Source organism: Pinus tabuliformis, chromosome 8 (genome assembly GCF_031772625.1).
Source record: "Pinus tabuliformis cultivar Carrire ecotype Pingquan chromosome 8, CPIR1, whole genome shotgun sequence".
In the NCBI taxonomy this organism is placed as follows: Eukaryota; Viridiplantae; Streptophyta; class Pinopsida; order Pinales; family Pinaceae; genus Pinus; species Pinus tabuliformis.
Window position 1 is genome coordinate 1,824,856,779 of NC_142294.1, and position 72,089 is coordinate 1,824,928,867.

At 39.1% G+C, this 72,089-nt stretch overlaps 1 protein-coding gene across 1 annotated transcript; it reads left to right on the forward strand.

Annotated features, from left to right (window-relative positions):
* Positions 1-10,205: 10,205 nt before the first annotated feature.
* Positions 10,206-53,736, forward strand: LOC149243564 (uncharacterized). The gene is made up of 3 exons (XM_089374567.1): positions 10,206-10,576; positions 52,402-52,517; positions 52,836-53,736. The coding sequence occupies exons 1-3, from the start codon at positions 10,412-10,414 to the stop codon at positions 53,308-53,310; spliced, it is 756 nt and encodes a 251-aa protein (XP_089230693.1). The 5' UTR covers positions 10,206-10,411; the 3' UTR covers positions 53,311-53,736.
* Positions 53,737-72,089: the final 18,353 nt, after the last annotated feature.

Consider the following 72,089-nt stretch of genomic DNA (forward strand, 5'->3'; position numbering starts at 1 on the left):
TGGATACAAGAATGCTGAATGCATGTGGAGAATGCAATTTTCAGTTTTTATTAATTGAAAGTTACGTTTTTTTTCTTTAGAATTTTTTGTATGCTATTTTGTTTTTTTATTGTAAGACAAAGTCTTTTAGCTCTCTTCAAGACTTGTATATCTCTTCTTATTATTGCTACTAGATTTCATTGCTTGTTATGAAATTGCATTAAACTCTTTCCTTATGAATGTTCAACCTAGAAATGATTCTCCATATTATTATCATGGTTATTTAATTATATTGCAAACATATTCTTTAAGTTGTGTTCAATATTTTAGTATCTCTTGTCGTTTTCTTTACTAGAATTCATTACTTGCTTTGAAACATGTCAAATTTGTTATTAGGTTGATTTCTTGTTTGAAAGACACACTTTATTTCTTGATGACGGGGTATGTGTCCTTTTGTTATGTTTTATTTTTTTTCTTTCTTAAAAATGATGCTTTAAATGTCACAACCAAGTCTCATGTCTTGATGCCTTGCATTTATCTGGGAAACATTACATAATAGGGAAGCAAATACATGTAACTTACATGGGGATGAGAAAAATACTATTATTAAGTTAGGTGGTAATAGATTGTTTAAAAATAAAATGCTCATAAACAAATTTGAACTTCGAAGTAAGTGTGACACTTAAGAAACCATACAAACTTTAAACCTCCTCTCTATATAATCTTAAATACATTTATTAATTAATACATAATCCCAATTTAAAAAAATAAATAAAAATTAATCATTATTAATACCATAAAATTATGTTCCATGCAATAAACCTCACTTTAATTAAAAAACAAAACAAAACAATCGATTTAATGTGTTCTCTATGCTCCATAAAAAATATCTCACAATAGCCAAAAGCCCTATGACAAATAATCCTATTTGTAACAACCAAGAACTTCCAATTGAGGACACGTGAATATTAAAAAAAAGGTTAATCCCTTACATAGTGAAATAGATTTTCATGTCTTTTTACCATTTGTCTAATATGAAATAGAAAATAGAAATTGTTTTATGTAAATCAATAAAAAATTGTAATATTTTTTCACAAAGGAATTTAGTTCACAAGATTATCCACGTTTTTGGGTTATGGCATCATAGAATTCATCCTTTAGACATGCCCATGGATGATTTCTATAGCGTATTTGTATATGTTATTTGAGCATATACACGTGTATATGCGTATGGATGATTTCTATAGCGTATTTGTATATGTTATTTGAGCATACACATGTGTATATGTTATTTGAGTATATTCATGGTTGGTTAGTTTAATGAGGAAATTTGGTGGGGATTTTATTACTTGGGTGGACTTTTAAGGGACGGGTATATGGTTGTGTCTGACATATATAATTGTATCTCTTGTCAACTTGTTTTTAGACTTGGGCGATGTTGGTTTAACATATTTTGGCATCGAGGCTTTCTTCTCAAGATCACCACTTTTGGTTGGTTTGTCTGACACAATCACATTTCAACGTGGGACAACCTTAATAAGTGTAGGTTTATTTGACGAGACTAGTGCTCGTTCTGTAAAGGTAGTTTCGAAAGTGTTTTTCATCTATTCCTTCTTTGTCCTTTTCCTCTGGCAATTTGGGATTTTGTCTTGACTCATTTTCGACTTTCCTTTCTTCAATGTTTCTCCACTCTCATTTCTTGTTTTTCTTGGTGGGTTGGCAGAAAGGTAAATATAAAGCTTTCCCCTTCTTCATATTCTGTGAACTCTGGAGGTCCAAGAACAAATTGGTTTTCGAGAATGTTACCCCATATTTGCATAGAGTATGCTCTCGTATTATAGTTTGGATGGATTCTTTTTGTAGGGTAGCTCCATCCCATGCCTTGCCCAGGTTCAACACTCATTCCCTCTAATTATAGTTTTCTGCAGACTTATTCGATCGGCTAGCACAATATGGTACTTGCGGATGTGGGGCCGAGGTTAGGATCTGTTATCACTTAAGAATTCTGATTTCAAAATCGCTCACATCAGTTTGATGGTTGCAAGTTTCAAGAAGAGCCAGGTATTCACAGTCATAATGATGATTGTATTCATTGCATGAGAAACAAATCTGCAAGCTTCCAATTTGAATTCATTAAACACCAAGCGAGGCAGCTATCAAGTGAGGCAGAGATCAAAGCTTGAAACAGTTACCACTCAAGAAGGAAATCAAAGATCTGAAGATACAGCTAAATCAGCCTGAAGGCCATCCTCAACCAAGAAAAACTACATAGCAACCTCATATCATATGGAAGAGTCATTTCAAGGAAAAGAAAGCTCAAGAAAGCTAAATTTTGGCATTAAACTGTGTTTTTGGAATTACACAGCAGTTTCGTAGCGCGCTACGAAACTGCTGTAGGTGATGCCTAATACACAGCAGTTTCGTAGCGCGCTACGAAACTGCTGTAGGTGCAGTTTTATGACTTGATGAACCAATTTTGAGAGACAAAAAGCAAATATTTGTGAAGAAGGATTTCTGAAAGGGAGTATTTACAAGGTTTAAACATCCAGCAAGGGCAAAACAAGTAGCAGAAAGTCGAAGACAAGAATAAAAAAGAAACTCTAGAAAAGAGGAACTTTGTCTCCTAGTTTCTACCAGTCAACTTCTAGAAGAGTTTCTGAGCAGTGGAAAACTACTCTCTGAAAAGTGAAAGAGGTTTTCATTCCTAAGATACTAAAGTGAAAAAACCTCTTCCACTTTCTTCAAATTGATTATGAGCTGGGAGAAAAGGGTGACCAAAGTTGCGCTACGAAACTGCTGTAGGTGCAGTTTTTCATCTCTTGTTTGACAACTGTTTTTCAAAGACTTATTTTGGGCGGTAGGAACGATGTTTCAAAAAACCAAGAGAGGTTTTTTTTCAGCATGGATTGTTTCACAAAAACCTCCTTCATTTTTTCCAAATACATTTTGTACGAGAAGTTATGACCTCTGTCCCAAGACCTATTTTTCAGCCAGAACAAAGCAAGGGACAGTTTCCTGTTTGACACGTGTTTTTCAAAGACAGATTCTGAACAGCTGGAGGAATGTTTTAAAAACCAGGAGAGGTTTTTGTTCTAGACAACATGGGCTACAAAAACCTCCTTCAGTTTCGTAAAATGTGTCATGGATGAAGAGATAAAGGCTCTGTCCCACGTGCCATTTTCAGGGATCCTAAACCTAAAAACAGGGAAACATGTTCCCTAATTTCTAGGGTTTGTCTTCAGCAGTCAGATGACCACGTGGGAGGCTTCATCAAATTCGACTTCATGGAGTGTTAGGTGTCAAAGAATGCTTTAAATGTTTAGATAAGGATGTTGTAATCATAATAAGGAGTTACACTCCTAGTTGTATTAGGTCACTAGCACTCCTAGTTAACAGCTAGTTCTAATTAATGGTTGGTTTTATGGTTAGAATAGGTGTCACTGATGGAAAATTCGAATTCTCTTGATGAGGGATGATGGAATCCTAATTGTAAATGCTTTATATAGAGCAAGAGGTCGAATTAGCAAAGGGTTGGAGACTTTTTGGCTCAGCTGCTGCTCTATGTGCAGACTGTGTATATTTTTAACCTAATGCAGATTTCTACTTAGACAACTCAAGATTCATGAAGAGTTCTTGTATGTTCTTGTTATGATGGCATCTTCCAATACTTACATTGCAGTGGTGTTTACTTATGATACTCAGAATTCATCACTGATGCTCTGACTTCTTTCATAGATAAACTTACTATGTTTCACTGTTTTGTATTGTCATTTCTACACTTGAACTCTATAATGCCTTGACTTCCATGCTAGGTAGAATGCTTTGGCTTCACTACTCAGGATTCATGAAGGATTTCTTATATTCAGAATGTCTGTTGTCCTTTCCTTAGTTTTGTTTACAGTTGCATAGGTGTACACTCACTCAGAATTCACTGATTGTGCTCTGACTTCCTGTGTGCACTTATGAGTTGTGGTTCCATATGTGTGTTGTGTTCTGAATATTCAAATGCTGAATGCCCTGACTTCATGTTAAGCTGATCTTGTTGTGGTACTGAAACATACTTTGACTCCATAGCCCAATGGTAGCCAGCCTTCATCTTTCAACCTATAAACATATACAATTACAAACCATAGAGTTAGCCATCTATTCATATCTTTAATCTAAATCATTAACCCTTTGAGAGAGCCCTCTCAGGCTGAGGAGGCTAAGCCTTAGCTAAAAGATTGGTTTGAAATAGTTACACTGAGATAGTCTGATCAGCAGCCTATCAGGGTCCTATTTTGGTGATAACATTTTGGTGCGTCTGCCGGGAGCCTGAAGTCTATTCATTCCCGAAATTAAGAGGCTGAACTTCTGAAGGTAGCAGGAGCTCAGACATCTTTTTGAGGCTGCAAAACTACCTTGGCGACTCCACACATCAAATAACAAATTGGAAGGTGACTCCACTGCTAGAAGATCAGTAGCTTGATGAAGTTTCAAGATGAGTTCCACTGCAAGAATGAATGCCAGGTATGCTCCTATGAATCGGTCTCATATCCCTGGTTTTCCAAATCCTATGCCAAAGGTTGATTGGTTAGAGGATCTTCCGATATTCAAAGATGAAAAGAAAGACAATGCTGCTCTTCATTTGGTTAGGTTTCATATGCATGTACGCAGTCTTAAGGTTCACTTTCCTGAGGATTGTCTCATGAAGATGTTTATGACCACTTTAGAAGGAAAAGCATGGTCTTGGTATAAAAGTTTGGAAAATGGTTCATTATATTCTCTTGCTGATTTCCATGATGTGTTCTATGACATGTATAAAGAATGTCATCCTTCCTTATTGTTGCTCAAAGATTGTTGTAGACATTCTTTAAGTCTTATTCAGTACTTGGAGGATTGTTATGATGATGATGAATTTATGGATGAAGAAATTTTAGAGGCTCTTCATAACAATGCATTTCAGCACCAAGAAGAAAGTATAACATCTCATGAAATGCAGCATGAAGATCAGCAAGGGTTTACTTATGAAAATCATATTACATCCTCTGAGATTGATGTAGAGATGCAGCAGACTTCTCAGTCTTCGAATCATAATGAAGATGAAAATGATTACACACAGCAAAAAGAAATACTGGAGGAAATTTTCTATGACCCTCAGGCGGAGGAAAAGGTTGTTCATTTTTGTGATTCCTTGCAACAGCTTGCATCAAAGAATGATCTTTATAATGAAGAAAATTACATTGTTTGTGGGCATCATTTAGAAAGGCAGTTGGATAGCATATCAAATAGATTTGGTGTGGCTGAGGATCAGTTGTTTGAAGATATAGAATGTTATGAGAATCATCAAACTAACCATTTGTTTTTTGACCCTATAGCTGAATACGTGGCAAAGTTTTGTACATCAGCATTTCAATTTCATTTGCATAATGAAGATCATATACATTATAAGTTGATTTGGTCATCTCACTACCATGGTTATTTTGAGGTTGAATGCAGTCAAGAACATCCCATATCAGAGAGGACAATTGATTGGCTTTATTGGAAATATCATGTTGCTTGAGCTACAAGTGGAGCTTGCAGCTGATAGGGTAGGTAGGTAGGAAAATGCAAATAAGCTCAAGGTTGACTGAGCATTTTTTCAGTAGTGGTAGATTTCTTTTTCCCACAATGGTCATCAAGTTTAAGCACGAGGTGAAGGCCCAAGAAGCTTAAAGGGGATGCTTGTCAAACAAATTTCCGTTTATCATAAAAGGATAAGGCACTGGACCTGCGAGTTCTTAGTGTACTACAGGAGCACACTATCCCAAGTGGAGCCACTGTTATCACTTAAGAATTCTGATTTCAAAATCGCTCACATCAGTTTGATGGTTGCAAGTTTCAAGAAGAGCCAGGTATTCACAGTCATAATGATGATTGTATTCATTGCATGAGAAACAAATCTGCAAGCTTCCAATTTGAATTCATTAAACACCAAGCGAGGCAGCTATCAAGTGAGGCAGCTATCAAGCGAGGCAGCTATCAAGTGAGGCAGAGATCAAAGCTTGAAATAGTTACCACTCAAGAAGGAAATCAAAGATCTGAAGATACAGCTAAATCAGCCTGAAGGCCATCCTCAACCAAGAAAAACTACATAGCAACCTCATATCATATGGAAGAGTCATTTCAAGGAAAAGAAAGCTCAAGAAAGCTAAATTTTGGCATTAAACTGTGTTTTTGGAATTACACAGCAGTTTCGTAGCGCGCTACGAAACTGCTGTAGGTGCAGTTTTATGACTTGATGGACCAATTTTGAGAGACAAAAAGCAAATATTTGTGAAGAAGGATTTCTGAAAGGGAGTATTTACAAGGTTTAAACATCCAGCAAGGGCAAAACAGGTAGCAGAAAGTCGAAGACAAGAATAAAAAAGAAACTCTAGAAAAGAGGAACTTTGTCTCCTAGTTTCTACCAGTCAACTTCTAGAAGAGTTTCTGAGCAGTGGAAAACTACTCTCTGAAAAGTGAAAGAGGTTTTCATTCCTAAGATACTAAAGTGAAAAAACCTCTTCCACTTTCTTCAAATTGATTATGAGCTGGGAGAAAAGGGTGACCAAAGTTGCGCTACGAAACTGCTGTAGGTGCAGTTTTTCATCTCTTGTTTGACAACTGTTTTTCAAAGACTTATTTTGGGCGGTAGGAACGATGTTTCAAAAAACCAAGAGAGGTTTTTGTTCAGCATGGACTGTTTCACAAAAACCTCCTTCATTTTTTCCAAATACATTTTGTACGAGAAGTTATGACCTCTGTCCCAAGACCTATTTTTCAGCCAGAACAAAGCAAGGGACAGTTTCCTGTTTGACACGTGTTTTTCAAAGACAGATTCTGAACAGCTGGAGGAATGTTTTAAAAAACCAGGAGAGGTTTTTGTTCTAGACAACATGGGCTACAAAAACCTCCTTCAGTTTCGTAAAATGTGTCATGGATGAAGAGATAAAGGCTCTGTCCCACGTGCCATTTTCAGGGATCCTAAACCTAAAAACAGGGAAACATGTTCCCTATTTTCTAGGGTTTGTCTTCAGCAGTCAGATGACCACGTGGGAGGCTTCATCAAATTCGACTTCATGGAGTGTTAGGTGTCAAAGAATGCTTTAAATGTTTAGATAAGGATGTTGTAATCATAATAAGGAGTTACACTCCTAGTTGTATTAGGTCACTAGCACTCCTAGTTAACAGCTAGTTCTAATTAATGGTTGGTTTTATGGTTAGAATAGGTGTCACTGATGGCAAATTCGAATTCTCTTGATGAGGGATGATGGAATCCTAATTGTAAATGCTTTATATAGAGCAAGAGGTCGAATTAGCAAAGGGTTGGAGACTTTTTGGCTCAGCTGCTGCTCTATGTGCAGACTGTGTATATTTTTAACCTAATGCAGATTTCTACTTAGACAACTCAAGATTCATGAAGAGTTCTTGTATGTTCTTGTTATGATGGCATCTTCCAATACTTACATTGCAGTGGTGTTTACTTATGATACTCAGAATTCATCACTGATGCTCTGACTTCTTTCATAGATAAACTTACTATGTTTCACTGTTTTGTATTGTCATTTCTACACTTGAACTCTATAATGCCTTGACTTCCATGCTAGGTAGAATGCTTTGGCTTCACTACTCAGGATTCATGAAGGATTTCTTATATTCAGAATGTCTGTTGTCCTTTCCTTAGTTTTGTTTACAGTTGCATAGGTGTACAATCACTCAGAATTCACTGATTGTGCTCTGACTTCCTGTGTGCACTTATGAGCTGTGGTTCCATATGTGTGTTGTGTTCTGAATATTCAAATGCTGAATGCCCTGACTTCATGTTAAGCTGATCTTGTTGTGGTACTGAAACATACTTTGACTCCATAGCCCAATGGTAGCCAGCCTTCATCTTTCAACCTATAAACATATACAATTACAAACCATAGAGTTAGCCATCTATTTATATCTTTAATCTAAATCATTAACCCTTTGAGAAAGCCCTCTCAGGCTGAGGAGGCTAAGCCTTAGCTAAAAGATTGGTTTGAAATAGTTACATTGAGATAGTCTGATCAGCAGCCTATCAGGGTCCTATTTTGGTGATAACAGGATCAACCCAGAGTCCAATTATCTACTCTATTGAAATGGTGGAGTTGACACTAACACCAGCGCTAAGCTCTTGGCTCTTTAGGGTTTACCACTATTTGCAAATAGGATCCACATACATCATATTTCCATTTATGGTGATTCAAAGACCATTATGCAAGTTGTTAATGGTAGAGCTACTCTCTCTATCCCCTCTCTTACCAATTGGCTGGATCAGATTTCAAATATGAAAGAAACATTTTTGGACATTTTCATTCTATCATGTCTACAGACAATGGAATGATGTCGCTGACTCCTTATCGAAGAAAGGCTTGTGCGTTGCCCTTGGCACCATGTATTATAAGTGGAGAGAGGGGGCGAGATCATTGATGAAGGGGAGTTCGCCGTCGATTGACTCCATATGTTGCACTGATTAACTTTTCTTTGGAATTCTAATACACTTCTATGTCATTATTTCACTTGTATTTTTGAAACATGGAGGATGGTTGTTCTTTTTGCATATGAACTTTAAAGGCTAAAAGTCTGAAGCATAAATATCTGGTCATATTAGACAATATTGATCTATTTTGTGGACACATGTACTGGTTTTCATTACTTATTAGAATCCCAACATTTTTTCTTCTGGAAAAAAATGTCATTTGAGCATATGAGTATGAATCAAATATTCTCACAATTAAATGTTTTAAATGAATATTTATAAAGAATTTCAGACAGATAGAAAATTTATTATGATGGGCTTGAAATATATTTTAAAATTGTTTTTGCTTGCTAAGAGCTCGTTATTTTCGAATGTAAGGAAATAGGTTAATGACCCATGACCCAACGACATTGCTTACCCCCTTATAGGCCACCAATGAGTAATTCTAGGTGACATGGTTTTCCTTGAATAACGATGATGAGTTAGCCTGAGTTCACAAATAGTAGCGAGTAATAACTATCCCCACTACTAATTTAATAACTAAATTATAATAAATTTTCCTATTATTTGAAATAAAATAAAATAAATAAATATCATATCAAAACAAAACAAAACAAAACAAATATAAAGTGAAAAAACAAAACTAACCTATCATGTGAAAATAACAATACAACGCATTAAAATGCCAAATGAAGCGATTTCTCACTCATTTGTTCTTTTTGCTTTGCTTTCGTGCCAAGGAAATAAGTATGGGGACTCGAGGGATAGATATTTATTCTTTAGCCCTTTTGGTTCTTTTTGTTATGGAAAAGTTCCACAAGCGTACTTGGGATAAGGAGCTAGGAATAAAGAAAAAGTACCATATTGAAGTGTTCAATCCCACTCATAGTCATAAACCAAAAGCATACATAGAGGCCAATATCTCTTGGAGAGCCAAAATTCTTATTGCTCAGTTAAGGACTAATTCTCATCAACTCCGTTGTGAAATAGGGTGCTGGAAAAGGCCAAAAGAAGTGTGGGAGGAAAGAGTATGCATTTTTTGTTCTTCCGGAAAAGGGGAAACAAAAAACATTTCATTTTAGAATGTGAGGCCTTCAAAGACAACAGGGAAAGTTATGCAGATATGCTGGCAGCTAGCTCTTGGGATAATCTATTTAGCGAGGGGTTTGTTGAAAAACTGGGAGCATTTATTGTGAAGCTTTACAGAAAATGGGCCGAATACATCAAGCAAATGACGAAGCAATCTGTCCCATAGGCTATCTTTAGCTTCGTGGACATTAAAATAATTTATTTCTTCTTACTTTCTTTCTAAACTAAGTATACGTTTTGCATACTTGGTAAAATTTGACATTATAACATTCGTTAATTTTTTAAGGGCGTTTCACTGGATTCCGATAAAACAATTTCAAGAAAAAATATAAATTTTTGTTATTTAAAATAATTTTTGAATGTATAAATAAATTCCACATCTTGATAAACACTAAAAGCACTTAAACTCTACCAATTAAATGATTTAAATTAAATTTTTAAAAATCTCTACTAAATTTTAATTAAAAATAAGAAAGAAAAAAATTATGAAAAAAAACATTTCATATAAAAATTAGGCTATGCCTTTTCCTTTCTTAAGTGATGCCTATGCAAATATGCAAATGAAAACAAAAAAACATTTCATATAAAAATTAGACTATGCCTTTTCCTCTCGCGAGTGATGCCTGTGCAAATATACAAATGAAAACGTCATTACGGAATAATGGGCATTAGTGTCATGCGCAAATTTCAAGTATGGACACAATTTATAACGTCAAATTTATAAAATGATTTATTGTAGTTTTCTTATTGATAGCAGATCGCATATTGTCGATCTATGGATTAAATTTTCAACAGAATTGATCAGTCTTAGAAGTGCCCTGTCTGAAACATTATTTGCGAATGAAAGTTTCGTCATTCCTGAAAAAAAGAGGTCGGAAGTCAGAAACCAAGAACGTGATCGAGATGGGGTCTCCGGTTACACCACAGGATGTGCTTTCATCTCTGATGAACGATGGCACCTTCGATGCTCTCAGATCCAAAATCATCAACCAATTGAAGACCAATGTATGTCTCTAATTCTTCTTCCGATGTACTTTCAGCTTTCGATCACAGCCTGTTATTGTTCTGGGAATCCACAGTGTGTGCGCTTCGTGGATTCCGAAGTCTTAATATAGCCATCAAGCATTACAGCAAACCCTCTTCATTTACGCTGTAATCCAATACTCACACTAAGCATTAGGTCATGCCGCGTTATACAGATTTGTGAGGGACCATATAATTAATGACTCTCATGGACTTGCTTAACCTCTTCTAGGGCAGATATATTATTTTTTTGCCCGTGAGCTGTTTAGGTCATAGTGTTGACATGCTATGAGTAAGAGACATTTGCACTTTTTCTTATTATTCTGCTCCACATTTACAAATTGAGGAAGTGGGAATAACAGATACAGTAACAACATGTTATTAATTTTTTTTTTTTAAAGTCGGTGAAGTTCACGGCTCAGATGTAACTTCATGCTTATTAGAGATCCCCATTCCTAGAGTGAGGTTTGCACTGTCTTCCTAAATATCGTTGGCCATCACATTCTATGGGTTTACACTTTTGCGCTTTACGGTCCTGGTGACCTGGGGAAAAAATTATCCCGGGAAAAAATTCCAACAAATTTGCTCAAATCACTGTTTATGAATGATAAAAGTATTTTTCTTGCACAGTTTATCTGAACACCTGTTGTGAGATTTCTGGGCACGACATACATTTTGAACTACAGATATGAGTCCATCGTGAGGAGAACTTAAGAGGAACAAGGACGAAACGAAAACCTATAAATATGGAATCAATTTAGTTAATCCAGGTACAAGGCCACTCAATCCTAATGACCTTTCAGAATCTTAATTAATACTATAAATTGTATTATTATGTGTCTCCCTACTCTCAAGGATGTGAATAGCTAGTGCCCAAAAATTATGAATATTTTTTTTCCTTAAACTCGATGGTTTCCCCATTACAGACTTTTTCGAGTCCAAATTGACTCAACAGTCTGGCTCTGCCTTTGAGAAAATTGAGTGAAGCAACACCTCCGAGTCTGATTAGACTCCGAATCGTCCTCGCCATTTGTTCTGCAAGTATGACTCAGACTCTCAGATCATTTGTTTATAGTAGACAAAAAGAAAACCTCATTTTGCCTTGTTTTTTAAAGTTTAAACCCATATACACAACGGAGAAGCAGCAAACCTGTCAACTACCAGATATGTTGCTTTAATTGAATTATATTAAAATTTTCCATTAAATGTACATTGTAAATTGTTTTTTTTCTAACTTACACGTTTGGGTTGTTTAGTGTTATTTTCTCATTTACTTTTGTAAGTTTTGGGTTAATTGTTTGGTTCCACTTTATCTAATATTTGTTTTTGTGTGTGATTTTAGTATTTATAATAACATAAAAAGTTCCAATTTACCATGATTAGTGTTTTTTTGTGTGTCTAGGCCGAGCCTAGGTTGGGCCAGTCCTTATATTAGATGGAAGAAGTATCGATCATTCACAATGAGGTGCTTATCATTGGGATTGTGTGAGGCTCAGTCAAGCTTGGACGCCCCTTGGGAAGTTTAATTCCCTCAAAGTGGCTTCCATCCTTGACCCTTCCCATGAGGTTCAAACTTCTAACCTGACGGGAATTAAACCCCATGCAAACCAACTAATCTACAACTCATGGGTTCCCTCAAAGTGGCTTCCATCCTCAACCCCTCCCCATGAGGTTTGAACTTGTAACCTGGGAGAGATTAAACCCCACACAAACCAATTGGTCTACACCTCATGGGTTAAAAAGGACATCCACAAACATAGTAGGCATGACGCAGTTGAATAGTTACAATAATGATATGCTTACTTTCTCTGTTTGTGTAGTCAATTTGTACAAATAAGAGACATTTATTTTCTTCTCTTCACATTCAACATTAATTATGAAGTTTTGTTTATGACAAAATTAATGTTCCTCCATGAAGACGAGTCCTTATCCTACAAGGAGAGACTTTCATATACCAATTTGGTGTTTGTCTTGGCCATAACTTTAAAAATAGATTATTTTTATTATATAAAGATTCTTTGGTAGAGTACGTACACCTCAGTATGTTGGATTAAGTTGTCATTGATGTCAAACCATTGTTGAAGATGAAGGAAACCTTGTGTGTGATGAAGCCCTAAACCCTAGTTGATGCATGTCATAGATAAAACTCTAAATACAAACCCTAGTTGATGCCTTAACCCTAGCACAAAACCCTAGCATGGGTGAAGAAGCCCTAAAATTGCAATATGATAACCCTAGGTGCATTGTTGAAGCAAACTTAGGTGAAAACCCTAAGTGTGAAATCGTAGCCCTAAGTGCAAACCCTAGATACCTAATGTACATTATGAAACCATAACTCTATATGATGTCCTAGCCTTGTTGAAAATGCCATAACCCTAACAGATGAAGAACTCACATGAAAGAGCCCTTATCTTGAAAACCTAGCAAACCCTAGCATGAAACCCTAAGTGCATAATGCCCTAACCCTAGCATTAATTGAATGGAAAACATGTATGCTTATTGAAACCCTATGAATGGAAAACCCTAGAATGGTTGGTTGGCAAGCCTAAACCCTAATTGAACATAATGAAACCCTAGCTCTATATATATATACCTCATATACATGACACCCTTAAGATATCCTAGGAAACCCTAAATGTTGTCCTTGCTCTTGATGAAGAAGCCCTGACCTTAATGCCTAGATTCATGATGATGATACTTGGACCCTAATTCTAATACTCTAATTCCATTGCCTAAATGCATAAGGAAACCTTGATCTAGAAAATCATAACAAAAAACCTAAGGTTTAGTCATATAATTCGAGGACTGTCATAAAGAAAAAATATTTTTCTTGACATTTGAGACATCATCTTGAAGTGAGCCTTATACCAGCTCATAAAAGACTTTCACCTCTTTCCAATGAGTATTCATTCACCTCTTATCTCCTTGTCATTATGGATATATTAATTTTTGAAAACAATGTATGTCAGTATTGATCAAATCTGCTAGTCGGCTTATGTAGGCTCACTAGGACATGTCGGATCCCTTGTAAAGACGTGTCTCTTCAAACATCCGCGAACAACTATAAATACAAGACAAAGCTTGTCATCTAAGGCAAGAAATTCAGTCAAGAAAAAAATACAAAATTCAGATTTGAGATTGAATAGAGGATGAAATTTGAAGGTACAATTGAGAATATTTATTGATTATTTGTTGACAAGGGCTATTCGTTTTAATACTTCAGATCTTGACCACTGCCAAGGCTAGAACAATCTGCAACTCGACTCTGTGGAGGACCTCAGACTTTGGCTTGTAATTAGGTCTGCAACTCGGCCTTATTCTCAGACTTCAGACCTGTTGGAAAAGGCCTTCCTCAGATCAGTGATCGTTTGTTGCAGGCCTACAGGTGGTTCTTTATTGCGGATTTGTGAAGACTACTAGCCATACCTGTTGCAGATCTATTGTTGCTCATTCTTGCAAACCTGTGAAGATTACATATCAGAATTGTGTAGTTGCAGACCTACATTGATTGCAAACCTTGAATTTGGACCAACCCACCTTGAGTAGCAAATCTCTGAATAGAGAAGGAGTAGACATTTTTGGCTTATTTTGTGGGCGTTTTGAAGAGAACTTGGCGATATTTTTGAAGCAACCTTATGCCATTTTTAGGCAACTTTGAAACAAACTTGCAACAATCGGAACAACCTTGTTAGAGAATTTTTGAAGGTGGTTTTTGGACAGAATTTGGAATCTTGTAATTAGCATCCTTGGAGTATTTTTGAAGGCATCATTATTGAAGAAATCTAGGGAAAGATCAGCCCTCTTAGAGCAGACCTAGCATTGTTTTGAAGACATCATGTTGAGAGCATTATTGAAGATTTGTTGGAGTGTTTTTGAAAGGACACTTGAATATTTGGAGCATACTATGAGGATTATTGTTTGGACCCTCTTGGAGCAACTTATTGAAGACATTTGGAAGACCTATTGAAGACTCTTGTAGAAGTGGATCTTGGAGGCATCCTTGGAGACCTTAATGCATGGTTAAAGCCTTCATGGAGTAAACCTTGGAAGAAATTGTTTGGGTATTGTTGTCACCTAAAGTGTACACCTAAAGTGCAATGCTCAGAGTAGCGGCTGTCACTCTGATCCTTACTCACTTTGTTTAAACTCTCTCTTAGACAAGCTAGGGGGGTAGTCCCTAAGGGTGATTATGAGGGGAAAACTTGTTGGAACAACAAGTCCTAGGAGATTAAGGGCAATATACCAGTGTTGCGAACATCGCGATGTTTTAAAAAAATCGCAATTTTTTGAATTAGCCGATGTAATCGCCCAATTTTTATAAAGGTTTTTTGTTTTGTTTTGTTTTTGTTTTTTGTTTCATTTTATTATTATTATATTAAATAGCTGAAAAAATCCCGAATTTTTGAAAAAATTGCTGAAAAAATCATGATTCGAGTGGAAGAAATCGCAGGGCACTGGGACAATGCGTTTTATAAGCAGCGATTTGAGGAGTTTTATTTCTCATTTTTAGCAGACAATGAACTTGTTTGAGAGTTGAGGAGGAGAGGAAGGCGTCTACTAGGGCAGAGGAGGAGAAAATGAGATATTTTAGCATCCCAAGCAAGAGAATTTCGTGTTTGGACTAGATTTCTTCGGCAAACCATGGTTTCCAGGTATGGGCATCAAATTTGGCCATTTTGTTTTTTTTTTTTCTTGTTTTTGCTTGGGTTTCTATAACCCATTGATTATCAATGATTTTTGAGTGGATTTGATGGTGTTTTTTCTTTTATTTTTGTTGCGTAAAGTGGAAAGGGTTCATTTTGGTAAAAAATGCAAAAACTTGATTGTTAGATTTATTAGCTTAATTTTTTCTTGTGCTCTATTTTTTTGCATCATTTTTGATTGGATTTGAATGTGCATTTTTTCTATTATTGTTGGATTGAGTTGAGGTTTTTTTTTTTTGGCAAAAAATTCAATGTGTTGTGTGACGTGTCATGTATGTAATTTTTTTAACTTGCAATACTTATTGTGCCATAGGTTCAACTACAAACTTCATCTTATATTAAAACTCAAGAGTTCAATCAAGTTACAAACATGCCAAGGAAATTGGACCCTCTATGGTAATTTGTGAACCTGACGGAGGGTTTGATAGATCAAACTTGTCTTGCAAGTTATGTGGGCATCATATGACAGGGGGGTTTATAGATTGAAGTATCACTTTGCAAAAATCCTTGGACATGAGGTAGGGCTTTGCAAAAATGCAAATCCGGAAATCATCCGAAGAGCCCTTAGATCATTGGACGAATTAGAGAAAATCAAAGTGTCCAAAGCAGATCTGAGGAGTCAACTAGCAGGGAGAGTGTTAGGAGGTGAATATGAAAGTGGCACTAGTTCTACTTCAGCATCAATGTCTATAACCAACCCTGTTGCTGCTTCATCATTTTTTGTTCCTAGAACCACGGTTGATTCACAACAATCTATCACTTCAATGCTTAAAAAAATGTAGAAATTTCTGTTTTCCCACCCCGGTTTTCAGTTTCTCCTTATTTCTCCCATGTAGTTAAATGCCCATTCCCATAACCATACATTTAACAGACTGAAAAAAATAAATATTGCTGAAAACACAAATTCTGGAAATTTTTCAGAATGCTGGAAATTGCAGAATTAAAAATCAGCAATCAAAAACAGCCATTAAAACACATTAAAACACTGATATTTTTGGTCAACTTGACCCTGGAAAAACCCCCTACAACTCTTGGGGAAAACCAGTTTGAGAGCTCTTTTTTATTTCTGAAAATTGCCTTTTTACAGTGAGAATTATTCAGCAAAAATCAGCAAGCAAATTTACAACTTATCTCCTTTCCCGTGCCTCACAGCAATCTGGAAATTACAGCAAACATGACAGCAATAAATGCTGTACGGCCTCCGTTTTGTGTGCAGAAAAATCAACAAACTGCTCCTCGATTTTTGTGCAAAAATCTGCCTTTCACTATGTGCTGAATCAGCTGTACAAATCTGTTCAACTGCTGCCTTGGAATGTGTGCCAAGCTGCTGTCTCCTTCTCCTCCCTGCTCAGAAATCTCTCTTGCTCTCTTGCTCTCCTTCTCCCAATCTGCTCATGAAAGAATGAATGACCTTTTCCTCCTTTAATATAACTCCAAGTGACTTTTGGGTGATCCAAGTGACTTTTGGGTGATCTCTAAATCCAATGGCTGAAATAGATTTAGATCAATGGCTGAGATTAAATGCTCATTTAAATCTCACTTTCTATTTTTTAATTCACCCCACTTTAATAAAGACCCACTTAGTCATTTATTTCCAAAGTCACTTTTCCTTTCTAATTTTTCATTGACTTTATAAAAGTTACTTTAAAATTAGACTTAGTAACTTTATCACATAAAGTCACTTTTAAATTAGATTTAACTTTATAAAATTATAAAGTCACTTTAGGAGAAAAATTAAATTCTTTTGGACACTTTTCCCTAGGCCAAAGATCAAAGCCTAAGGGAACCACCTGCCCTCCGGTACCAAATTTCAACACTCCCTCTTACCGAGGAAGGTGTTCCTCACCACACCCATCTTGTCTCTGAAGTAGACATGCTTGCCCTGTGGTAAGGCTTTGGTAAGAATATCTGCAACCTGCTCATCAGTGGAAATATACTCAAGCTTCACAACTCCCTTCTGAACATAGTCTCTGATGAAATGATATCTGATCCCGATATGCTTTGACCTGTCATGAAATACTGGATTCTCCGTGAGTTTAATGCAACTCTGATTATCACAGTAAGTCATTGAAGGTCTCAACGGCTGACCAAATAAGCCAAACAACATCTTGCGAAGCCAGATGGCCTCACAACTAGCTAGACTGGCTGCCATATACTCTGCTTCCGCTGAACTCAGTGCTACTGACTGCTGCTTCCGGCTGAACCATGACACTACTGCTGAACCCAACCCAAAACAACACCCTGAAGTGCTCTTCCTATCAGAAGCACAACTTGCCCAATCAGAATCAGTGTATCCTGCCAATCTCACTCCATCTCCCTGCCTGTAGTCCAGACCATAATCCACTGTCCCCTGCAAGTACCGCAAAATGTGTTTTGCAGCCACCCAGTGAACCTTCCTAGGCTCACTCATAAACTGACTCATCGTGTTGACTGCAAAACAGATATCTGGTCTAGTGTTGACCAAATACATCAAGGAACCAATCAGCTGCCTGTACAATGTGGGATCCACCAACTCGGAATCCGAAGCATGAAGCTTCTTCCAGTTGGTGATCATCGGTGTCGACATGGGTCTACAATCCTCCATGTGGAATCTGCTAAGGATGTCCACAATATACTTCCCCTGCCCCAGGAAGAAATGCCCCTCCTCCTGCCACACCTCCAAACCCAAAAAGTAATGCATCAAACCAATGTCCTTCATCTCAAACTCCGCCGCAAGATCTCTCTTGCAGTGCTCTATGAGTCTTTCTGCACCTGTAATGATCAAGTCATCCACATACAACACCAGAATGAGAGGCTCCTCACCAATCACAATAAAGTAAAGGTTCGGATCTACCTCACTCTTTGTGAAACCCATCCCCTGCAAGTATGCATCTATCCTGGAGTACCAAGCTCTGGGAGCTTGCTTCAGGCCATAAAGGGCCTTCTTCAATCTGCACACATGGGACTCCTTCCCATGCACCTCAAAGCCCTGTGGCTGCTCAATGTACACCTCCTCCTGTATGAAGCCATTGAGAAATGCGGTCTTCACATCCATCTGGTGGATCTTCCAACCCATCTTTGCTGCTATCGATATAATGGAGCGGATCGAAGTATATCGAGCCACGGGAGCGAAGGTCTCCTCATAATCAACTCCCTCTACCTGGGAGAACCCTCTAGCCACAAACCTCGCTTTGAATTTCTCAATGCTACCATCTGCAGCATGCTTTACCTTGTAAAGCCATTTGGAAGTAACCACGGATTTGCCCTCAGGCCTCGGCACCACCTCCCAAACATCATTCTTCATGATAGAAGAATACTCCTCCTGCATGGCCTCTCTCCAGACCTGCTGGCTAGCTGCCTCCTCATAGCTAGAAGGCTCAGAGTCAAGGATGCTGGTAACCATCGCCATATAACTACAAAACCTCTCAGGTGGTCTACTCTCTCTGACCGGCCTCTTTGGCTCAGCAACAGATGTGGCATCTCTCAAGGTGTCCTGAAGCCACTTGGGCTTCCTCTTCCCTGAGCGCACTTCTCCCACCGAAGAATGAAACTCCTCCTCATCATCATCAGTAGCTTGAACTCCTGACTGTCTGTCTGCTGTCCTCCTGCCTGCACCTGAACCTGTAGAAGCTGAGGTACCGTGTGAACTGTCCATCAGTGGACTCCCTAGTGAACTGCTCTGCATGCTGCCCGGAGCACCACCCCTCTAGCTCGATGAGCCACTGCTCACTGACGGACCTGACATCCTCATAGATGTACCTCCGGATCCTCCTGATCCCTGCCCACTGGATCCCTGCGACTGACTCAACTGCTGCTGAGGGTCTGGCTGATCCAGATACTCTAACTCCCGTGACCTCCTAAAGGCCCTGTCCTCCTCGAACTTCACATCCCGTCTGACAACAACTCTCCTCTGTGCAGGAATGTAAATCCGAAAGGCCTTTGAGGTCTCACTGTAGCCCACAAAGATACCCTTCTCTGCGGTGGGCTCTAGTTTGGTCCTCTTCTCCTTGGGTATATAGGAGTATTTTATGCATCCAAAGATATGAAGATGACCAATATCAGGCTTCTTCCCAGAGAAAGCCTCCTCCGAAGTCATGTGCCCCAAGGCACGATGCAGACTCCTGTTCTGCAAGTAAACAGTTGTGTTGCAGGCCTCTGCCCGCAAGAACAATGGCAACCCCTGATCATGTATCATGGCTTTGGCAGCCCCTATGATGGATCTGTTCTTCCTCTCCGCGACCCCGTTCTGCTGGGGGTTGTAAGGAACAGTGAACTCCCTCCTAATGCCTGCCTCCGCACAATAATCAACAAACTCTCCAAGGGTGTACTCTCCTCCATTGTCCGACCTCAGGGACTTGATCTTTCGACCTGTCTGTGTCTCCACAAGAGCTCTGAACTCCTGAAACCGCTTGAAGACCTCACTCTTGGTCTTCAAAAAATAAATCCAGGTTCTCCTGGAGTGATCATCAATGAATAACACATAGTACTCATATCCACTCAAGGAAACATGAGACATCCGACCGCTCACATCGGAATGAATCAAATCAAGTATCCCCGTCGCTCTGTTGTCACTGCTGGGAAAAGGGGATTTGGCAAACTTGCCCATCGCACAACCTCTGCAAGTATCAAAGTGATCAGTACTGAAATCTGGCACACCTGTAGTGATCTCCCGCAATGTCCTCAAGGCTCCATGATACATATGTCCCATCCTGCGGTGCCAAATCTCACACAGCTCAGAACTGCTAGCTCTGCTGTCGGTACTACTGCTCAATGCCAAAAGGGGCTGGAATGCAAACTTGTACACCTTTGCATGGCGTACACCTATCACTCTAGTTGAATCAGCTGGAGTGTCCCTGGGATACATCAACACCTGTCCTCCCCTGAACAGTACGTCATATCCTCTGTCCTCCAACGCTGAGACAGATATGAGGTTCTTCCTCATCCCTGGCACATAAAGAACCTTTGACACCTTCAAGGGAGGTTTGGACTCCCTCTGAAATGTCACTGTCCCCACCCCGACCGCTCTAACAACTCTGTCATCACCGAGTACTACCTCAATATCAGTGCCACTCTCTGAAAGCTCTGAGAAGTACTCACGGACTCCTGTCATGTGACGTGAAGCCCCACTGTCCACATACCAGATACCTGAAGATGCTCCGCTAATCGAGGGAAAAACATGCTCCCTCTGAACCTGTGTAGCAGGTGATCTTGCACTAGAGGACTCACACGTAGTGAATGCAAACTCTCGGTCAAAACGACCAGCAAAGTCCTCAATCTCTGCTGAAGCTGCCACGTCTTGGTTCTTCCCCTTCTTCTTCTTCTTCTCCGGACACACAACTGCATAGTGTCCCATCTGTTGACAATTCCAACACTTCACCTTGGAATAGTCCTTCTGTGCGTTCCCCTGTTTACCTTTACCTTTGCCTTTGCCCCCACCACTGCTTGTGGAAGCCTGCTTCTTCCCTTTGCCTTTCTTGCCTCCTGCCACCAGTGCTACATCCTCATCCTGCTCAACTGGCTTGGCTGCCCCAAGCTGACCTTTCTTGATCTCTGTCTGAATGCAATCATCCCAAAACCTCTCCCATGTGGGAAGGGTCTCACGTGCACAAACCCCATCAGCAAAGTTCAACCATGAACGGGGGAGGCCATTCATTGCAATCCGCACCAACTCAGTGGGTGGAATGGCCTCTCCAATCGCTGCCAACTCATCTCTCACATTGGTAATCTTTGTGAGATATCCAGCTGCACTATCATTCCCCATCTTAATGTTTTTCAGCTTCCCCTTCAGGACCATCTTCCGGTTCTCATTGGTACTCTGGTAGAGATTGGACAATGCTGTCCACATCTCATGGGCATTGCTCTTTCCTCTCACATGAGGAATGCAATGGTCTTTGATTCCGTCTAGAATCAGCCTCTTACCCTTATTGTTCTTCTTTTTATACTCAGCCAACTGAGTAACATCAGTGGGCACAACAACAGGGTTCTGTGCGGTATGCACCACGATATCCCAGACTTCTGCCTCCTCAAAGATACTCTGCATTCTCTCCTTCCAAACACTGTAATTTATATGCCCATCCAGCCTATCCTCCACCCTCAATCCCAATGACATCCTGCTGTCCTAAAACTGAAAAAATAACACTGCTGTAGTAAAGATAAAACATCTGTTTATGAAAAAATCAGCTTGCTGGAATTTTCTGAGTGAAAAATCAGCAACTGTAATTTTTCCTTTTGCTGTCCCAAACTGCCCTTCAGCACTCAAGCTTTGATACCATGTAGAAATTTCTGTTTTCCCACCCCGATTTTCAGTTTCTCCTTATTTCTCCCATGTAGTTAAATGCCCATTCCCATAACCATACATTTAACAGACTGAAAAAAATAAATATCGCTGAAAACACAAATTCTGGAAATTTTTCAGAATGCTGGAAATTGCAGAATTAAAAATCAGCAATCAAAAACAGCCATTAAAACACATTAAAACACTGATATTTTTGGTCAACTTGACCCTGGAAAAACCCCCTACAACTCTTGGGGAAAACCAGTTTGAGAGCTCTTATTTATTTCTGAAAATTGCCTTTTTACAGTGAGAATTATTCAGCAAAAATCAGCAAGCAAATTTACAACTTATCTCCTTTCCCGTGCCTCACAGCAATCTGGAAATTACAGCAAACAGGACAGCAATAAATGCTGTACGGCCTCCGTTTTGTGTGCAGAAAAATCAACAAACTGCTCCTCGATTTTTGTGCAAAAATCTGCCTTTCACTATGTGCTGAATCAGCTGTACAAATCTGCTCAACTGCTGCCTTGGAATGTGTGCCAAGCTGCTGTTTCCTTCTCCTCCCTGCTCAGAAATCTCTCTTGCTCTCCTTCTCCCAATCTACTCATGAAAGAATGAATGACCTTTTCCTCCTTTAATATAACTCCAAGTGACTTTTGGGTGATCCAAGTGACTTTTGGGTGATCTCTAAATCCAATGGCTGAAATAGATTTAGATCAATGGCTGAGATTAAATGCTCATTTAAATCTCACTTTCTATTTTTTAATTCACCCCACTTTAATAAAGACCCACTTAGTCATTTATTTCCAAAGTCACTTTTCCTTTCTAATTTTTCATTGACTTTATAAAAGTTACTTTAAAATTAGACTTAGTAACTTTATCACTTAAAGTCACTTTTAAATTAGATTTAACTTTATAAAATTATAAAGTCACTTTAGGAGAAAAATTAAATTCTTTTGGACACTTTTCCCTAGGCCAAAGATCAAAGCCTAAGGGAACCACCTGTCCTCCGGTACCAAATTTCAACAAAAAAAGGAGAAAGAACAAGCTGACAAGTTGTTGGGCAAGTTTCTCCTTTGGAGTGATATTCCTTTCAGCGTTGCAAGGAATAATCCATTTTTCTAGCCTGCTGTTGATGCTATTGCAATTGTTGGCCCGGGGTACAAAATCCCTTCTTATGATGACTTTAGAGGCTGCATTCTTCAAGATGAAAAGGTTGACTGCACCAAAAGATTAGAGGAGTTTAGGGCATCATGGGCACAAACAGGATGCACTGTGATGTTAGATGGTTGGACTGATAAAAAAGGGAGAACCCTTATAAACTTCTTGGTTAATTGTCCCAAGGGGACAATGTTTATGAAATCTGTTGATGCATCTTCACATATCAAAGATGCAAAACTATTATGTGATTTGCTGGATTTGTTTATTTTGGAGGTGGGTGCAAAACATGTTATCCGAGTCATAACGGACAATGCTGCAAATTATGTTGTTGCTGGCAAGATGCTTATGGAGAGGCATCGTACTTTATTTTGGACACCTTGTGTTGGATATTATATTGATTTGATGTTGGAAGACATAGGAAAAATTCCTTTGTCAAAAATATTGTTGACTCATCAAAAAGCATTACAAAATTTATATATAATCATGCATCTGTGCTTAGCTTGATGAGAAAATTCACCAACAACAAGGAGTTGGTGCGCCCCGCCATTACACGGTTTGCCACTAGTTTCATATCTCTTCAATCCCTTTTGAATTCTATGTGGGATGTGAAGAGAATGTTTCTTTCAGATGAGTGGCGTGCTTTGACATTTAGTCGCAAATCAGAGGGAGAGGCCATATGTAGATTAGTTTCATACCAGGAAGATTTCTGGGTGGGAGTGTAGGAGGTGTGCAGCGTAACTGAACCTTTGGTAAAGGTTCTTCGATTAGTTGATGGTGACAAGCCCGCAATGAGCTATTTGTATGAGGCCATGGACAGGGCCAAAGAATCCATTCGGGCCTACTATGATGATAAGGGAGATGAGGGGTTTTAGAAACAAATCCTTCTATGGGAAGTGATTGATGAATGGTGAAACAAAACACTCCATCATCCCATTCATGTTGCAGGTATCTACCTGAACCTCGCATTTTCTTGCCCATGTGGGTTCTTATTTGATGCTGAGATCATGGATGGATTCTTAACCTGTGTTTAGAGGATGGTGCGATCTCTAGTAGAACATGCAAAAATCTCCAAAGAAATAGAGATATACGGGATGGCAGGTGGCACATTTAGCTTTGAGATGGCTGTGGTTGATAGGAAGACTAAAATGCCAGGTATTTTTTAGTTTGTTTCAAATTTCATTGTCTCTTCAAGTTCATAACTTCACACTTTGCTTCAAGTTTCAAATTTCATTTTTTCTTATGTTTATCTTATTTGTAATTTTGTTGTAGATGTATGGTGGACTCGCTATGGTGCTAGAGTACTCCATCTGCAAAAGCTTGCCATTCGAATCCTCAGCCAAACATGTAGCTCCTTAGGATGTGAGCGCAATTGCAGTGTATTTGTGAAAATACACAAGAAGCGCAACAGGTTAAACTTAAAACTTAAAATATTCCAAATTTCCAATTAATTTTTTGAATTCATTAAATAATATTTTTTTTATAACTATTATTTTATGATCTTTGTATAGGTTGGAGTCCCAATGAATTAATGACATGGTCTACATCTACAACAATCTTCGATTGTGGGTGAGGCAAGTTGAGAGGATACCTGATATGGAGGCCATCTCATTGGATGGGGTTGACACCACTGCTGCATGGAGGGTTGAGGCCAAGAGGCCTTTCATGGAGTCTGCCGATGATTGGTTAGAGCAGAAGGTAGTGGAAGGCGTAGAGGGGGAGGAGGAGGAGCAACAGGAGGAGGAGGTGACACCACCTACCCAGGCTACCCCTGCCACTAGTAGAGGACGTGCTCTACCTCCTGTAGCTTCTAGTTCTTCAACTTCTAGAGCACAACAGAGTCCACTGCCAACTCCACCGACATCTACATCTAGAGGGAAAGGGAAAGCTGTTGCATTTTCTCGCAAGAGGGGAAGAGGAAATCAATAGTATTAGTTATTTGGTTCATTTCATTGTATATGACATTATGACTCGTGATATGAGATACATTACTATATTTTTTGTTGATATTTTGAGGTTGAGTTGGGACTCAGGAGTCAGGACTTACTATTCAAGAGATGATTTACTATTATGTGTGATGTAGCATTAGAAATGATGTTACACATCTTATATATTAGTTCTTTTATCATATTTATGTGTCAATGTATTTATTTTATGTTGTAGATGCTTTAGATATTAAAAAATTGAAAAAAATGAATATTTTTGTATTTTCCGATCTTTTCCCGATTTTTACTGATTTTTTCCCGATTTTTATGATTTTTTCCCCTCGTCGATTTAATTCTGATTGCGATTTTTGCAACATTACAAACTCAGAAATTTATTTAGAACTTTGAGGGTTTTCTAAGTGGGAATTTTACAGTTGGACAATATATGCTAATTTTGCCATCAAACATTGAGATTGAGGAACATTTCATTTTTCGCTACCCCTTTTATTATGAGATCTATGGGTGGTTCCACTCTCTGTTTAGGGAGTCACAAACCCTTTCTAGTTTCTTTTGGTATTCAAACCAATGCTACATATCTGTATATATATCCAAGAGTCTCTTAGTGTATGATCCAAATTTTTCTATCCACTCCCTAGACTATCGTCCACTCAGTTGATCACTTATTTTTGGGTTTTCCCTCTGCTAGGGGACCCAAGAGACATTCTTGATTTTAGATTAATATGGGCTTGTGAGCTATTCCCACTTTCTAGAAACCCTAGTGTTGTTGCCATTCCGGATCCCATTGCAACAATTAAATGATGCCATCTAAGCCTTAGTGGTAGGAGACCTTTTCCAGGTAGCAACATAGTGCCCAGTACAAATTATCTTCTAGCTCCTTTTCTAGAGAGTATGATGTTGGGAGTATCCTACGTTCAACGTAAGATGTTAGGGGAGCAAGTGCTAGTGGATCTTAATATTCTTGCTTTATTTGTATTCTAGATTCTAGGTCCCTTTCTCCCAAATTGGTTTTCCTTTATCTGTGCTCAGTTCATCTTAGATTAAAGCTTGTGGTTGGTTTGTCGTATTAGAGCAATACTTTAGATTAGTTTACTTTTTTTCTTAGGAGCCATATTCCATGCTCGCACGAAAAATCAACGCTAGTACTCAGTGGTGCTATTGACCTTCTTTTCTTGCCATTTACTGGACATAAATAAAATTATATTATCCTATTTTTATGTTTTGGAACATATTCTGAGCATACTCAAGCACTTTGCTTGAGGGTATTTTGATTAATTTTTTGATGGAGATATTGCACAATGTCTCCATGAAAAAATCAAAGCTTGTGCTGTTTTGGATCTATGACAGAGGTATTATGGCCATGATTAGGTTGCTTCATTTGATCCTAACCAAGGCATTCTTTTATTTAATGCCAAATGGGGGTTATGCATAAGTAGACAAGGGTTAAACCTCCTATTCAAGGCAGGGGAGTTCTACTTGATTGAGGATATGATCATCAAGGTTAGGCTTACCCGGGATCTATATTTAGCCTACTTTGTGTGACCAAGGAAGAATGATAGTTCAAGACTTCAAGTTATCAGTGCCCTTCACAGTTCTTCCATCTTTGTCAATATTCAAGTTTTTTTGTCTATAGCTATGTAAGTCAATGAGGTTTTAAGTTATGACAATGTTTCAAACTTTCAAGTCCCCTTCATTTCCTTGGAACAGTTCTTAGCGCTCAATTATTTTAGAACTATATATTGTTAAATTTACTAGTACAATGATGCAATTTTTCAAAATGATTACTAGTTCCAATGATACAATTTGATTTCTTATAGCATTCCAATCATTAAGTAGTTATACATGAAAAACTTCAACCATTCACTTTCATCAATAGAGCAATAGAGATCATAATGAACAGTAAAACAAGAGACAAGAGATACTAGAAATTAGGCTAGCAGCCAAGGCCAAACGCACAAGGGGAAACCCAATCAATCTTTCCTTATGAGAGACAAAATTCAGTTCATCAAAAGTACACCAGAATATTCCAACAAGATTCCAAATTCTGACCTCAACAAATACCAAGTCAAACCAATCAAAGGAGAGAGAAAGTGCTGTTAACGCTAGTCAAAGTCAAGTCTGCAACAGAGGGCCGAATTTCGGCTTGAGGTAGCTTAGAACAGAGGGCCGAAATTCAGTCAAAACCATAGTCAAACTAGCCTCTGAAATTCTCAGTCAAAGCTTTAGTCAAACTTGTGGTCAACCCAAGTCAATGAGCCAGAAAAAGGAGCAAAAATTTAGTCAAACAAGGTCAATGAATCTTTGCAATTTTTGGCCTCTTTAGATAGTCAAAATTTCGGTCAAATAGAAGAAGATTCTCCCAAGTCAACGTTGGTCAAATGGAAGAATAGAAGTTGCTCAACACAGAACAAAGACTCCTTTGACTCCTTTGCACGTGGGAATGTCTCCTTGCAATTTCAGATTGAATGATGTGTGATGAGATGGTGCCAAATGAAGTCCAACGAGCTCTTATTAATATGTGATTTAGGAGGTGGCAGATTTTCCACATGTGGAGCTGGCTTGTGCACTTTAGGTCGACTTGGTCAAACTTCAAAAATATAATTTTTCTTTATTAATTTTCCAATGAAAATACCGACCATAGCTACCGAATTTTCAACGCTCCCTCTTAGCGAGGGAGGTACTTTTCATTCTCTCTCAAGATCAATCTCCCTGACCAATCCATAGGTCTCTTAGCCACAACCCAAGGGAGAGATGACAAGTACAAGTCTCTCACTCTATCAAGATCAATCTCCCTGACCAATCCATAGGTCTTGCAACAACTGCGAAGGGAGAGATCACAAGTCTCATCATAAGGAAAGACACATAGCATCCAACACATCCCATAAGCCAAAACCCAATGACATCTAGGTTAGTGCCCATCTGACCAACGAGATAAATCAAGGAGGTAACATTCTCCAATCATATACACAGGGTCGATCTCCTCGACCATAACAAGGACTCCTGGTCCACGACCCAAGGGAGGAATCCCTATCTCAATCCCCAACTATATAGTCTCTCGATCCATAACCTAAATTCATCCTTCTCGACCAAACTCATTGGTCTCTCAGTCAATGACCCTAGGAAGCGAACTCAAGATTAATCTCCTTGACTAATCCATAGGTCTCTTAGTGACTGTATAAGGGAGAGATCACAAAGTCAGTGTCCCTGTCTCAGTCATCATGACCCAAGGGGATCACTTTATGCCTCAAAACCAAGCTTCCCGACCAGACTTGCTATTCTCCCGGTCAATTGACCTAAGGGAGTGACAATCGTCCCGACCAATCCATAGGTCTCTCAGCCGCAGCCCAAGGAAGATTGTCAATCATATGATGCTGTACAATCAGTGCTCCCCCTCTCAAAGGTTTTCTCAACAACTCTAAGATGTTCTCTAAAATAAGCAAACTTCATCTGGGACAATGGTTTTGTCAAAACATCAACAATTTGCTCATCAGTTGGGACATACTTGAGCCTCACTACTCCCCTTTGGACAATATTTCGGATGTAATGATACTTGATATCAATGTGCTTTGACTAGTCATGAAAAACTAGGTTCTTAGAAAGCCTCACACAACTTTGATTATCACAATATATAATGGTCGATTTCAACACTTGATCAAACAATCCAGCAAACAAATTTCAAAGCCACACAACTTCACAATAGGTTGAACATATAGCTATATGCTCTACTTCAGCCGTACTTAGAGCAACAAAAGTTTTCTTTCCACTAGACCATGAAATCATAACAGAGCCCAAGCTAAAACATAATCTAGAAGTGCTCTTTCTATCATCAAAGCTCCCAGTCCAATCAACATCAGTGAAACCATGCAACTGCCATTCTCCATTAGAAGCATATCTTAGACCATAATCGATGGTGCCACGCAAATATCTTAGTATATGTTTCGCTACGAGTCACAACCCAATGCACATGATGGGGCTCAACCAAGAATTGGCTCAGCATGTTCATAGCATAGCAAATATCAGGTCTAGTGTTCACAAGATAGTTCAATGAGCCAATCGATTAACGATACATAGAGGGATCAATCAAATTATAATCAAGTCACGTATCTTCTTCAAATTCGTCAACATAGGAGTGTCCATGGACTTGTAGTCCATCATACCAAACCTTTAAATGATTATAATAGTGTACTTGCCTTGGCCACCAAAGATTCCATTAGGCTTTTGCCAAATTTCCGATCCCGAATAGTAATGCATAAGACCAAGATCCTTCATTTCAAATTCAGAAATAAGCTCCCTCTTACACTGGACAATGAGAACTTTAGCCCCTGTCAGAAACAAATCATCTTCATACAACAACAACATTAAGGGCTCGCCTTCAATAACTTTGAATTACAAGTTTGGATCAACATTGTTCTTCTTGAAACCAAGACTCAACAAGTAGCCATCAATACGAGAGTACCATGCACAAGGAGCCTGCTTCAGCCCATATTGGGCTTTCTTCAATTTTCAAACATGTGTTTCTCTATCATGGACCTCATAGACTTCCTCTTCAATGACTCCATTTAGAAAAGTAGTCTTGGCATCCATTCGATGCTATTTCCAACATGCAATAGAAGCAAAAGCAATGGCAGATCTAATAGAAGCATACCTGGCAATGGGAGCAAACATATCTTCATAATCCTCTCCCTCTTTCTGGGAGAATCCTTGAGCCACAAATCTTACCTTGTACTTTTCAACATTTCCATCAGTTGCATGCTTGATTTTGTAGATCCATTTTAAAGACACAACAAACTTCCTTTTATGTCTTAGCATGATTTCCCAAACATCATTCTTTAATATGGATTGATACTCTTCAATCATAGCATCTTTCCAAACTTGATGCTCAACTGCTTCCTCATATGTGGATGGCTCGAACGCAATGATCTTGCACATCATGGTTGCATAACCAGAGAAATTCTTCCGCTTCTTGCTTTCCCTGAAGGTCCCATGAGGTGTAGTATGCCCTTCAGCTTCCTTCAAAGTTCTTTCAAGCTAGGAAGGTCTCTTTCTAGTCTTAGGTACAATGGCTCTTGGAGAGTCAAATTCATGATCATCAGATTCTTCATGAGGATCTTGTTCCATCGGTTCAGGTTCTTTAGATTTCGATTCCACATTCTTTGGAGCCACCTGCATCTCATCATCAGAGTCCAAGTGTGAACCCTTGGACTTCCAGAAAGCAGCATCTTCATCAAAGATAACATACCTGCAAGTTTCAATAGAACGTTGTCTTGGAACATAGACCCTAAAGGCCTTTGAATTTTCATTGTAACCAACAAAAGTTCCTTTCTTCTCGGAAGGTTCCAATTTTGTCCTTTTCTCCTTGGGCACATGAACATAAACAAGACAACCAAAGATTCTCAAATGTTCAACATTTGGTCTCTCACCTATGAAGACTTCTTTAGGAGTCTTGTAGTCCAAGATTCGATGTGGGCATCTATTTTGAACATAAACAACTGTTCTTGCAGCTTCTCCCCAAAGAAACATAGGCAACTCTCGATCATGAAGCATAGCATTGGCTGCTTCCATAATAGTCCTGTTCTTCCTTTCGGCAATTCCATTTTGCTGAGGATGGTAGGGAACTATCAACTCCTCTTAATTCCAACATTCCTGCAGAAAACAATTAATTCCTTGGATACATTTTCTCATCCATTGTTAGACCTTAACGTCTTGATCCTTCTTCCTGTAGCATTTTCAACCTGTGCCTTGAATTCCCGAAACTTTCTAAATACTTCATCCTTGGATTTCAAGAGATAAATCCATGTCTTGTGAGAGTAATCATCAATAAAAGAGACATAATACAAATTGCTATCCAAGGTCTTGTCAGACATAGGCCCACAAACATCAAAGTGCACAAGATCCAAGATTCCTTTGGATCTACTATCACTGCTAGTACATCTTCCATCAACATTTTTCCCAAGTGCACAACCCTTTGTAAACTCTGTCATGCTCAATCATAATTTCATGTACACCTTTAACAAAATCTTTCAATCTAGACAAAGCTTTATAATGAACATGAGCGTACCTTCAATGCCATAGCTCACAAAGATTAATGGTGTTGTGTAATAGGGCTTGGATTGAGCGACCAAGGAGATGATATAGGCCTCCAATTCATACACCAATGACTTTAGCAGATTCAAAAGAGGCATCCTTCTTCCATACTAGAACTTGTCCATCCACAAAAGCAATTCTATATCCTTTGTCTTCAAGAGATGAAATGGACAACAAATTCTTCTTCAAACCAAGAACATATAGAATATTGTTAATAGATACATTACCTCTTGATTCTAATTGGAAGGATGACGAACCAATGCCCTTGACTTCGTATTTGCCATTATCTCCAAGCTCAACCCTTTGAGCTATCTTCTTTTCAACCAATTTAGAGAGGTTCTCACGACTTCCAGTCATGTGCCTAGAGGCACCACTGTCCACCAACCATATTTCATCATGACCTGCAATGGAACCTATAAAAGCAGAATAAAATGAGTATTCATCATTAAAATCATTCTTTCTAGGCCTCCTCTTATGAGAGGATTCATCAAGGTCAGTTGCAAAAGCATGATGTTTCCCTTTCCTCTTTCGATCATTATTCCTTTGAGGAAAGCTATTTTGATAGTGATCATATGCTTGGCAACAATAGCATTGAACATTTGTCAGATCTCTTCTATCTTGAGAGGGAGGAGGAGGTCTTCTTGGTGGAGTAGGTTCCCTTCTTGGAGCAAGTCTTGAATTAGTATTCTTCTATTCTTATTTGAGTGGGCTGCAAAGGCTTGGGAGTCTTCTCCTGGATTTGAAATATTGCCTCCGGAAAGGAGCCTTGATTCTTCTTGTGTGCAAGCAGCCCAAAGCTTGTCAAAAAAAGGTGCTCTCTCCCACTACTACTTGCTGCAAAAGGATCTCAAGATTTAGGTAGAGACCACCCATTGCCAGTGCCACAGTTACCAATTCTTTGTTAGATACCTCTTCTTCAATAGCTTTGAGTTGATCTCTGATTTGAGATATTCTCACAAAATATGATGCCACAATATCATTCTTTGTCATCTTGATCTCACGAAGTTGACCCCTAATCCATTGAGGGCATCATACATCTCCTCAGAAGTTTTGAGCTCAGCAATATAAGGAATCAAATGATCCCCAACAGATTCCACAACAATGCTTATAGCCAAGATGTCATTTTCTGTTTAGAATCTGCCCAAACCCTTTTTGGGTATTGGAGATCTCATGTGCCCCAACCTCTCCACCAAATTTCGTGGCTAGAGCACATCCGATGCTACCCCAAATCAACACCCCTTGCTCTTGTAATACCTATTTACCTTCATTATTCCCTGCTATCAAGAGAGCATTCTCTGCTTTCTAAACAATTTAGTGTGTGTGCACACTGCTATGGGAGCTGAAATGAATTGAAGGCTGGACTGTGTGATTGCGTGTTGGTCCTCTGTGCATTGGTTATGGTCGTTGAACTCAATACCTTGAACTGTACCCAATGTGTTGGATTGTAAGTTTTGCTTTGAGTTCCATTTTTATGGCAGTAAACTATACTGTATGTTGAATCTATGCAAATTTTTTGGAAGCCGTTGAATTAATTTCGAAAGTTGTTGAATCAATTTTGGAAGCTGCGCGTTTGGTTTATGCGCTGGAGTTATGGTGCATTTGAACTATGCGTTGGAACTACGCTGGTGTGATGTGCGTTGAACGGTGTGTACTCCTGCAAATCGTATATGTATGAGACATCATCGCTGACTGCATATGTACGCTGGATTTTGATCGGTGTGTTAAATTATTTTGAATCCATATGTGCATTGAATGTATTTCATATATATAAATGATGGTGAATGCATATGGTATGGTGCGTATGATTAGTATGTGATGATGGGATATGAAACGCATTGAGTTGTTGTGGTCAATAGTATGAAATACATTGACTTATTTTTTAAAAGGTCGTGAGGGGTGTATTTTTTTTTTTTAACAAAGTCGGTTGCTGTATTAATATCTGAAAAGAAAAGGGAGGGAGCTTGGAGTCCTGAGGTACATGAAGTGCCATGGTATACCAGGATCAGAGGAGTTACAAAAAAGGAATTTTCTCCTTAATCCTGCCTGTTCTGGCTTTGAGAAAGTCTAAACAGAAATAGACTCTTACAAACTGAAACAACAAAAACTGACATTTGCAAAACATATCTAATCTATGTTAATGTGACTGATGTGCCTCGCTGTGGATTCCTCCGGATTTTCATCCACATTGATGTGCTTGGCGCTTGAGGAGCTTGGGGCAACAATGTTGCGCTTGTCCATCATATATTTCAGAACCTCTATGGATTCTTCCACATGGCTGCACCTGTTAGACAGGTGGTTAAACTGCTCATGTAAAGAAGAGACCCTGTGCAAAAACAGATTGATTTCAGCTTGATACTTGTCGTTGATGATACGGTTCTGATTGTCGATTTTTGCATCTAAGATCTTCTGTTGAGCTCTTATTTCCTCCAGCTCTGCTTGAAGATCCGCACAGTGGAGGCAGTCCTCACTGCGTGCCATTGCAGAGATTGGATAGAAGAGGTTGAGACTACGGAATGTGGCAATGAGGTTCTGCAGATGGGGTCGGACAGAGGAGGAAGCAAAAGACACGTTCAGGACTTCAAAGATCCAACGAGAATCAGAGGCTAGTGGAGAATAGGACCTCGGGGAAGAATGCCCAGTTCGATAGAACAGGGGGACAGATAAGAGGAAGGGCGCTGAACAGAGGAAGGAGAAGGAGTAATATATAGAAGGGCGGGGACGATGAGGGGCAGTCACAAGAATGAAGAGAGGAACAAGGATAGGGCATGGGAATTCTAGGAGGCTGTCCTGGGGAGTCAGAAGGGCAAGGTCGATTAGATAGAAATCGGCTAAGTTACTGGTTGAATTCAGAGGAATGTGAGAATCGATTCTGAGCCAAATCCCAACGCTGATCATGATCTTGCTGTATGTTTGGAAAATCTGAATCCACTTCCACCTGTCAGAGCTATAAGATTTTTTGCAGGTTGAACTGATACGGTTCATGGCAAAGGCTGCTGAGTCTCCTCGGCATTGCATAGTAAACTGCCCTTTGACTTGTTGCAAGCCTTGTTGGCATGCATGTCAGCTTGCTTATTGAACAAGCGAAGGATATGATGAAAATGCAAATTAGCCATTGTTTGATGCAAGAGTTGACAACGCTGAATGACTTGCTGTAGGAGAACATTAAGTGATTCTTTATTTTGAGCCATTAAACTAATAACAATTGATGAATCTCCAAAGGTTTTTGCTGTTCTTATACCAAGTCTGTTGAGCTGGATTAGCCCTTGATATAGGGCCAATGCTTCTGCCTTGTTGTTAGAGATTTTCCCAAGTCCCCATTCATAGAAGAGGATACAGTCCCCATTGGCATTGAAGATCAGTCCCCCTGCTCTAGCAATTCCTGGGTTTGACTTTGATGCTCCGTCGAAAAAAAGATAGTAACTGTTGCAGTTTTGTAACCAATTTGCAAACTCATCCTCTTTTAACTTGATTTTCCATCTGTGGGTTTCCTGGTTACGATGGTCTTTAACTATATTTCCATTTTGAATGCTATTATTTTTATCCAGAATATAGCTGATAAAACTCCTTTCTTCAACACTGTACGTTGTTACATCGATATTGTTTTGAGATTTGACAGAAATAGTTTCAAGAGCGAGACTCTTTGCCTTATTGCAGATAATTCTTGTAGCCGAGTTCTTGTCCTTAAAGATTTTCCGGTTTCTTGCTAGCCAAATACTCCATAACATGGTGTAGGGGAGTGTATTCCAGACCCTCTTCACTAAATTGCTCTTCTTATTTTTCCAAGGACAGTTCTTTTTCCAATAATGAATCACATCTCCTATGGAGTTCTGGAAACTCCAAGGGAAATTATCAATGGGGGATAATTTTTTCCAACAATCAATAGCAAAGGGACAGTGGACAAAGAGGTGATGCATAGATTCTTCAGCAGCGTAGCAGTTGGGGCAACGAGAGGGACCATTGATACCCCTCTTTTGTAAATTTTCTGCTGTTAGGATTTTCCCTTTTAGAAGGGTCCAAATAAAGAATTTAATTTTTGGAAGAACCTCTGACTTCCAAACCATTTTCCAGTGATTCCATATTGGCATAGGGAAAATGCTGTAGCAGATGTGTTGGTGGGTTGCTTGGACAGTGTAATTTGATCCAATTGGGTCCCATCTAAATCCATCTATCTCATTCTTTTTGATGGGATCTTTGCTATGGAGAAGAGATTGCAGAGTAGACAGGCTAGCTTTAAGATCATTGGGGATAATAGGAAAGGACCATTGGGGATCATTGGGTTGAGCCAAGCAGATCCCCATTGCTGCACTTTCTGCTTCATCTTGTCAATGATGATGTCCCAAGTTTCTGCGTTCAGAGGTCCTAGACTCACTGGCATGCCCAAGTAAGAGAAATGAGTCCACTCATGGTTGCAAGGGACTCCAAAGATATTTGCAATATTGTGAATGACCTGATTTGTTGCATTCCATCCATAAATACAGCTTTTCAACTGGTTGACCAAACCGCCAGAATACCTCATAAATTTGTCTAAAAGAGTCTTGAATCTCCTTGCTATAGTGGTGGAGGCTCCTCCAATTAGCAAAGTGTCATCGGCAAACTGTGAGTGGTTGATATTCTTGACTCCATTCCCAAATTTGATTCCAGTGATGAGACCCACCCTTCGGTTGAAGTCCAAAGCTTGACTAAAGGATTCAGCCATAAGAATAAAAAGATAAGGAGAAAGAGGGCAACCCTGTCTGAGACCACGAGAGGATTGAAAAGCTTCACCTGGTCTACCATTAACCAGAGGGGAAATCTAGGGCCCAGAGATGCAAGCAGTGATGAGGCTAATAAAGGGCGACTCAAAACCCATCTTTTTTAAGACAGCTATAAGGTAGGAATGCCTAACTCTGTCAAAGGCGTTGGCAAGGTCAAGCTTGAGGATGAACCCTTTCTCCTTTCTAGAGAGGCTCGAATGAATGGCTTCTTGGACTAGGAGAATGGAATTAGTTATTTGTCTGTTGGCCAGGAACCCTCCTTGGTTTTCTGAAATAACAAAGGGGAAGAGGGGTTTAAGACGAGAGGCTAAGATTTTGGACAAAATCTTGTAGGAGGAATTACAGAGGGAAATGGGTCGAAACCGAGAAAAGGAAGTGGGCTGATTTTCTTTAGGAATGAGAGCAAGATAAGTGGCATTGGTATATCCTCCTATTTTACCCTTTCGTTGGATCCATTTGATCATTTTTGTCAAATCCTTTTTGATTAGTCCCGAGAACGCCATATAGAAGCAAATGGGAAATCCATCAAGGCCAGGAGCCTTATCAAGTTGGAGAGTCCAAATCGCTCTTCTTATTTCCTCCTCATCAATTTCCTTATTCAGGCTGTCATTCATTTCCTTAGTAATTCCATTGGGTAAATATTGAAGAAAATTGGCATAATCCTCTTCTCCTTTTGTTTCAGTTAGAAGTTCTCTGTAATGTTCTGTGGCAACCTTTCTAATGGCCTCTTGGGTGATTTGCTGATTGCCCTCAGCATCTAAAATAGAGCTTACGTTGTTCTTGATTTTTCTTACCGTGGCCTGTTTGTGAAAAAAGGCTGTATTCTTATCGTCACCTTGCAGCGAGAGTTGCCTTGACTTTAATCGCCATTTTAATTCTTCTTCTCTATTTATATGACACAACTGTGTATAGAGAACGCTTTCTTGTTCCTTATTCTCTTGAGAGAGGCCATGCTCTTCTATCGTTCTTTGGATGCTGTCTAAGTCATTCTTGATTTTCTTTTTGGTCTCCTTAGGCTCCTTATAACTAGATTTTGCCCATTCTTTGATAGCTTGCTTGGTTCTTCTTTGTTTGGTTTCCCATATGAAACCAGGAGAGCCTTCAACGTGTTGATTCCAAGTTCCCTGAACAATTTCTTTGACAGCTGGAACACAATTCCAGAGGGGACTATATTTAAACGGGATGGGCCCAAGGGGGCAATGGGTTTCCAGAGTGAGGGTTGTGGGATAGTGGTCAGAGGCTGAAGAGGAAAGGATGCTAGCATACGCTACAGAGAAGGAAGAAAGAAACGAAACATTGATTAAAAACCTGTCCAGCCTTTCCATTATGTTACCAATGCCCAGCTTGCGGTTGCTCCAAGTATACCTGTAGTTTTTTGGTGCAACGTCCACAAGATCATGGTCTTGCATGATATTTTCCAAATGGCTTCCGAAGGGATTAGGTGAAAAGCAACCTCCCTATTTTTCGTTGGCATGTAAAATAAGATTAAAATCGCCTGCCACAATAATATTAGAGTTTATTTCACCATCAATGCTAGCCTTAAGATCATCCCAGCAACATTCCTTTTCTTTGTAGTGTTTGGGGGTGTAAACATTATAAATGATTGCAGTTTGGTTGTCTATTCTATTTTCCAGAACAGTTCTGATCCAATGCTGATGAAGATTTTCTGATGTGCAGTTCCACTTACTATGATCCCAGAGAGTGGCAATTCCTCCGGATGCTCCTCTTGATTCACTGATACTGCCTTTGTACTGCTTCTGCTGATCTATTATTCCTCTCATTTCTTGCTGGTCTTGCTTTGTCTCCTGAATCAATAAAATTTCTGGTTTTTCACTGTGTATAAGTTCTCTGAGGGCTGAAACTTTGGAGGGGTGCCCTAATCCCCTGCTATTCCAAGACAGAATTTTCATCATTGGGTATTGGGCGTACGGAGAGGTGCTCGCCTCTCTTGATCTTTGTGATTTGTCTCTTTCTCATGATGCCCCAGGATGTAAGATTCTATAGGGGTTTGAGTGCCCATGGCTATGTCTTTCTGAGCATTCTCGTCTCTATGATGCTTGGCCGATTTTCTACCAGGTCCAGGTTTCTTGTAAGAGTCGCTAGAAGTTCCATGGTCTTTAGAGGAGCTTCTGGTAAGCTTGATAAGAGGGGGGTCTAGAGAAGCCTGAGATGGGATGACCAAGGGGGGAGAATGTTCAGAAGCTTCGGAAAGAATCAAGGGGGGGAGAGAGGGATCTATGGAAGGAGGTTCAGGGGGAGATAAAACTAGAAAGGGGTTAGATGAAGAGGGGAGGGGTGGATGGTCAGCAGGGGGGTGGGCAGACAAGAGAGGGGAGGATGAAGAGGGATGAGATGCAGTGGGAACATGAGGGTCAGATTCGAGGGAGGCTTTGGACGAAGAGGCAGACTTCTTCTTTTTGACAGTTTCCCATTGGTCTTCTTGAACGCCATTCTCTGCATCAACAAGTTTAGAACATCGACTGGCAAAGTGGCCGTATTCATGACATACCTTACATTTAAATGGTATCTGCTCGTAGTCCAGCTGCTGGATATGGCTCCACTCGTCTGTTAGGATATTCCGACACATAGGATATAGTTAAGTTCAACTTGGTCTAGCATAGAGTTAGGTTAGAGTTAGGTAAAGTGTGTTTCTTTACCGTTGTACATTTTGTAACTTACAATCCGACGGTCACGATATGTAGTGATCCGACGGTTCACTCTCACCTCGGTATTACCGACACTTGATCCGTGGCTTGACACCCGATTGGTCCATGAGTTCTATTTAAAGCGCATGGAGGGTCATTGTTCGGGTAATCCGTGCATGAGAGAAGCTTATGTAAATTTTCATTCTTTGATTAATAAATTGCCTGTAGTACCCACGTTGGGACAGGCCGTGGACTGTTTCCCTCCTTGCACTCTGAGGGTTTTAACCACGTCAAAAATTCTGGTGTATTGATTTGAGATCTGGTTGTGAGCGGTGTCCTTTTGGTATTCTTTCTGTGGAACTTACCCTGTAAATTCCTACATGGTATCAGAGCCATTTGAGGGCCGCGTCCGTTGGTGATCCAAATCTGAAGCCGGTAGAACTGCATGCGGCTGTCGTTTCCTAGATCTGTTGTTTCTGACTGCTTTCGGGCCGAGAGGACTGCTCTGTTGCGTTCGGAGCATCTGTTCCAGTGAGGAACCCCTTTCGTTTCATGCGAAAAGGTTTCCGGTAGCCCTAGCTGCGTCATTTTTCAGATCGGGAGGTATACAGTGTTTTTTTTTGCAGTTTACTGTTAATTTCTCTCTGCTTATTTCGGTCTCAGTTTATTTAGCCTTTTTTTTTAACCGGATCTATACCTTTCATTTCTGCGTATGCTCTTTGCCCTGCGACTCTGTGCGATCTGGGCAAATCAGAAACAGAAAGAAAGGATTTTTCTCATGCGTATGCTCTTTTCCCTGCACCTTAGTGTGATCTCGGAAAATCAGAAACATTGAGAAAAATATTTAGTTTTTCGGCTAAAGCTAACCTTGAGATTTTTTTTTAAATTTCTAGTTTTTTGGCTAAAGCTAACTTCGAGCCGCAAGGTTCGTTTTTCTTTGCATATTCGTGTTGGGTTTTGTGTTTTGTGTTTTGTAGGGAAAAAGAGCTTTCTCAAGGCAAGCACGCAAACCGAGGCCCCCCCCCCCTCTCTCTCTCTCTCTCTCAAATTTTTTGTATAGATCAATTGGTTCAAAGCTATTTTTAGAGAGTAGAGGTCTTGGGTTCAAGTCTCCATTTTGTGGGGGCGGATTTTTTCATTCCCGCACATTCGCGCACTTTGCCGGCAACGTCAACAAGTTTTTTTTCAAAAAGCCATAACTTCTTCATCCGGAAGCCTTTTTCAGAGCTGTTTTTTTTAAAACCGCCTATTTTTTCGAGATCTATCCGTTGGTACACTTACTTTCAGCATCTTCAGCTTCAATTTTTTTTAAAATGGAAAGTCCATGCCAAGTCATTCTTGACAGCACTAACTACTTCCAATGGGTAGAATACATGGAAGATTTACTTAGAAGTAAAGGTCTCTTCAGAATAGCCACAAACCAAGAGAAGAAACCAACAGATGAAGACAAGGCGGCAAAATGGGAAAATAGACAAGATCAAGCACGTGGTTTGATAGGGATGTCTATTTCTCCTGATCTTAGATTCCACATTGCAGGACTTGAGACTCCTCATGAAGCATTAGAAAAACTTGCTAAAGTTTTTGGGATTAAAAATGAAATTAGATCCCATCAACTTGAAAATGAGCTGCTTACTTTGGATCCTAATAATTTTTCTTGCATTGAAGATTTCTTGTCCAAATTCAAGACCCTTAGATATCTCTTGGAAGGTGTTAAAGTTAAGAAAGATGATGGTAACCTTATTTATTCCATCCTTACTAAGTTAGGACCAGCCTACTCTGTATTTGTTTCCACTTTCCATTCTACAAGGGAAGCTTTCATTTGTCAAGGACAAGACTACAAGGCCCCTTCCTTTGACTCCTTTTGTGATTCCTTAATAAGAGAACAAGAAAAACTCTTACACCTTGGTCTTCTTAATCTTGGAAACTCTTCCACGAAAGCGTTAGCCGCCCAGCAGCACCCAAATTCAAAGAAGTCATATCCTCAAAAGAATGGTCCTAAACCATTTCAGCCTCAAAATGAAAGATCATTTCAGCAAAATGATAAGACCAATAAAAACAAATGGAAGAAGACTGATAGACATTGTAACTTTTGTAATCGAGATGGCCACTTAGAATCTAAATGCTTTAAGAAGATGGAAGCCTTGGAAGCCGCAATGAAGAAACATAACATCCATCTGGAGCCTACTTCAACTTCAACTTCCGGAACGGCACTTTCTGCATGTCATCGTCAATCATCTCAGTCTGGTTATGCATTAAATGTATCTTCTTCTTCTTCTCATTCTCATGAGTGGCTCATTGATTCTGGAGCCTCTTGTCACATGGCCAAAAACCAAGCCATGTTTTCTTCTTTAAATGATTGTAACACCAAAAATATATATATTGGTGATGATAGATCTCTTAATGTTGTAGGGACTGGAACTGTTCATCTAGACAATGGTCAGTTCAATGATGTATTATGTGTTCCAAACTTATCCTGCAACCTTCTATCTGTCTATCAGATAACTCATTCAGGTGAAGGTAAAATTGTTGAATTTTCACCTCATGATGTTGTAATCAAGGATCTAAAAGATCCTAAACAGATTCTAGCTACTGGTCTTGCTGATGATTCCAAAAGGTTGTATAAGTTTCACAACTTTGGGTCATCCCATCTTCCCTCAGTATTTGTTGCTCATAATGATGAAGTGAGCAAACTTTGGCATGAGCGGTTTGGTCACTTAAACTATCGCTCCCTTCAGCATCTATGTAAAGAAAATATGGTGACAGGTCTTCCTATGGTATCTTGCAAAGATGGTGTTTGTTCCGGATGTGTACTCGGAAAACATCATCGGGACAGTTTTGACAAACGTGCCTCTTGGCACGCCTCAGCCCCTTTACAGCTTGTGCACAGTGATTTATGTGGTCCTCTTCCTGTTGCTTCATTCTCTGGCTGCAAGTACTTCTTAACTTTCATTGATGATTTCTCCAGACGCACTTGGGTATACTTCTTAAAACTCAAGAGCGAAGTATTTACCACTTTTTTGGCCTTCAAAGCATTTGTTGAAAAACAATCTGGACATCAAATTCTTAAGCTAAGAACTGATAATGGTGGAGAATATGTTAAAAACGCATTCATCAACTTTTGCACCGAAAATGGAATTCAAATGCAACATACTGTTCCATACACTCCACAACAAAATGGTGTAGCTGAAAGGAAAAATCGCACCTTAAAGGAAATGGCTAATTGTATGCTGCAATCTAAAGGACTCAGTCTTAGTTTTTGGGCCGAAGCAATTAATTGTGCAAATTATATAATCAATCGCACTCCTACTAAGGTTCTAGAGAATATCACTCCAGAAGAAGCTTGGAGTTCCATTAAACCAGATGTAAGTCACTTTCGTGTGTTTGGAAGTGAAGCATGGGCCCATATTCCAGATGAAAAGCATAAAGCTTTAGAACCTAAGAGTGAGAAATGTACTTTTGTTGGATATTCTGAAGATGTAAAAGGTTATAGACTTATTCCATTTAAGTCCAAAAATGTTATCATTAGAAGAGATGTAAAATTTGATGAAAATAAATCGGCCTGCGAGCCTAGTCCGGCGGATGTGCCACCTCTTCCTATCTCTTCTATCTTTGAAAACATTTCTTCTTCTGATGATGAAAGCGAGGATGATAATCCTCCCCCACCTTCTCAGGATCCTCAACTTCCAAGATGGGTCCGTGCTACTCGGGATGCAGCAGGTGATCTTGCCGGTGATCCTACAGATCAGCGACGTACACGTTCTCAGTTTGAAAGAGCCTCTTCTTTACTGGCTCAAGCTCCAGTAAATCATGATCCTGACACTTTTGCAGAAGCTTCAGGCCATCCACATTGGGAAGCAGCTATGAATGAAGAATATCATTCATTGATGACAAATGATACATGGGATCTTGTTCCTCTACCAAAGGGACGCAAACTTGTTAGATGCAAATGGGTTTACAGAACCAAGTATGGACCAGATGGGAAAGTTGATAAACATAAAGCTCGTTTAGTTGCTAAGGGCTTTTCACAGGTTGAAGGCATTGACTACACTGAAACCTTCTCTCCAGTTGCCAAAATGAACTCTATCCGCCTTGTTCTTTCCCTTGCTGCCTCTTTAAAATGGGAAGTCCATCAAATGGATGTTAAATCTGCCTTTTTGCATGGGGACTTGCAGGAAGAAATCTATATGGAACAACCCATTGGCTTCATACAAACAGACTCCAGCCTCGTTTGTCGACTTAAGAAATCCCTTTATGGCCTCAAGCAAGCTCCTCGGGCTTGGTATGCCAAAATGGATAGCTTTCTTTTAGAATCTGGCTTTTCTAGGTGTCATTCTGACAATACTGTCTACACCAAGAAAGTGGGCAACTCTCTTATCATCCTTGTTCTTTATGTTGATGATCTTATTCTTACTGGTAGTGATCCCAACCTTATAAACCATGTGAAGTCCAGCCTTAAAAAGAAATTTGAAATGACAGACTTAGGACACTTACACTATTTTCTCGGTCTTCAAGTCTTGCAATCCCAAGAGGGTATTTTCCTTTCCCAGTCCAAGTATGCTTGTGATATTCTTTGTCATTTTCACATGGAAGACTGTAAGCCAGCCCCTTCTCCCTTTCAGTCTGGAGTCAAACTTTCAGTCTCTTGTACTTCTCCTGAAGTTGATGCTACCTTATACCGTCAACTTGTCGGAAAACTCTTGTATTTAACCCATACTCGTCCTGATCTTTCCTTTGCTGTTGGCCTTGTTGCTCGTTTTATGCAAAACCCCCGTGAAAGTCATTGGAAAGCAGCTAAAAGAATACTTCGTTATGTTCGAGGTACAGTACAGTTTGGGATTCATTACAGTGCCAAAGCAGCTCCTCTGTTAGTTGGTTTCACTGATTCTGATTGGGCTGGTGACCTTGATGATCGGAAGTCTACTGCCGGTTATGTCTTCACTCTTGGTTCAGGACCTATTACATGGGCTTGTAAGAAACAGGCTGCCATTTCTCTTTCGTCAGCAGAAGCAGAGTATCGTGGTGCCGTGGAAGCTAGTAAGGAAGCCTTGTGGCTTCGTCAGATCCTATCAGAGTTTGGCTTTGAGCAGCAGCATCCAACCACACTTTGGTGTGATAATCAAAGTGCCATTCAGCTATGCAAAGATCCAGTCCAGCATCAGCGCAGCAAACACATTGAACTACACATGCACTTCATCAGAAAGCTCATTCATGACCATGTTCTTGAAGTGCAATATTGTCCAACAGATGATCAGGGTGCAGACATCTTCACAAAGGCTCTCACAGAGGCGAAGTTCACTAAACTTCGATATATGCTTGGAGTTCAGGAAGTTGTCACTAAGGGGGGATAGGCTCTAGTGCCTCCTTCCTTCTCCTATTGTGTCATATTTGTAAATCCTTCAATCCTATCCCAAGTTGTTCTTAAGGGGGGATGTTAGGATATTCCGACACATAGGATATAGTTAAGTTCAACTTGGTCTAGCATAGAGTTAGGTTAGAGTTAGGTAAAGTGTGTTTCTTTACCGTTGTACATTTTGTAACTTACAATCCGACGGTCACGATATGTAGTGATCCGACGGTTCACTCTCACCTCGGTATTACCGACACTTGATCCGTGGCTTGACACCCGATTGGTCCATGAGTTCTATTTAAAGCGCATGGAGGGTCATTGTTCGGGTAATCCGTGCATGAGAGAAGCTTATGTAAATTTTCATTCTTTGATTAATAAATTGCCTGTAGTACCCACGTTGGGACAGGCCGTGGACTGTTTCCCTCCTTGCACTCTGAGGGTTTTAACCACGTCAAAAATACTGGTGTATTGATTTGAGATCTGGTTGTGAGCGGTGTCCTTTTGGTATTCTTTTTGTGGAACTTACCCTGTAAATTCCTACATCGTCCACTTTCAATTTTATAGCTTAGGGAGTCCTTTGCCAAGGTCCACTTCGACACAAATCCTCGCACAAGCCTGCATGTTTTCTTTTGGTTCGTTGCGATCAATATATTTGCTGATTGCGTTCCCAATGGCACGCACTGATTCATCTCCCCAGCAGTGGAGTCGGAGATGGGGGAGACGGACCCAAACCGGAACAGCACTGGGGACATCCAGTTCAGGGTCAAAGTCTGGGGTCCATTTGTTGAGGTACAGGCCCCTGGAGTCCATGAAATAGGGCCCGTTTATGAAAATTAAATCCTTATCCTCTTTGGATTCAAAGTGGAATGTGAAATACCCTTTCCCAAAAAACTTGATGGAGATTTTCCCTTGAATTTTGTTAGACCAATTTCTTTCTACCCATCTTTGAACAGTTTTTGGAGAAGGCCAGAGGCCTGTAAATTGACCTATAAGACCTTTTTCTGCAAGAGACAAAGTGGCCATGCGGGGCAAGACTGGAGGTAAATGAACTTCTTGAAGCACGTCCAACTTCTTAACAAATTTAGAGAGAGCTGGTCGGGGGCGTTGCGGTGGAAGAGATTTCACCAAATCTGAAAAGGCACGTTGTGGATCAACCCCCTCCGAAGGAGGATCTGGAGGGGCCATGGCAGGAGGCCGAGGCCCAGGCGGCCGCGAAGCAGGAACAACGAGCGTAGTAGCAGGTTCTTAGAGGGGAGCGTGCGTTCATCAATGCATACTTTCTGCTTCTTTACACCACTGTGAGGGGTGTATTATGATATGTCATGCGGAGTATTATAATTTATAATACACATATTCCCTTATGAGTTTTAGTTTGGGTAACTATTATATAATTTAATGGTTCTAGTAAATGATGTATGGTTGAGGTTTATATGTGATGGTTAAAGCTTATATACATATGTAGTGTTGAGTTTTGGCAATTCCTGAAGATATTTTTTTTATCAAAATTACTGGTATAAGGATTTAGTTTATTCGAGACCAGCGTAGAAGTTTTGCGGGAATGCATTCACTCATCTCCATAGTGGGAGTAGTTCTCACTGGCAAAGAGAACTACGATGAGTGGTGCAGGAAGATAAAACACACTTTAGTTTTTAATGAGTTGTGGAAAGGAGTTTGTGAAGGAGAAGGAGGCAATGCACTTGAAAATCCCACTTTAGATAAGGAGCTTGCCATTTGGGAAAACAAGAACAACAAGGCCTATGCCTTGATTGCAGCGTCAGTAAATGAAGAGGTGAGTCACCATATTTCTCCATTTTCAAATGATTTTAAATCCTTAATGAAGTTGAAGGAATTGTATGACTCACACTCTGAACTTGAAGTTCAATTGATGATAAAGTTCAATCTTGAGTTGAAAAATGATCACCCTCTTGCCTTAGCGTTATAAGTAAGATCCATTATGCATGACATAAAAGCCACTGGTGTTGAAATAGATATTCCTCTCATAGCTTATGTCAAGGCACTATATCCCACCTATTCACATTATCTTGAGTCATTGCAAGCAAGTGGCAATCTTAAGGAGATTACCTTTGACTCCCTTGAGAAGAAGTTTGTTGAGAGAGAGAAGGATTTTGGGAAGAAGACAACTCCTCAGTCTACTGAAGAAGCTGTGTGCCTTGCAAAAAAAGAGAAGAATCATGCACAAGATTCTTCTAGAGGAAGAGGTGGCTGAAGAGGAAGAGGAAGGAGGAATTTTAGAGGCATGGGGTGCAGGCATTTCCAAGGAGAAAGGTTTGATCTCAATTGCATATGATGCAATAGAGATGGACATGATGCTTCCACTTGTAAGTTGCCTTGGGATTGAATTGAGCAAGAAAGAAATGAAGGAAAAGGTAAAACACCTGACAAAGGGAAAGGTAAAGCACCTGAATCCGCTCATTATGTTGTGGCACATTGCAACATTGGAGTAACTGAAGACTTATTCAATGCTTCATTTGCTTCATGGAAAGATGCTTGGTTGCTTGATTCAGGATCAACTTGCCACATGACTTTCAAGAGAGATTTCTTTGAAGAATTCATTGATAATGTTGATGGAGCAATTTATTTTGCAGACAAGTCAAAACTCAAGCCTTCAGGGTTCGGTACCATCAGGCTCAAATTCCCTTGCCTTCCAAACTTTCTTCAACATGATGTTCTATACCTCTTGGAGTTGAGGAGAAACTTGTTGTCTTTGATACACATCCGCCAACAAGGACACTCCATTCACATATTTGATGGCAAGAGGTCAGAAAAACATCAGATCACTCATTTGTCATGATTGGGATAGAAGAAGAAAGACTTCTGAAGCTGCAAGGAACCTTTTCTCATGCACAAAACTTTTCATACAGTTCTCACTATGATGAAGGTACCTTTGCATCAAGTCTTTTATGGCATGCTAGATTTGGACACTTGAACTATGACAACCTCTGTTTGTCGAAGAAAAATGGTGTTACTGGTTTGCCTACAATTCCTAGAAAACTTAAGCAATGTTATGCTTGTATCTTAGGAAAGCACATCAAATAGTTTTTTCGTGATTCTCATTCCAGAGCACATAGAAAAATTGAACTCATTCATTCTGATTTATGTGGCCCAATGCCTGTTCCTTCTTCAAATGGTAATACATATATCATGACATTTATTGATGACTACACCAGAATGTGTTGGGGTTTATTTATTGAAGAAAAATCTGAAGCTTTTGAAATATTTAAGAACTTTCATGCATGGTTTGAAAATGATGCACAATCTCATATTGGCTCCATTCGCACTGATAATGGAAAAGAATACACTTCAAATGAATTTGAAAACTATCTTCGCCAGCATGGGATCAAACATCAAACAACCATGCCTTATAAATCCCAACAAAACGGAGACGCTGAAAGAATGAACAAGACAATCTTAAATATGGTATGTTCCATGATGTTTTTCAATAATGCTAAACTGATGTTTTGGGCTGACACAGTTTTATGTGCTGTGTATATAAAGAATATGTCCATCTAATGCTATAAAAAACAAGACTCCCTATGAAATGTGGTATGGCCACATTCCTTCGGTGAGGCGTCTCAGGGTTTTTGGTTCCACTGGCTATGCCTTGATACCTAATGAACAAAGAAACAAACTTGGTGCAAGGAGTCACAAATGTATCTTCTTGGGGTACTCAAATACCTCCAAAGCATACCGTCTATGATGAAGTGAACAAGAAGTTTATAATATCTAGAGATGTGATCTTTCTTGAATCTTCCAAGAGTGACAATGTTGTTGAGCAATAGCTTGATCACTTGGTTAGATTCAGACATGCAAAGTCTTTTCAAGAATTTGATAATGAGATTCCACATATTGAAGGGGGGATTCCTATACTGGATCAATCTGTGGAATCTTCTTCTGAAGCACTCTCTCCCTTACATGAAGCTCCAACCACTGATGACACTTTGAGTGATGTGATTGACATAATTGGGATACTAAATCTTGATTCATCCCCAACTCAGTGAATTGAGCAGCCTGGGTCATCTCAAAAAGGTCCTCCAAAATGGCTGACAAAGACACTAGAAAGTGTACGTCCTGATGAGGTTGGAAAGACAAGAACAAGAAGCTCAACCAGAGAGAATGGAGGTGATGTAGAATATTTTGATTTACTTGTTGATATGGATGTTTCTTATGATTGTGAACTGAATTTGTTTGCAAATTTCGAACCAACTTCCTTCGAAGAAGATGCTTCTCATTATGAATGGAAAGAAGTGATGCAGAAAGAATATGATGCCTTGGTAAAGAATGACACCTAGAAGCTGGTTGATCCTCCATTGGGAACTAAACCAATTCGTTACAAGTGGGTCTTCAAGAACAAGAATAAAGCAAATGGCTCATTTGACAAGCACAAAGCCAGGCTTGTGGAAAAAGGTTTTGCACAAAAGGAAGGGGTCAACTATGAGGAGACTTTTGCCCCCACAACAAAATGGGCTACCATCCGAACACTCTTTGCCTTGGTAGCAGACAACAGTTGGAAAGTCCATCAAATGGATGTAAAAATTGCTTTCTTGAATGGAGATTTGAAAGAGAATATTTTTATGTCACAACTAGAAGGATTTGTTGTGAAGGGTTAGGAACATAAAGTACGCAAGCTTGTAAAATCCTTGTATGGCCTCAAGCAAGCATCGCGAGTTTGGTACGAGAAGTTAACTGAGCATCTTTTGAAACTCGACTTCAAACATTATGATCTTGATGATGCAACTTTGTTTGTCAAGAAAGTTGGCAAAACAGTGGTATATCTTGTGGTGTATGTAGATGATCTTCTGATGATAGGGAACAATGAGAGCTACATTGCATCCATAAAGAAGGAATTGAGGAAAGGTTTTGAAATGACAGATTTGGGTTATGTTCACTACTATCTTGGTATTGAAGCTCAACATCCAAAGATTATTTCCTCTTTCAGAAAAAGTACATTGGAAATCTGTTGAATAGGTTTGACATGACTGAGTGCAATCCTTTGACTTCTCCAATGGAACATAACTTAAAAATCACATCCATTGAAGGAAAAGAATTTGAGGATGCAGTGAAGTATAGACAACACATAGGAAGTCTCAACTACTTGACTACTACTAGACTAAACATTTCATTTGCTGTTGGAATTCTTTCTAGGTTTATGCAAAAGCCTTGTGAGGGTCATTGGTCTGCTGCAAAAAGAGTTCTAAAGTACTTGAAGGGAACTCAAGACTTTGGACTTAAGTATACATAGGTGGGCGACTTCAGCTTGATTGGATACTCTGATTCAAACTTCGATGGAGATAAAGAAACTAGGGTGTCTACTTCAGGCTATGTTATGAGTCTTGGATCAAGAGTTGTCTCCTGGAGGTCACGCAAACAATCAGTGCCAACGTATTCCACAACTGAGGCAGAATATGTGGCAGCAGCTGAAGCAACAAAGGAAATTGTGTGGCTCAGGAAAATTCCGGAAGATTTGCAGGTGAAACACGTGCATTCAACTCCTCTCTTGGTTGACAACACTTCTGCAATAAAGTTGGCCAAGAAGGCAAAGTTCCCCTGATCGAACGAAGCACATCAATACAAAATACCATCTGATTCGACATCATGTTGAGGCCAAGACAATCCACCTATTCCATTGTTCCAGAAACGAGCAAATCACAAACATCTTCACCAAAGCGCTTGGAAGAGAAAAGTTTGAAAGATTCAAAATGATGCTTGGACTCACCAACATCCCTTCAGATTAAGGGGGGAATGTTGACACCTAATCTTTGGGATTAGGTAATTCCATGTAAATATCGTAAATAGGTAAATAAAGAGAATTGGAAGACGAAGAGATATTGGGAGATGAAACCCAATAATCTCCCTCACCATGTATATATTCATGTTCCATCTTAATGCAAAACACAATTAATTTCGTGGAGTTACTCCTGGCTGACAAATCACATTCCTGTTTGTTAGGATTTTCATGTGACTTACTATGCGACAATTCCTGCGTGTATACCTCCAATTTTTTTTGCATGTCTCTGTCTGTGTATCTCCTTCACGAAGACCCTGTCTAGGTGTATTTGTCTTAATCCATGATTAATCCTGTTCATGTGTTGTTCTGCACTTTTTTCCTGAAATAGATTGGGCTTCTGTAAACTCCGCTTATTACCTGTGCAGCATCTGCATTATCAGGTTTTTATTGTGCAGCTCCTGTGCCGTTTTGCTGTCATGATATCCTGTTGGAAGTCACGGCTCTGCTGGACATATACCTTCCAAGCTTTATATTGAAATTTTCTTTGCTTTAATTTTTTATATTTCAACTTTAATGTCTGGAAACCTTTTAAATATATTATTTAAAATAGCAAATACTTATCTCCTTTGAGTTCTGAATTTGTTGTGCCTTGCCACCTTTTCATATGTTTCTGAGCATGGTGTGCCTTTGATGCTTTGTTATTCTGTGCTTTGGATTCTGCCTCAATATGTGCTGATCAGAGTGAGTTAATGAGTGGATAAATTTAACCTTTCCAGTGAGTTCATTTTGTTAGTGTGGTAAAGTTGGGTCATGTTCTGTCTATTTATTCATAATGTCAGTGATCTTGGTCATCAGTCATCTTGATATGGGCCAAAGCCTTTGGGAGGAAAGTTCCATGATCAAAATTCTCATCAATTAGATGGAACTGACTTTCAAGTTTCAACAAAATTTCCACTGGATTTAGAGGAGAATTAGGGTCGGAAAGGAAGTAGGGTTTTCCACTTAACTGACTGCCATGCCAATCTCCTTTGGCCTCGTACTGAGTAACGTGTTCACATAGTGCATCCATCTATTCTTTAACCTTCACTCTCTAGCATAGATGCTAATCCTTACTGTGGCCCTGATGCCATGTCACAGGATGCACATGCCACATACACGATAGCAGAACAGTAACAGTGAGAAAGAATGAAAAGGATTATAATTGATCATTATTGACTATGGTGAATGTTGATACATAGAGGAGGACAATGTGTGGAAAATTACAACTGGAAAGGAAGTGGGCTTGTCCACTTATTCCATGTCAATATCATTTGGCTTCATACATATTATGCACTAATATAGTGCATCAATCTATTCTTTAACCTTCACTGTGTAGCGTGGATGCCAATCCTTACTGTGGCCCTCATGCCATGTCAGAGGATGCATATGCCACACACACAATAGCAAGCAGAAGACTAGCAGAGAGAGAAACTGAGAAAGATCATACTTGATTGTTATTCACTATTATGAATGTCAATACATAAAGGGAGACGTCGTCTCGTGTACCTGCTACAACCACCTTATTATATTAAGGGATAAATTTATTCTAACTAAGACTTAACATCATTTATAACATGTGAATTAATTGGCCTATGTCACTTTATTGAGCCGAGAGGTGCTATACAGCTCGATATGGGATAGATCTCATGTACTAATTTAATGATTGGAGGGGACTCCAGGATTATCATAGAATGGCTCTCAGGAAAATCTAATCTTCAGGTATTGGATCTCTATCATTAGAAGGTCAAGGTGGAGAAGCTTCGCAGAGAGTTCCAATCTATTTCTTTCTTTCATGTCTACAGAGAGTTTAATCTTCAAGTGGACTTGCTCTCAAAGAAGGGTCTTCTAATGCAGCCCGGGTCTATTCTTCTGAAAGAATTAGATGCAGGAAATAGGCTTCATACAGGCCTTTATCAGTTACTTTGGTTCAATCTAGCTAAGTCTTTGGATTTAGGTTGTATCCAGTTTTTTTAGTATATATTAAAGGCTTTAAGAGTGGTGCCTTGCCACTGCTTTGTAGCAGTGTTTTCTTCCATTATGTTGTTGAATCTTCAGTCCTTTTAGGAGCTACGGGCTCTTAGCTATATAGGTGCTTTTGATCTTTGGATGGCATCCTATGCAGTATGACAGCATTAATATCTGGTTTTTGGTAGAAGAACTGGTGCTTTGTAAATTTCTTTGATTCAGTAATGAATAGCAGGGTATTGTGCCTTCTCAAAAAAAAAAAACCAATAACAAAATGATACTTGTATTAAAAAATATAAAAAAATTAAATTTGTTTTAAAGTAAAAAAATACAAATAATTTAGAGTAAATTTATATTTATATTAATTCACCCGGTTGGACTTGGTGTATCTGTAGACAATCACACAGTTTTGCTAAGGTTAAAAGGACGGAAGCTCTCAGGATGATCTAAATTTGAATCAAGGATGTAGCGAATCATCAGCGAGACTTTCCATTCTTTTATAAAATGAAAGGATTCTATGCATCTGGAATGCAGCAACTGTAAAACGCATCTGCATCCAGTAAGGGCCATAGGGAGGAAAGATCACGTCCAATAAATTTATAGGAAAGGTGCTTACTAGTGGCCATTGTAGTTCTGGTTGAGAAAAGGCGATCATGAGCCTATACTTAAGATCGCTCTTGGTACTTATCTGGGTTTAATATATATATATATATATATTCCTGGTACTTATCTGGGTTATATATATATGTATATATATATATATAGGTTTGCATGTTGGTTTTTACTTGAGACTGCTCTTGGTACTTGTCTTGGTTAATATATATATATATATATATATATGCTAGTTAACTATACTTACCCTTCAAAAACTAGGTTTATCCTATATATAGTTGCAGCTTAGGTTAACAACATTCAGCGAATAACTGTGTGCACTGGGCAAGAAAAGCAACAAAGTTTCAGAACTGGACTGTTTTCTTTGGAGTACTATACTTGATCTTGAATTCTTCCAAGTTTCCAGTTCTAGTTACTTATTATTATTTCTTTTTCATTATTTGTTGGCACTTTTGCATAATTTCTGGGGAGGAGTCTGCATTCTTACTGTGAGAGCAGGGCATTTGCTTGTACTAATCAGATGCAGTGTAGTGATGTGGATGAGTTTTTCAAATGCAGGAAGAGCTTAAAAAAAATACAATCTCTATGGTGGAGCAGAGCAAAGTGCTTAATACCCCTGGTGCTGAGAATAAGTCAAGAAGAGAACTGTTCGATGCCCTTCGCCGGGAGCTTGAGTATGCTTAGGATTTCAAGGCTTTTTTTATTTTCATGAGTATTACTGTATTGGTGTGTTGATTTATTTTCTATCAATCATATCCGTAATGCTGTCATTGTATACCCTGTATTGTGGCTATCTGTTATATTACAATCAAGGAACAAGGATCGTGCCAGGTTTTGGGTTACTTTTAGTGTTGTTTAGCTTTTATCATTCGCATTCCGTTCCCTCGCTGATCATTAGTTGCACATATAAAATATAGGCAAGTTGAAGATTTCGAGTCTATAGTCAAATCTTCATGGGCATGCAGCACCCTAATGATCGTTTCTCAATGCAGAACGCCTGTGCTTGATAAGGCTTCGAAATCAGTATGGGATTTGATTTTAGCAAAGGATGGATTGGGAAAAGAGATCGATGATACAGTTGAAAGTGTTTATTGCCGATTAAGTGGTCGAGAGTTACCGGCCACATCTTCTGGAAATGGTCATGTTTCTTTTCATGAGGAAAATGCTAGTGGGTCTAGTAAGAAGCGAACTTTCACAGCAATGAATGCAAATGGAACCAGTGAACCTGCCAATCATGTTCACACAAACACTCCAAATATTGCTCGTCAAACAACTGGGGCATCACATGGAAATGAACAATCTCATTTTGGCACCCCAGGAACAGCTCCTCCTTATATGGTCACCCCAGTGGCTGCTCCTCCTATGGTCACTTCTGCAGCTCCTCATATGATCACCCCACCTCTTGGACACGGTCATGCTATGAATTCCATGAATGCACCATGGAATGGTGGCCATTTCAAATCTTAGATTTGAATTGGCTATCATCAAATTGTTCTTAGTTTTGTTACTCTACGTGCACTAGATGTTGTTTAGTGCTGATATGTAAATAAATCTACGATTGGAGCAATAATCAATGTTGTACAAGGTAAGCGTCGTTGGTTGCTTGTGTAAATATTCAGCAGAACAAATCCAGACATTTTTCTTGCATTCTGGATGCTAACCACAATGTCAAAATGCCAGACTCCCTCAGATACACCTTAGTCTGCTGGGTTTGGTTTATGACATGACATTCATGCATCATTTCTGTATGCATGTGTAGTGCCATCTAATTAACACAGACGAGTTTGTTCCCTTCTGTTGAGAACAATGTTTTATTTTTAATTAGATTTCTAATTTAAATGTAAATTGAAATTGAGGAATAAATACAAGCTTTACCTATATCTTTCTAATTTTCGTATGATAAGTAATGTCAGAAAGTTCAGGTCTTTAGTTTCTTTTATGAGAAGTAATTTCAGAATGTCCAGGTCTTTATTTCCTTCAGAGGATGATAAGAACTTAGACGCAAAGTCAAATAACATGGGGAACATGGACACACTGCATATACGTATTGTATATGGGATATAGTATCCCACGCGACATGACATGGGCATGTTATATATATATATATATAAGAGAGATAACAAATATAAAAATGAAATATGGAGATGACTATCTAATAATTTTAGAAATTAAAACATCTACAAGGGTATTAAACAACTAAGCACTATATGAATGATGATTAAATTTACTAGAAAGTAGGATATTGAATGCACAAAACAGAACTTTAAAAATTAGAACCATAAACCATAAATTTCTGATTGAGATATTTGATGTTATTAGAATCAAAATGTATTATATAAACATTGAATCACTAATATAATAGGTGGGATTTCCATTGATAAATATAAAATAGGGTAGATACTATAATCATAAATTTAAAAATCTCACGGGTGAAAGTGAAAAAGATGAAGTAAATATGTTGTAAACTTTGGTTTTTATCTTTCATTTGCTCAGTGGTGGATATCTAATGTCTCTTATTTCTTGCTGAAAGTGAAAAAGATGATGCAAACATTGCTTTTAACACCCTTGAGGTTTCGTTTTTAGTATGTTAGTGTCTAACATGTTAGGACACATTTAGGGTTGTTATCACCAAAACCTCCCTACCTCCTAAGTTTTAAAAGCTTAATACACCCTTACAATAGATTAATTCATATTATAATCTTTTGCAACCCATTCTTATATAGTCGAAACATAGATAGTGGATGGGTGATTTTTAAATCTAATTGTGCTCCACGAAGAGATCAACAACTCACAATTATTCCTTGATCACACTCGTTTCCCCGACGAGTTTAACCCTTCTCCTTCTTCTCAGTGATCAAATCATTTCTAGCCCAACTGATGGTCCTGATTGCATCATTGGGCATTTAACCACAAGGAAATTAGGCGTTCAATCAGTTCCCAATGCATCGCGACTTTCCATCTAAATTTCATCGAATGGTCGGATTGCTTCATCAGGCATAAATATGCGAGCACATTAATGCATCTCTTACCCCCGATGAAATCTCAACCATGCATTTTAGGATGATCAACGACTATCGGGCCCAAACTTATATGAACTTTAACCCATCCACCGTGCCTGATGGATGGGATCCATCCTCGATTCCCAAGCTGATTAATCAGGATGTGACACCTGTCCAACTATCATTAAGAGCCGTACTACCCTAATTAACACCCTTCTCCACCAACTTTTCATTGTTTTCCCCCTCATGTCTGTGTTTTTCTCTTGCATTGTCGCTGCGTAGCCCGAAAATTGTAAGAAAGAGAGAAATTCTTGAAGAACCATTCAAAGAAACGCTTATCAACGAATTATCTGGTATCAGAGATACCCAAACTACCTTACAGATGTCATTACTTTAATGAGAACCCTAAATTCCCCATCTCATAGCTCTCAGGAAGATCAATGTCTTAAGATATTTGGGGTTTTAGCGGTTGCACTCCCGCCTGTATATTTTGACCTAGATTCAATTATCTTGCTTGCTAAATATTTCGACTCTAGAGCTCAGACTACCACCTCTCCCATAAACTAACAGGAATTTCTCAGAATTAATGAGGACATTATGTCCAAAATGTTAGGGATACCAGCCTGTGGGATATATATCACTAATAGAGGGTTAGACTAGGAATTTATCACATGGGTTGAGGAAGATAAGGCATAATTTATCAAATGCTTACTCCAAAGCCCTAACCCAAGCTTAAAGTTGGAATTCCCTCTTCATACTAACTTATTGAAACCCTTTTACTAGACCTTAGTGTCGTTTTTCACTATTATTTCAGCTTAGTTGGTGACTTAAAAATTGATGAATCCATTTTCCTAGCCGTTCGGCTTATTACTCTGAATCTCGACAGAATGGTGATCAACTTCCCGAAATATTTAATTAGAGCTATTATAGTTGACCTCACAATTGCTATCCCATTTTAATTAGAGCTATTATAGTTGACCTCACAACTACTATCCCGTTTAAATCCTGCTGCGATTGTACATATCTTCATTTAGTCTTATTGTTGACACCTAATTTGAAAGGATTGGGATTATTGTAAATATTGTAAATAGTTTTAGTTATGCATTAGAGAAAACCAAGATACCTTGGAATTGGAATCCCAAGAGTCTCTCCACTCATGTATATATTCATGAACTAACTAATGCAATAAACAATTCATTTCATGGAGTTACTCCTGGCTTGACATGGTATTAGGGCTAGCCCCTTTTTTAGCATTTTCTGCCCTGTAACTCCTGCATTCTTTGCCATTATTCTTTCTAATGAAAAGGCCCCTTCCCACTGCACCGATTCCTGAAGCATTGAATCTCTGTGTGCAAACTAGTTTGCTGTTGCATTGAAAGGGCCACGACTATTGCTTTGAATGGTGCGTACCTCTTGCTCTGCAAAATATAAACGATTAAATGGGTCAGTTCAATGATTGAAATTGTTGCAACTTTGAGTTTTGAACGTTGGTGGAAACAAATTGTTGCTGCATTGAGTTCTGAATGCACTGGAAGTGTCAAGAGGCTATTTCGGAACCGGTTGAGAGTGGGATATGAATCCACGACCCTTTCGGACCAGAGTCGAGCTACACAACAGTGGGAGTCGTCCGATGTTGAATGGTGCCTGACTATGTGTTGAATGGTATGTAAGTTGCCGTGCATTGATTTTTTTTTGGAGAACTGAACATCGGAAACTGCAAGGGACGAAAACCTGGAGTTTAACAAGTGATCAAATAAATTTATGAAGGGTTGCGAGATGGCATATATGTGTGTGTTGACTAATGCTTTGAAGTTTTTTTTTGGTTGGCTATATGTAATAACATGAATCAAAGCTCTTTTAACGACATAAAACTATGAGTGGAAGTATTTATGGTTATATGAATAGTGAAAGACCACACTTATATGAATATGTGATATATATATGAGTTTTTAAAAGAGCTCACGTTGAGATTTTAAAACCATTATATGCATTAGAAGTTGAATGGTTTTTTTATATGAATTAAAAAATGATGACCCTCTTGCCTTAGCATCAAAAGTAAGAGCCATTATGAATGCCATGAAAACCACTGGTGTTGAAATAGATATTCTTCTCATAGCTTATGTCAAGGCACTATATCCTACCCATTCACATTATCTTGAGTCATTACAAGCGAGTGGCAGCCTTAAGGAGATTACCTTTGACTCTCTTGAGAAGAAGTTTGCTGAAAGAGAGAAGGATTTTGGGAAGAAGACAACTCCTTAGTCCACTGAAGAAGCTGCGTGCCTTGCACAGAAAGAGAAGAATCAGGGACAAGATTCTTCCAGAGGAAGAGGTGGCTAAAGACGAAGAGGAAGGAATAATTTTAGAGGCAGGGGGGCAAACGTTTCTAGGGAGAAAGGTTTGATCTTCATTGCATACGATGCAAGAGAGATGGATATGATGCTTCCGCATGTAAACAGCCATGGGACAAAATTGAGCAGGAAAGAAATGAAGGAAAAGGTAAATCACTGAACAAAGGGAAAGTTAAAGAACCCGAGTCCACTCATTATGCTGTGGCACATTGCAACATTGGAGTAACTAAAGACTTATTCAATGCTTCACTTGCTTCCTGGAAAGATGATTGGTTGCTTGATTCAGGAGCAACTTGCCACATGACTTTCAGTGGAAATTTCTTTGAGGAATTCACTGAGAATGTTGACGGAGCAGTATACTTTGCAGACGAGTCAAAACTCAAGCCATCAGGGCTTGACAGCTGTTGTACCTGTTGTCGCACAAATTGTCACGACAACGCTCAGACCGAGGGCTGTCACTCTAATCCCCGATCTCTCCGTTTAAGCCTGTCTCCCGCGGCTAAGGGGGGTAGACCCTATGAGGTGATGAAGACCCACTGTCAACCAGTTGGGTTGGGAGACACGAAGAAACAAGCACTAGAATGATTTTATTAATTTAGCGGACCGGTGCCTTGTGGAGTTAGTGTTTAATCAATTAAGTATCAGATACTGCAGCAATATAAACCATGAAGAGCAATCATTTATCATGAAAAGCTTAACTTTTGCCAGATACAAGATAACCATAAAGACTCAATAGCTCAGCGACTTAAAAGAGTAAATGCTTATAACAACCACGCAATTTAACCAGATATCATATGCAGCTAATCTTTAAGAAGATCATTCATGCGCAGACCTGTCTAAAATGATAAACATTCATTCCACATAACTTTAAATCTCAGCATAAAAAAATACGACGTGATAATTTCCCGAGAATAAGTGAATCTGGCAAAGAAACTTCCACAATATTTTTTGTACCTTTTTCAAATATATATATATATATATATATATATATATATATATCTAAATAAATTTAAAAGAAATCTAAACTATACCAAAACCGAAAAAAATAAATGAGATTTAAACTATATATATAAAAAATATTATTTCTAAATTAAAATCTAAATTAAAACGTATTCTAAAATCAAAACTAAAAAAACTAAACTAAATCAAAAAATTTAAATCCTAAATGAAAACCTTTTCTTTTTATATTTGATTTTAAAACAAAACCAAAATTTAATTAAAAAATTAAACTAAAACAAACTAAAATCTATTATGACGGAGCTATGTTAAAATCTAAATAAATCGTAAATCCTAAATATGCATGATACGACTAAAAAAAAAAAAAGACAATCAAAAGTCTAACGCTATACCCTAAAGAAACTAAAACATAACCACACATTACATATATGATAAAACGAAAAACTGCATGAAGTCGTAACCTTGGCTCAAAAAAAATCACCGAACGCGTGAAAAAATCTTCGACAGGCACAGAAGACGGCGGACAGAAAAGAACTTAAATTAGTTATAAGATTACCTGAAGGCGATGATACGCAGATTACCTGGCTCGAAGGAAAGATTTGAATACGTAAAAAAGAAATTTCGGGAAGCACATTTGACGGCGGCAACAAAAAATTAAATCGATCTAAGCATTTCTGATGGGAACATTTTTTTTTCTTTTTTGACTGAGATCGAATTGAATTAAATTTTCTTACCTGGCAGTCGATTTACCTGATGATCATACGCTGTCATGCCCTCAGAAAAAATGGAAAACGAGACCTGAGCTGGGAGATTTACCTGATTCCGCACGCATAATCAACCAGAAACTTACTCACGCTGAGGGCTTTCGACGGCAGGTAGGGACACGCACGTGCTTTGAGCTTTTGCAGCAACGAAAAAGGCCGACGCAGTTTATGCTAATCTTGCTATTGTAGATGCGACGAGAACATGCATGCGTTGGAGGATTTGAGGGGCGGAGCTGATGAGTGCTTGTTCCACGCAGACGCTCAAGGATTGACGTTGAGGATGGGCAGTGTGAAAACTTTCTACCTTTCTCGCTCAGAAATCCCTAAAAAAAACCTTGTACCTGCAATTTCAAGGAAACAAAACCCTAATTTTAAATTTGTGTATAGAGCAAAAATTGAAACCCCAAAACAACTGATTAATTTACAGATTTTGGCCCCTTTGACAACCAGATTCAGCAATAACAGCAGTAATATTTTCAGAAAATTTATTTTAATGTAAAACGCTTCAGAAAACCCTGCATGTATTCATAAAAAATATTTCGAATGATAAGCCTGGGATCAAGAATTGGCTGGGCTCATTCAGAAAACACAACCCGGGAGCTGGCTGGTTCAGCCGAGAACTTCTCCTAACGTCCGGTAATCTGAAAAAAGGCTTTCCTGCACAGCTTAAAATCAACCATCAACATAGGAGAAAACAATAGTGAAACCCCGATCAAATGGAGATACCTGCCAATATATTTCAGGATCTAAACTATCATTCAAACCTCAAAGATCAGACAAGATACCTGTGCCTAGATCAATCTTCATTAAGCTATCATTAATGGCTGAAAATAAAATTATGCAGAACAAATAGAACAATCTTATAGCATTTTCAGAAGAGTAACACCAGCAAGATTTTTAACCCCAAAGTCTTCTTTATTGCTAAAAAAAAATGAACTACAAGAGAGCTTCTTCAGCACAAGACTCACAGATCCATTCTTGATCTCAAATGACCCCCTAGGACCCTATTTAAAGGAAAAAACCCAACGGCTGGTTCGAGTGATCCATGTCGAAATGATCTTGACCGTCGATGAGGATCAAGACATCTCTTAATCTCATCCGTCGAATTTGTTAATTTATTAAAAAATGAAATTTTGCATGTATTTACTCAAAATATTATTATTTTATTATTTTTTAGGGTTTTTGCTTTATTTTATAATTTTTTTATTATTTATTATTTTTTAATTTTATTTTTCAGTTATTTATTTATTTATTTTTAATTTTTTAATTCATTTTAAAATGGATCCTCGAACTTAGCCTTTGGAAAAATCACTTAGGACCTAGGACTGAGGACTTATGAGGAGATTAAAACATTTTCTAACCCTCAAGACACTTTACATCATGACTTTTACAACTTTACATCCCAAGGGGGGAAAACCCATTTGACATAGACCCTCATAAACCACCCAGTTCTGCGACACAACTATAATCCCGCAGATTAACACACTAGGATTCTCCTAAAATTCTAATGATAAAATCCATCCTGGCTTTGGGGTCAGGCTGAAGGAAAACTTTGCTGATCATGGATCGGTGAGACGAAAAACCTTCCGGGACGTAGATTACCATTAGAAAGTTAGGTCCACCTAGGCAATTTACATACACGACTCATATCTGCTAAGATTATTTACAATTCATACATACAGACTGGGTTTACAATTAAAATGATCAAGCTGCTGATGACAGCAGGATGGCACGGACATGTCGATCGAGCGCTACCCCTTTTTGCAAAGAAAAAGGGGGTGTATTGCTATGGGCAGTTGACCGGTAGTGGTCAACAGTACCTCAGGAGACAGTTCCTGGCTGTGGGGGAACCAGTGCCCATACATTTTGAAATTGGATAAAATAATTAAAATTAGTGGCTGGAAGTACAGGCCATGAAGGCTTGTAACCAAAAGTTCTAGTTCTGAAACCCTAGCCTTCCAAAGCAGAATGGCTAGTGGCTCTGAGATCTGCAGAATGCTGGACTGAGGAGTGAATTGAAGAAGAATAGAAAACAAAGTCCAAATTAGGCACTCAAGAATCTAAATTTAGACTACTGTGGAAAGAATATTGTGAGGCTAAGAAAATGTAAATGAGGTTCCTGGATGTGGAGCGCTCATTAAGGACTTCAAGATTAATTATCGCGAGTACAATTAAGTAAACTCATTAAAAACTAAGCACTAGCTGCATCTTAGACTGTCCAGGAGAGGAAAAGACATGGATGAATGCTGAGACATGAGAGGAAAAATAATGGCTGCAACTTCCCATAACTGGAATCAAACTGCAATATATTATTCAGGGTTCAAAAGTATTTTGGATTACAATACACAGTCATGAAGACTGGACTCCGAACCCCCTCAAAATCTAATTCCTATGCCTCCTAGTGTAATTGAACTAACTGATTCTTGAAACAGTTTAAAGAGCAGTTTGTCTCTTTTTGTAAGATTTTTTTTTTTTTTTTAAGCAATTTAAATTACAGAAAGTAATTTTAACATTATATATAATTTTAAACAAAAAAACCTTTGCAAATAAAAACCCCGCTTCCTTTTCAAGTTAGAAGGGAATACCAATACATTTCAGGTCCCAAAACTGTTAATGCAATTTTAATATAAATGTCAGTATTAAGCCCAGGGTTGGTGAAAAACCACGTAAAGTCTAGTTAAAGGTGGAGAGCTGGAGTGCGGGTCCCACTATAGTACTTATGCATACATTGAAAAAAACACATATGATTCCTGGAAACCAATTACTGCCTACGAGACCACTTGTGGTGGTTTCTGGAAAATTGAGTTAGTGCTTCTGTAATGAATTTGGTCTGTTGATCATTCGATGGGTAGTTTTATTGATTCCACCCCCTGGACCACTTATGCGCATAAATTCTGTGCAAGTTGTCACCGAGATTTCATCGATGTGAAGAGACTGCATTATTAACCGTCGATTTGCTGAGTTTTATCTCTTTGAGTTATTCATTGTTGCATGATTTAACATTAACGACCTTTACATCAATCTTTGGATAGCGCTGCCATAATTGTTTCCGGACATCCATACAATACTTGCAATTTGTGCCTTCCTTCTTGTACTCTACATCTGACATAGACGAATTAATTTTTCTCTTTCTCAGCAGAGCGCTTTGCTTCATCTGTTGGAAGCCTGACCTTGGTATTTCATGTTGCTTAATTTTATAAAGCTCCTGCAGGAGTTGTAATTTCCTTAATTTCCGTTCAAGACGTTTTACAACCTCAGCATAATCACTTTGTTTATCAGATAGATCTTCAAGGTTTCTACTCCCAGTCAAAATGTCATGAGTGGCAAACTGATCTCCTTTCTGTTCCCCACTCTTCCTTTCTGATTTAGAAAGTATGTCTTGGAGTCTCCGTTCATGATCTTTCTCAGTTTCATTTAGTAGCTTAATGATTTGATCATGGAGTTGATTGCTTCTACCTCCAGCATGTTCCCGGTCCTTCATTCCATTATGATTTTCCATGCCATTATGAGTTGAAGCTGAGAAAGTTACTCCTGTTTGATGACCTTCACATGTTGAAGGATTTCCAGTGGATGAAGAAGGCACAGGTAGAGTGCTTCCATTCACAACATTGGGACAAGATTCAACTTCCTTCGCTCTTAATTTGTGCTCCCATGCTGGCTCTATCTGCAGACAACACTTCAAAAGGAAGCTGATTAGAAGTTTGACTATCTTGTTCAATAGCTTTCTCATGTTCAGTTTGTGGTTCATCCTCTATAGCCGAGACTCTACTCTATTTGTATACCTTCTCTTCAATTTCATTACCTGAAAAAGGAGCACCAGATGTTGCTTTTGTAACGACTGAAGATGCAACAACAATCAATTCTTGTCGCTCCCCTGTCATTTTGAAGCAAGTACAGAATAATCGGAAGCGACCTCCTTAAAATGTGGGATAACCTGAATCTTGATGAAGAAAGGGCTCAAAGTGTCTCATGCTTTTGCAACAGCTATCACGCGACCAGTTCTAAGATAATTTGTATCATCATGAATATCCTCTACTCCACATGCATTTATATTCCCCTCTCGGTTTATATATGGGCATTTAATGCTTCTAGCTACAAAACAGAATTCTGCCATGGCCCTGTGATATTGGGCACCTCCACCTCCAACTCCTTATAAAACGACAATAAATTCCTCAACTACACAGGGAGTCACTTCTTCTGACTGGCCAGATGTTTGATCATCATAGCTCATACTCCAAAATAAAACTTCATTTCTCCATGCTCACAGGCTTCAAGCAACGTTGTTGTAGTTTTGGCATCAACCTCCAAACCAGGTGCAGACTTTAATGGCCCAAAGTGCCACAAATGTCTTCCTCTTGCAAGTCTGCCAACAAAATAGCGTCTTCAAACTCTGCCAATCTGATCCTGTGCTAGAGCTTTTCTTTTAAGATCTTTGACCTTTCAGCTGGGCCAGAATAGGCTACAACATCTAGTTCTAACTAGGGACAACGTTTTGGTTGCAAAGCGCTGAGAACTGCAGATCAATATCCTTTATTGGGCATGGAGTCAGAATAAACACTGAAATTGATCCCAATCTGAAATCTCTGAAAAATTGCAATCTCCCTGACACCTCTGTCTTCCAGACTTTTTATTCTTCTTTCTGTCAACTAAAATAAAACCTTTGAAAATTGAAAAATAAATGCTCCTTTTCTGAGCATATTTATATACAAGGTTGAATTCCTTTAGGTGAAGTCAGTCTTCCAATGGTACCATGTTAACATTTGAGTGTTAGGTCAAAGACCATTCTGCCCATGAATTTTAAAAATACAATTCATCTTGAACAGAAAAGAATTTATGCATAAGGGCAGCTAACAACGAAAATTAAGGATAAATGATATGTATAGGCTGTTAATAAATTTCTCCATGTAATCTGCCACAAGATCTTCAAAAGTATGAGAAAATATATTGTCTTGATCAGTTCCAAAAAAATTCTCTATCTTTGAAGGTTCTTGCTGGAATAGACTTTCTACTGGAATAATATGCTCAATAGAACAATCAACAACATCCTTAAGAAAATGAACTAGGTCACTTTTATGTCTCCATTTTTCACCTTTGAGCTTTGAATGAAAATATTTTTTAATCATGACCTCAGGACATAAAATAAAATAAAATTTTTCACATCACTATATGACATATGGCCAACTTTAAATAGATTGTTTACCTTGGGTCCACAGGCAACATTGTGTTCTTCAATGCAATGATAAACAATTTCTTTATCAACTTCTTTTTTACATAAGATAGGCTCTTTTGCTATGATAAATGGCTTGACATACCGCTGTCCAAATTTTCCCACTTGCTGGTTTTCTACTCTATGTTCAACATTCAATTGATGAACTTGAAGATCTTCATCATGTTCCTCATCTGAATCATATGTGTCATAAATAGGAGGACCATCAAATTTAACAAAATAAGATCTCTCAGGATTTGTTTGCAACTTAATCATTTCTCCTTCTTCTTGATTGTTGAGTAGAAATTCTTGATGTAGGCTTGAACTTCTCTCCATTTTAATGCTTTCTTAATTTGTTTGGAACAAGGTCAACAAATTTTCTGCTTGTGGGATTATTGAAGAAGAGTCTTTTTTAAACTTTTCAGCATCATTTTCAGAAAAGGATAGCTCTTTGCATTCAAAGACATGTTCATAATTAATTTGGCTATAGCCTCTTTGAATGCTCACTACATTATCAACATTATCATCAGTTTCTTCAGCAGGATCGTCAGGAGCTTTAAAAGTTTCTTTAGAATCATAGTACTCACAACAACTTAAAAAAAAACTTAGTGTGGATATAAAGTGCTGCAAAATGAATTAAATGTTGCATGGAAACCATTCAAAGAAGAAATAATTGAACGAGATAAATATCTATACCAAACCCTTGCTTCTTGGTCCAAAGAAAACATGAACAACTTCATCTTCACATCTTCATGAATGATACTCTGTTGCTCCATGCATTCATGAAAGCTTCTACCTTGATTTCCTTGTTGTGCTCTGCAGGTATTTGTGCCTTCCTTGTTGTGCTCTGCATCTGACATTGACGAATTAATTTTTCTCTTTCTCAGCAGAGCGCTTTGCTTCATCTGTTGGAAGCCTGACCTTGCTATTTCTTGTTGCTCGATTTTATAAAGCTGCTGCAAGAGTTGTAATTTCCTTAATTTCCGTTCAAGACGTTTTACAACCTCAACATAATCACTTTGATTATTAGATAGATCTTCAAGGTTTCTACTCCCAGTCAAAATGTCATGAGTGACAAACTGATCTCCTTTCTATTCACCACTCTTGTTTTTGATTTAGAAAGTATGTCTTGGAGTCTCCGTTCATGATCTTTCTCAGTGTCATTTAGTAGCTTAATGATTTGATAATGGAGTTGATTGCTTCTACCTCCAACATGTTCCTTGTCCTTCACTCCATTATGATTTTCCACGCCACTATGAGTTGAAGCTGAGAAAGTTACTCCTGTTTGATGACCTTCACATGTTGAAGGATTTCCAGTGGATAAAGAAGGCACAGGTAGAGTGCTTCCATTCGCAACATTGGGACAAGATTCAACTTCTTTTCACTCTTTAATTTGTGCTCCCATGTTGGCCCTATCTACAGACAACACTTCAAAAGGAAGCTGATTAGAAGTTTGACTATCTTGTTTGATAGCTTTCTCATGTTCAGTTTGTGGTTCATCCTCTATAGCCAAGACTCTACTATGTTTGTATACCTTCTCTTCAATTTCATTGCTTGAAAAAGGAGCACCAGATGTTGCTTTTATAACGATTGAAGATGCAACAACAATCAAGTCTTTTCGCCCCCCTATCAATTTGAAGCAAGTATAGAATAATCGGAAGCAACCTCAAAATGTGGGATATCCTGAATCTTGATGAAGAAAGGGCTTAAAGTGCCTCGTGCTTTTGCAACAACTATCATGCAATCAGTTCTAAGATAATTTGTATCATCATCAATATCCTCTACTCCACATGCATTTATAATCTCCTCTCGACTTATAGGTGGACATTTAATGCTTCCAACAACAAAACAAAATTCTGCCATGGCCCTGTGATATTGAGCACCTCCACCTCCAACTCCTTATAAAACTACAATAAATTCCTCAACTATGCAGAAAACTGGCCAAATGTTTAATCATCATAGATCATACTCTAAAATAAAACTTCATTTCTCCACACTCACAGACTTCAAGCAACGTTGTTGTGGTTTTGGCATCAACCACCAAACCAAACAAAAACTTTAATGGCTCAAAGTGCTACGAATGTCTTCCTCTTGCAAGGTTGCCAACAAAAATAGTGTCTTCAAACTCTGCCAATCTGATCATGTGTTAGAGATTTTCTTTTAAGATCTTTGACCTTTTAGTTGGGCCAAAATAGGCTACAACAACACCATCAAGCTCAAACTGCCTGGACTTCCATATTTTCTTCTGCATGATGTTGTACACCTCTCGGAGCTAAGGAGAAACTTGTTGTTTTTGACCCACATCTGCTAGCATGGACACTCCATTCACATATTTGATGGCAAGGTCAAGGTCAGAAAAACATCAAATCACTCACTTGTCATGACGGAGATAGAGGAAGAAAGACTTCTGAAGCTGTAAGGAACCTCTACTCGTGCACACAACTTCTCATACAATTCTCACTATGAAGATACATTTCCATCAAGTCTTTTATGACATGCTAGATTTGGACACTTGAACTATGACAACCTCCGTTTGTTGAATAGAAATGATATCACTGCTTTGCCTACAATTCCTAGAAAACATAAGCAATGCGATGCTTGTATCTTAGGAAATGATCCAGGTCTGGGTGTGACGAAGGACCCTTCCAAGACCTTTTACTTTCGTGATGTGTTAAATTGCATTTTAAAAAGAACATAAACGAATACATCTGCATGTTGTAAAGAAGAGGAACCTGCCAATTATCAACACATCAAATAACAAGACATTGATAACGGAGTTTGTCTAGGAGGGACTACGTCTCCGGGCCCCGGTGTCAAGATGGTGTAGGCCGCTGCATTAAGTGCTGTCAATAGTGATGATTTACATAAGAGGTGACATCGCTATCATACAAGGAAAATGCCCTCATGCAGGAGTGGCTCCAAGAGATGTTCCACTACAAGAACTCTCAGTCAAAAAATGACTCCTATCAGTATGACACAAACTCATGCACGATGAGCATCCCGCCATCATGGCATAAAAGGGATCTCAATGCAAAACATACATGTCGACAACATGAGTATCCCATCAACATGGCGACAAAGGGATCTCAAATAAAACATGACGAATCATGACAACAAGTACAACACACAGATGATTCCGCATCACATCAAGCAAGAATCATGAAGCAAGTATGAAAATAAGATCCTACATCAAACATCAAACAAGGATCTGTGCAACATAATGCATAGAAAAAGAAGTACGTGAATGCATTGCATATACCTCACATCTAGGGGCCATATGAAGAAAGGGATGTCAAACTACTGAAGCTGGCCATACCATCAATCTCGCGACATCGAATTTCATGGAATGGATGCTCACGCATGAATACTGACACCTGCAGTCCACTTAGAAAAGTGGCCGAAAAACGAAATGAGCAAATGGAAAATCTGAACACACCATTAGATTTGTGGCGTCGAATAATGTAAAATGGACTGTCAAATTTCTGAATTCTGAGAAAATGAAAATCTAGGGCTCAAGGAATCTTTTAGATTCCCCCTAGATTCCTCAAAGATTCCCTCCTCTAGTTCCTCTGCAAATCTGCTGCTCAGATTAGGAAACTGACTGCGCCATCGAGTTCCTTGCGGAATTCTAAGAAAAGAGTATGAAGTTCGCTGCATTCTAACTCTGACGAATTTCAACATCCAAGGAATTTGGAAGATTCCCTCAAAGATTTTCTTCTCTGGGTCCTCTGCAAATAAATTAATTAAAAATTCACCTCGATTTTCATGCCCGCTCCTGGTCCTCCATGCTTGGGCGTATTGGCGAAATGAGCATTTATATAAATTTGTTGGCAGAGCAATCAAAGAAATCCGTTTGGTGGATTGGCATAAATTGAAATTAGTTGAGGAGGGGTTGGGTGGTCAATCCCCGCCAATCCCCGCCCCTCCCATTTTAATGCATTATAGTTTTTTACAACCCGCATATATTTAGTTTTGGGGGGTCGGGTCCGCATTGGGTGGCCCGCCCCTACAACCTCCGCAACAAAATTAAATGGGCGTTGTTTATTGTTTGGTGGTTGCATAGTTATGTTTTGGAGCGTTGTGTTGGTGTACTATGGGGCCGTTGCGTGGGCGGGGCTGGCCCTTCCGCCGGTCGTGGGTTCAACTCCCACCGGCCTCGAATTAATGCGAAGTTATTTACGTATGAAGTTGGGCGTGATGTGGGTGGCGGGGGTCATGGCCTGCCACCACTTTATATATATATATATAAAAAATTCCTTATTATAAAACAAATTGGTCGTTTGTTGGAAAATTCGAAAATTGACCGTAGGAGACATTTTAATGAGGCCACATTTCGCTCGGAATCCAGCCGGAGTTGGCCAGATTTCGTCCGCCGGAAATCTTCCAAATTGTGTCTTCATTAACCCTGCCTAGTCAGCGAAAGTCAACCAGAACTTTGACTGCCTCTAATTTTCGCATACGAGCTCGGTTTGATGAACCGTTCGCACCATTACGATCAGGACAATGAGACCTACGCTTTGGTCCTAGTTTGAAAACATTTTGATCACTTTGATTTTTGAGCTTCCATAAGCCTTCTTTGTCCTGTGTGTCTCTGGAGCCACCTGGATCAATCCTCCCCACTGAGGAGCTTTTGGTCCTCCAAAAGCATGAAAAACTATCTGCAACTTCTCTGTACCTTGTCTACATCACAAGCGTCCTGAAAGGTCTCGCTTCCATCTCCTTCACCTTTGTTCTTCAGAGCCTTAAGCGATGAGCCGACACCTGCAATCTCTAGTACATTGTTTTGCAAATTACATGCTTGATTTTCATGAACAACTAATAGTAATGACCCAAGCATCCCATACTTGCCATGAGTTTATAACACATACTCGGTGGTCAAGTTTACATCAGGATGGACACAATACCCCAGCTATGAAAACAAGGCCAACATATCATTGTTGCTCCAACAAGTGATGGAAAACACATCATCACTGCAACACATGATTTACAACAATAAGGCCAAACACCATTTTGCTTTCGACAAGTGATGGAAACACAACATCACTTTCACAGTTTATCATGCTACTCAAAATAATACCAGACATCATTGTTGCTGAATAAGTGATGGAAAACACATTATCACTTTTACATTTTAAAATGCAACAAATGATTTACAAAAGCACGACCATGAGATGCTAACATATCTAGAAACCATTTTTCACTTATCAATGTGAATGGGTCGCCTCCTTGTGATGGTTTTGCTTGTCAAACCATTGTTTTACCTGGTTCCTGCACCGACACTTTGTTTTTAAGGCGTTGCTCTGGATGGAGCCTCGAACAAGTGGCTCTTTGATGGCCACTTCTGTCGCAATGACTGCAATAGGTATTTTTCCTCCAGATCTGCTTAACATGTTTCTTTACCTGTTGTTGAGAGGGTCTTTCATGCCTCATCCTTTTGTGTGCTGGCATTCTTTTCCAACACTTAGAAAATGTATGGTTATGTAATCCACAAAAGGTATATGTCTTTCGATTCCATGATTTACGTTCATCATTAAAAACATGATTATAATTGACATGAGCATTGGAATGTCGAGAGTGTTTATACCTTTCCTTGCTATCTCTGGTGTAAGTATGGCGATGAGAGCTTGCCTCAGCTCTTTCCCTGCAATGGAAACTGCCATGGGATGATGGGGATGTGTTCCCATCATTCTCTTTCCTCGACGATTTCGACGATGTCTCGGAAGAATTTAACACCTTCGAGCATTCTCCCTCGGTGTATCTCAAGCCTGCAAATCGATATCTCAGCACATCCTCCAATGGTTGAGTTATGCCTTGGTTATTAACACCAAGTTCTTCTTCCTCCTTGTGCCTCGTCCTTGTAAGGAGCCTCATGTTTGTCCCTGTAATTGGGATCTCCAAATCTCCAACAGAAATCATACTATGTGATGACGAAACCGAAAGGAAATCAACATCTTTTACCTCGGTTGATTTGGAAAGAACTAATGAGGGCTTCTCATCATCTGTTGTTGGTGGTTCGCTAGCTGTCTCAACACATTCCCCAACTTCCTTTCTGACATACCCAAGTCCTGTTCGAAAGTGTAATTCTTCTACTCTGATGGGGTTGACAATGCCTTGGCCATTAACGCCCAAGCATTTTCCTTCATACTCCATTTTCTTCAACAGTTTGGAGCCAAATCCTGTGGTAGGATTTTCAAAAACAGCGAAATCATCATCAGGACACATACATGAATTCAGAGAATTACTTTTTACCTCACATGGGTCACACTGCAACGTTTCCAAGGCCTTGTCCTTTGCTTGCAGCTGTCGTAACAAACTATGTTTCTCCTCTTTCTCTTCTTGTAGATGCATCTTCAATTCGACGTTCTCTGTTTGAAGATTTTGGTTGTTGTGCTTTAGTTCTTCCATGGCCTCTTCCGTGGCTCGCAACTGAAGCTGCAATCGCTCCTTTTCCTCTGTCTCTTTCTGTAGAGTTTCATACATTATTTCCACCCTTTTGAAAATTTTGAGAATGGTCTCGTACATTGCTTTTTCATCCTCTGTCACTGCACGTTCCATTGTTCACGCTGCAATTCACATCCACGCAAAGACCGCTCCGATACTACCTGATCCAGGTCTAGGTGTGACGAATGACCCTTCCAAGACCTTTTACTTTCGTGATGTGTTAAGTTGCATTTTTAAAAAGAACATAAACGAATACATCTGCATGCTGTAAAGAAGAGGAACTTGTTAATCATCAACACATCAAATAACAAGACGTTGATAACAGAGTTCGTCCAAGAGGGACTACGTCTTTGGGCCCCTGTGTCAAGATGGTGTAGGCCGCTGCATTAAGTGCTGTCAATAGTGATGATGTACATAAGAGGTGACGTCGCTATCATACATGGAAAATGCCCTCACGCAAGAGTGGCTCCAAGAGATGTTCCACTACAGGAACTCTCAGTCAAAAAAGGACTCCTATCAGTATGACACAAACTCATCCACGATGAGCATCCCACCATCATGGCATAAAAGGGATTTCAATTCAAAACATACATGGCGACAACATGAGTATCCCATCAACATGACGACAAAGGGATCTCAAATAAAACATGACAAATCATGACAACAAGTACATCACACAGATGATTCCGCATCACATCAAGCAGGAATCATGAAGCAAGTATGAAAATAAGATCTCACATCAAACATCAAACAGGGATCTGTGCAGCACAATGCATAGCAAAAGAAGTACATGAACGCATTGCATATACCTCAAATCCAGGGGCCATCTGAAGAAAAGGATGTCAAACTGCTGAAGTTGGCTGTATCATCAATCTCGCAGCGTCGAATGTCATGGAATGGCTGCTCACACATGAACACTGACACCTGGACTTGATCCAGGTCCGGGTGTGCCGAAGGACCTTCCAAGACCTTTTACTTTCGTGATGTGTTAAATTGCATTTTTAAAAAGAACATAAACGAATACATCTGCATGCTGTAAAAAAGAGGAACCTGTCAATCGTCAACACATCAAATAACAAGACGTTGATAACGAAGTTCGTTTAGGAGGGACTACGTCTCCGGGCCCCAGTGTCAAGATGGTGTAGGCCGTTGCATTAAGTGCTGTCAATAGTGATGATGTACATAAGAGGTGACATTGCTATCATACAAGGAAAATGCCCTCACGCAACATTGGCTCCAAGAGATGTTCCACTACAGGAACTCTCAATGAAAAAAGGACTCCTATCAGTATGACACAAACTCATGCATGATGAGCATTCCGCCATCATGGCATAAAATGGATCTCAATGCAAAACATACATGGCAACAACATGAGTATCCCATCAACATGATGACAAAGGGATCTCAAATAAAACATGACGAATCATGACAACAAGTACATCACACAGATGATTCCGCATCACATCAAGCAGGAATCATGAAGCAAGTATGAAAATAAGATCCCACGCCAAACATCAAACAGGGCTCT

What these genes read in the sequence shown, in the direction of transcription:
- LOC149243564 (XM_089374567.1), top strand. Translation starts at nt 10,412, where the DNA reads ATGAAAGTTTCGTCATTCCTGAAAAAAAGAGGTCGGAAGTCAGAAACC. An exon ending in TCAACCAATTGAAGACCAAT is followed by an intron (nt 10,577 to 52,401) that starts GTATGTCTCTAA and finishes TTTCAAATGCAG; the next exon opens with GAAGAGCTTAAAAAAAATAC. An exon ending in GCCCTTCGCCGGGAGCTTGA is followed by an intron (nt 52,518 to 52,835) that starts GTATGCTTAGGA and finishes TTCTCAATGCAG; the next exon opens with AACGCCTGTGCTTGATAAGG.